General features: G+C 50.1%; 2 protein-coding genes across 3 annotated transcripts; one reads left to right on the plus strand and one right to left on the minus strand.

Moving 5' to 3' along the window:
* Positions 1-11,116: 11,116 nt before the first annotated feature.
* Positions 11,117-29,832, plus strand: BCAN (brevican). 2 transcript variants are annotated; one of them, XM_007535539.3, is made up of 15 exons: positions 11,118-11,281; positions 11,511-11,629; positions 14,271-14,381; positions 14,904-15,278; positions 16,351-16,525; positions 16,855-16,982; positions 17,618-17,911; positions 21,267-21,491; positions 22,015-22,620; positions 26,718-26,825; positions 27,378-27,536; positions 28,039-28,121; positions 28,335-28,479; positions 28,798-28,988; positions 29,374-29,832. In XM_007535539.3, exons 3-15 carry the CDS (start codon positions 14,291-14,293, stop codon positions 29,461-29,463), a joined length of 2,670 nt encoding a protein of 889 aa, XP_007535601.2. In that variant the 5' UTR covers positions 11,118-11,281; positions 11,511-11,629; positions 14,271-14,290; the 3' UTR covers positions 29,464-29,832. The 2 variants fall into 2 exon arrangements, with proteins under 2 accessions (XP_060057613.1, XP_007535601.2); XM_060201630.1 differs by lacking the exon at positions 27,378-27,536 and having other exon boundaries at positions 11,117-11,281.
* Positions 29,833-41,474: 11,642 nt separating this feature from the next.
* On the minus strand, positions 41,475-49,905 carry NES (nestin). The gene is made up of 4 exons (XM_060201631.1): positions 48,981-49,905; positions 47,226-47,350; positions 46,180-46,253; positions 41,475-45,931 (listed from the first exon to the last, which is right to left on the minus strand). The coding sequence occupies exons 1-4, from the start codon at positions 49,758-49,760 to the stop codon at positions 41,979-41,981; spliced, it is 4,932 nt and encodes a 1,643-aa protein (XP_060057614.1). The 5' UTR covers positions 49,761-49,905; the 3' UTR covers positions 41,475-41,978.
* Positions 49,906-69,826: the final 19,921 nt, after the last annotated feature.

Genomic DNA, 69,826 nt, shown 5'->3' on the forward strand with positions numbered 1-69,826 from the left:
CTTATGGTGGTGCCAGGGATTGAATCTAGAACTTCTGAGTACCTAGATTGAAAATCTGTTGCATAAACCATTGTGCTCTCTCCCTGGCCCTAGATAAAACTAAATCATACAGTGGTAATGATGAATCTCCCAGTCTTACTGGCTTAAATAACAAAGGTTTATTCTTTGGGTTACATGCTCATGATGGTCAACAGAAGAGCTCTTCTCACTGTAGCTCATCAGTGACTTAGTCTGATGGTGCAGCTGCAATTTCAAATGTCTTCAGTTATCACGGGGGGTGGGGGTAGGGGGATGGGAGAGTGCCCTGGAGGGCCTCACGCCTGTAGTTAAGAACTGTGTTTCTTCATTATCTAATTATCCAGCGATACTGACATGATTTTACTCAGCCACAAGGGGAGAAGGCAAGAGCAGCTCTCCAGTGGTCTGGAAAGAGACCGACCACCACTGGTAGGTCTCTCTCTCTCTCTCTGCCTCCAGGATTTTTGAATCCACAGCTACTGGCGGACAGTTTTTTCCTTTTTTTTTTTTTAATTTTATGTGTAAGGACAGAGAAAAATTGAGAGGGGAGGAGGAGATTGAGAGGGAGAGAGAAGGATAGACACTTGCCGACCTGCTTCACCGCTTGTGAAGTATCCCCCCTGCAGGTGGGAAGCAGAGGCTTGAACCCAGTTTCTTGTGCATATCCTTGCTCTAGTACATAGGGATGCATTGGATCGACCTTCTCGTGGTGCATCCCGTGAGTACCCATTCATTGGGGAAACTGACGATCCTTCCTAGCCGACTGAATCCACATGGATCCCAGTCACTTTCAAAGCCAGCAACAAGCAGTTCCTGACAGCTTTCAACCTGACGCTGTTGACTGGCTATGGAAGAAGGGCAAACGCTAGAAGAAGAAGGGTGATCCTGGAGCTTGATGCTTACACTATGAATCCATTGCTTCTGGCAGTCATTTCTTTCCATTTTATTGGATAGGACAGAGCGAAATTGGGAAAGGAGGGGAGATACAGAAAGGGATAGAAAGACACCTGCAGACCTGCTTTACCACTTGTGAAGCATTCCTTCTGCAAGTAGAGAGCCAGGGGTTCAAGCCAGGATCCTTATGGGGTCCTAACATTTTGTACTATGTGCACGCAACAGGGTGCACTACTGCCTGGACTCCCTCATTTTTTTTAAAGTATCACTTGAGGAGCACTCAGAGTAGGGGACACATTCAGAGTTTGGGGAGCTTGTGTCCCTGAAGAGAGCATGGAAGCTCTGTGCCATCTCCAGCCCCACCCCACCTGTGTCCCAAATGGTTGTTGCATTGCTTCCTTTATAAGAAGCCAGTGATCTGGCCGGCCAAGAGATAAGAGAATGGCTTCCTCTCTTCCAGTCCTATGGCCTAATCTCCTGCAGCAAGGGAAGACTGGTATGTCAGGGTTCCCAGGTTTCACAGGCTCTCCTCTACAAAGTGGCATTTCCCTCCTCACCTCTCAGTGCAAGGTGGACAACCAGTGTGCCCCTTCTGTCACCCTGTCCTTCAGGGCCACCACTGAGCTGGACAGCAGTGTGAACTACGAGTTTACATTTGTTCATGTGCTGTGTTTAAGTCACCTGTCCATTCCTTCCGGACCTTGGTCACAGACCTGAGGGGAAGTCAGAATGGATGAGAGAGGTGACATGGAGCCTGGGCTTCCAGCTTCATTGGTTACCCCTCCCCTCCCCTCACAGCATCACAACAACTCACAAGTGCACCCTATTGGATGACTGCTGTGCCCCACCCCCACTCCCACGGGAGCTGCGGACTTGGTGGTCCTGAGAACTCCCACATCTGTATATTTATTTATTTATTTATTTTAACTAGTGCACTGCTCAACTCTGGCTTATGGTGGTGCAGGACTTTGGAGCCTTAGGCATGACAGTCTCTTTGCATAGCCATTATGCTATCTACCCCCTCTCCCCCTTTTTAAAATTTTACTTATTTGATTTATTTTAGTGAGAGAGATAGAAGAAATATATATATGGAGAGAGAGAGAGAGAGAGAGACCAGAACATTTCTTAGCTCTAGCTTATGATGGCACTGGGGATTGAACCTGGGGCTTCAGAGTGTCAGGTATGAAAGTCTTTTGCAGAATCATGAAATTGCCAGATCTTTATTTTTAAATGTTTGTTTTTGGCCCAGGAGGTGGCTCAGTGGATAAAATGTCAGACTCTCAAACCTGAAATTCTGAGTTTGTTCTCAGGAATTTCATGTGCCAGAGCGATATTCTCATTTTCTCCCTCTCTCTCTTCCCCCCTCTCATTAATAAATAAACAAAATCTTAAAATAAAAAGTTTTCGGGAGTCGGGCGGTAGCGCAGCGGGTTAAGTGCACGTGGCTCAAAGCGCAAGGACCTGCCTAAGAATCCCGGTTCGAGCCCCGGCTCCCCACCTGTAGGGGAGTCGTTTCACAGGCGGTGAAGCAGGTCTGCAGGTGTCTATCTTTCTCTCCCCCTCTCTGTCTTCCCCTCCTCTCTCCATTTCTCTCTGTCCTATCCAACAACAACGACATCAACAACAATGACAATAATAACTATAACAAGGGCAACAAAAGGGAATAAGTAAATAAATATTTAAAAATAAATAAATAAATAAAATAAAAATAAAAAGTTTTCATTAAAAAAAGGTTTAATGGTCTGGGAGGTGGTACAGTGAATAAAGCATTAGACTCTCAAGCATGAAGTCCCAAATTCAGTCCCCAGCATTGCATGTACCAGAATGATGCTCTGGTTCTCTTTCTGTCCTCCTCCTATCTCATTAGTAACTAAATAAAATCTCTTTAAAAATTAAAAAAAGATTTATTTATATTTTTTGTTGTCATATAGGCTTTAGTGCCTCCCCCTCCCCCCCGCCATGCCCCATAGACAGAGCAGCAGCAGCAGAGAGGGAAAGAGAGCATTGCATCAAAGCTCCCTCTAGCATGGTGGGGGCCAGGCTCAAATTTGGGTCTCATACATGGCAAAGCAGCTCACTATCCAAGTGAACTATTTTGCCTGCCTGAGACCTCCCAGCTTTTCTGAGGTGAGCAAAGGAATGGAATGAGTCAATTCAGAACTGAGTGAACAATCCAAGTAACTGAGCAGATTGTGGGCAGCTTGGCTCATGGTGCTCCCACCTGAGGGGGGAGGTACTGGAGTCTTAGTCTGCCAGCTCCTCTCCTGTCACTGACTGCTCCCAGGAGTGTTAATGGTGTGAGCACTTTCTGGTTTCTGTGCGCTTAGGCTCAACATGTCTCTACATTAGGAGAAAATTCTCAGGTGGGGTTGGGGAGATAGCATAATGATGCAGAAAGACTTTACTGTCTGAGGCTCTGAGCTCCTGGGCTCAGTCCTAGCACCACCATAAGCCAAAGTGAAGCAGTATTCTGGTAGAAAAAATAAATACTGGGGCCGGGTGGTGGTGCACCTGGTTGAACGCACTAAGGACTGGGGTTCAAGCCCCTGGTCCCCGCCTGGAGGGGGAAAGCTTTTTGACTGGTGAAGCAGTGCTGCAAGTGTCTCTCTTTCTGTCTCCTATTACTCTTTCCGTTTCTGGCTGTCTCTATCCAATAAATAAAGATAATAAAAACATATAAAAGAAATTATTTTAAAAAGAAAATATATATATTGCCTCCAGGGTTATCACTGGGGCTCTGAGCCTGCACTATGAATTCACTGCTCCTGGTGGCCATTTTTTCCACTTTGTTGTTGTTCTTGTATTTGCTGTTGTTGTTGTTGTTGGATAGGACTGAAAGAAATCAAGAGAGGAGGTGGAAGACAGAGAGGTGGAGAGAAAGATAGACCACTTGTGAAATGACCCCCTTGCAGGTGGGGAGCTGGGGGATCCTTATGCCAGTCCTTGTGCTTTGTACCATGTATGCTTAACCCGCTGTGCTACCAGTGCAGCACCCCCCCAAAATACTAAAAAAATTATATACACACACATTTATGTGGCCTAGGATTTGGTGCAGTGGCTAAAGCAATGCATAAGGTATTTTTCAGACACCTGTCATGAGGAGATGAGAAAATGTACCCGTGTGTCCAACTACTATATTTTACTGTTGATTGTAAACTATTAATCCCCCAATAAAGGGAAAAGAGAGAGAGAGAGAAATTGTACCCATGTGTCAACAACTTTACTGTAAACACAGTGAACCTTCCTAAATAAAATGGCAAGAGAGAAAGAGAGAGAGAGATGGACTGGGGACCAGGTGATGACATACCTGGTTGAGCTCACATGTTACAACATGCAAGGACCTGGGTTTGAGCCCCCACCCCCCCACCTGCAGGGGGAGAGCTTTCCAAGTGGTGAAGCAGGGCCTTCTCTCTCTCTGTCTCTCCCCTCCTCTCAATTTCTGGCTGTCTCTATCCAATAAATAAATAAAGACAATTTAAAAATTTTAAAAAAAGAGATATGGATTAAGCATGAGGTTATTGGGATACTGGAGTGACACTCTGGCTCTCTCTTACTCATAAATAAACAAATGAATAAATATTAAAATATCATCAGGAGAGGGCAGGGTAGACACCATAATGGTTCTACAAAAGACTTTCATCTCTGAGGCTCTGAGGTCCCAGGTTCAATCCCTAAAACCATTATAAACCAAAGCTGGGTAGTTCTCTAGTCTTTCTCTCATTAAAATAAAAAATACTTTTATTTATTTATTTATTTATTCCCTTTTGTTGCCCTTGTTATTTTATTGTTGTAGTTATTATTCTTGTTATTGATGTCGTCGTTGTTGGATAGGACAGAGAGAAATGGAGAGAGGAGGGGAAGACAGAAAGAGGGAGAGAAAAGCAGACACCTGCAGACCTGCTTCACTGTTTGTGAAGCGACTCCCCTACAAGTGGGGATCCGGGGACTCAAACCAGGATTCTTAAGCAGATCCTTGCGCTTTGTGCCACTTGTGCTTAGCCCGCTGTGCTACCACCCGACTCCAAAAATAAATACTATTTAAAGCATATACATATCACAAAAAAGGGGGACTTTCTCTGAAGAAACAGACTTGAAAGTCCTTTGAGGACGGGGCACTGGGCAAAGTAGGGTCTGGAAGCCTTTGCAGGGCTGTCCAGCCCTTGGGAGCAGTCTGTCTCCCTTCCCCCAGCTCCACTGCAGGAGCCTTGGAGCTCTACCCAGCCTTCATAGCCCCTCCTGTGGGACTAAGGTTGATGCTTCCCGACCCCTTTCAGACATTGTCAAAGCCTCCATTCTCCGCACACAGCTGTGCCCTCAGCCCTGCTCCCACATCTGGGCTGAAAGGCCCAGGTGCCTCCGAAAGGAAGGTCAGGTCCCCACCCCCAAGGGTGGCGGTCCCAGGAGCACTGCGGCTGGGAAGCCTGTGCAAGGTCCAGGCTGGCAGAAGAGGGGGGAACTGGAGACACCCCAAGATCTTGGAGAGGAGAATTTGTTCTGCTGAGTTGGGTCATGGCCTCTGCTTTGGCCCAGATTAGGGACTGTATGTGTGTGTGTGTGTGTGGGGGGTCTGGCAGAAGGTTGTTTTAGTTCAAAGAGACTGAAACCCACCGCCTCAAGGCCCAGAAGGCTGGGAGGGAGCCTGCCTAGGCAAGTGGAGGAGGGACACACACACACACACACACACACACACACACACACACACACCCTCCCTTCTCTCTTCTCTCCACCTCCCTCCCTTTCTTCCCTTAGAAAGACAGCTGGGACTCTAGCCAGAATCTCCGGGCAGTTGGCTGCTTACTGCAGGACCCTGATAGTCACTTCACCTCTCCTGGCCTTGATCTCTTTGTCCAGGACATACCTGGGGTCATCTGAGGCTTCCTCTTCCTGTCACCAGCAAGAAGTGCTACCCCGATCTGACATTTACCCTTCCTGCTTCCATTGATCCTGTTTGCTTTTACTTCTTTTTTTTTTCTTCCTTCCTTCCTTTCTTTTTTCTTTCTTCCTTTGATTATATTTTGGGTAGAAATAGAAAAATGAGATGGAAGGGTGAGATAAAGAAGAAGAAAAAGAGGGAGAGAGACAAACACCTGTAGTACAGCTTCACTGCTTGTGTCCCCTGTGGGTGGGGATGGGGCCTTGAACCTGGATCCTTTGTGCATTATAATTGGATGTTTTATTGGAGCATCACCACCCAGCCCTACTTATTTATTACTTTTTTATTTTTACTATCTTTATTTACTGGAAAGAGACAGCCAAAAATCAAGAAGAAGGGGGAGATAGAGAGGGAGAGAGACAGAGAGACACCTGCAGCCCTGCTTTACCTTTTGCAAAGCCTTCCCCCTAAGGTAGGGACCAGGTGCTTGAACCTATGTCCTTGTGAACTGTAATATGAGCAGGTACACCACTGCCTAGCCCCTTCTTTCTTTGTTTAAAGTATTTTTATTATCCTTATTTATCTATTTCTTAAAATATTTTATTTATTCATGAGAAATATAGAAAGAGAGAAAGAACCAGACATCACTCTGGTACATGTGCTGCCAGGAATTGAACTCAGGACTTCATGCTTGAGAGTCAGTGCTTTATCTACTGCGCCACCTCCTGGACCACAATCTTTATTTATTTATTAGATAGAGACAGCCAGAAATTGAGAGGAAAGGGGGTGATAGGGAGGGAGAGAGAGACACCTGCAGCCCTGCTTCACCCCTTGTGAAGTTTTCCTATTGTAGGTGGGACCTAGGGGTCAAACCTGGGTCCTTGGGCATTGCAACGTGTGTGCTCAACCAGGTGCACCACCACCTGCCCTCCTTATTTATTTCTTAAAGTTGTATTTATTCCTTTATTTATTTAAGGTATTTAATGAACTAATTTTAATGAGAGATACATAGAGACCAGAGCACTGCTCAGCTCAGGCTTATGGTGGCACTAAGGATTGAGCTTGGGTCTTTGGCATCTCAGGCATGAAAGTCCTTTGCACAACCATTATGCTATTTCCTCAACACTTATTTTTTAAACATGTGCTCATTTATGAAAGAGAGAGAGGGAGAGAACCAGAGCAGCACCTGGCACATGCAGTGCTAGGAATAAAATCTAGGGCTTCGGAGGCAGGTAGTAGTTGGGCAGACATGTTACAGTGTGCAAAGACCTGAGTTCAAGCCCCCCTGGTCCCCACCTACAAGAGGAAAGCTTTACAAGTGGTGAAGCAAGGCTGCAGGTGTCTCTCTGTCTCTCTCCCTATCACCCTATCTGGCTGTCTCTATCCAACAAATAAAATAAAGATAATACCAATTTTTTAAATTATTTGTAAAAAAAAAAAATCTAGGGCCTCATGCTTAAGAGTCCAAGGCTTCATCCACTGCCCCACCTCTTGAGTTACAAAACTTATTATAGGTTATTATTATTCCTCTGGCTCTGGAGATAACAGGGATTGAACCTGGGACCTCAGAGTCCCAGACATTGGAGCTATTTTGCATGCATTATACTCTCTCAATCTTCATGCTCCTCATGCACTTATTAAGAAGAAAAAGGGAAAGAGAAAAACCAGAGCATCACACTTTGGCATACCAATGTCAAGGAACTCACACAAGTCCAATGTTCCAGCCCCTGTGCCACACACATACTTGATCACCTATCTATTTATTCATTTATTTAAGATTTATTTATTTGTTTATTATGACAGCTCGGAAAGTGACATAGAAAGTAGAGTGTCAGACTCTCAAACATGAGGTCCTGAATGAGAGCTCTGCATTGAATGTGCTGAGGTGTTGCTCTGATTCTCTCTCCTTGTTATTTGGAGAGAGAGAGGAAGGAAGAAAGGAAATGTGTGTGTGTGTGTGTGTGTGTGTGTGTGTGTGTGTGTGTGTGTGTGTGTGTGTGTGTGTGTAAATAGAGGGGGGAAGGAAATGTATGTGTGTGGAAAGAGGGGGGGAGAGGGAGAGAGAAACACTAGAACACTGTTCCGTTTTGGTACAAGGTGGTGTCAGGGATTGAACCTACAGCTTCTGAGGCCTCAAGCATGCTGGCTGGTGCTTGCTAGGCTAAGCTAGCTTCCAGATCAACCATTTGCTTTTATACTGAAGATGGCTTTCTGAGACATAGAAAGTGGGGAAGGGCTCGGGTTCTGCTTCTTTTCAGGAAACAAGTGGAGCTTGGTATTGATGGAGAGCCCCCTCAACAACTTATCCACTTACCGTGCAGGCTAGATTCCATTATGTGTTTTCACAGCTGGAAAGGCTTACCCCTACCCCAGAAAATACTAGAAAAAGACTCCTCCACCAACTAGTGAATTCCTCCCCACCAACTGCAGCAGCCACGCCTACTCACTAGACCTACTGACCAAGAGATGTACATTTAAGGTGGAGATAGTGGGATGTGTGCAAACAGTAGAGAGAAATAACTAGACTCTACTGAGCCTGGGCCACTGCAGCTCAGTAGATACTATCCAGCTCATTGTACTTAAGAGTCAGATGCCAGGGAGTCAGCTTAAGCCGCTGCAGTAGCGCAGCGGCTTAAGCACACGTGGCGCGAAGTGCAAGGGAGTCGCTTCACAAGCGAAGCAGGTCTGCAGGTGTCTGTCTTTCTCTCCCCTCTCTGTCTTCCCCTCCTTTTTCCATTTCTCTCTGTCCCATCCAACAACAATGACATCAATAACAACAACAATAAAACAACAAGGGCAACAAAAGGGAATAAATAAAAAAAAATTTAATAAAAAAAAAAAGAGTCAGATGCCCAGAGGTGGCACAGTGGATGAAACACTGAAAGAAAGAGGCTTTAAGTTCAATCGCTTGCATTGCACATGCCAGGGTGATGCTCTGGTGTGTCCCCCTCCACACACACACTTCTCATAAAATCTTGAGAAAGAAGGAGGAGACCAAGAGGATGAAGAGGAAGAAGGAGGAGAAAGGAACTGTTGCAAGGAGCTTTCACTGCAAATGGCAACACAGAGCATGACTTCAGTGGCTGTGACTCTGGAATCCAGGCCACCACTGGGGCCTCTCAGTTCATCTGCTTTCCCACTAGGGTTCTGCCCCTTGGAGTAGACTGTTTTGCTGGCTCTTCCCAGTTCCAGGTGTCACTGACCTTGGTCAAGGCTGGACACTACTGGCACCAAACTGTGTGCCTGTGCTTCTAGCCCAGAGGGGAAGTGGCAGAGAAGGTCTTTCTGTTTTCTCTGGTTGGGTCTCCACCGGGTGAGGGCTGTGGTTGTGTTGCTGGCTGGAAGCTGCTCCATGCAGGCAGCTGCACTGGTTCTCCTGAGGGAGGGAATGCATTCCTCTCAGTTGGTGGGGGGAGATCTGAGGAGGACGCCCAGTGCCATACCAGTGCTCTCCAGATTCATCCCCAAAAGCCTTCTCAGATATCCCCTCCCCACTATAGAACTTGGGACAGCAGGTCTCTCTCTATCTATCTATCTCTCCCTTTCCTCTCAATTTCTCTGTCTCTATCCAACAAATAATAAAAGTTAAAAAAAATGTTAAAAGGAGCCTATTCTAGGAAATTTTCAAATTCCCACTTGGGAGAATGGGAGGAAGGGGGTACATCTAGATGGAAGGCTAAGGTCCTGTCCTCAAGAAACATTTGCATGGTAGGCACCCTACTTTATTTGGGAGATTTTGGGGATCTGTACTGCCAGCAGTGGTGAGGATCAAAGACTCCGACAAGCTCTCCTTGGCGCCACCAGTGGTATCCAGGGGAGAGAATCTAGGCGAGTGCCAGGAGCTCTGCCCAGAAGGAGGATGGGGAGGGAAGAGCCTGGGAAAGCATCGTAGAGCAGGGGCCCTGGAGCTGGGGGGGGGGGGGCTCATTGGTATTCTGGGTGTGAGGGGTTCCCAGTGGCTGGGCAGCACATTCAGCCTGGCAGGGGAGGGGGGTGTGCTCTGAGCACCCAGAATGGCTAAGTCTGTCTGCACATTGGTTTGCACACCCTGTGCTGTCCACTGAGCCACCAAGCTTAATTCATTAATAATAGTAATAATAATTGTTATTTTGCAAAAGCACTGCCCTCCTCTCTCCAGATACAGGGACTTCCTCTGTGCAGGGAGAGGGACCCCCACAGGAGACAGCATCTCATCAGAGCTTCCTCCAGGGGAGGCAGTCAGGGTCATCCACACTTCATCCTAAAAAGAACTGGGGAGAGTGTGGGTGATGGAAGATAGCTCAACCAGGAGTCCACAAACTTTATCATGTGCAAGGACCTGGGTTCACCCCACCCACCATGGGAGGACCTTTACAGGGAAAACTTCAAGAATGATGGAGCATCACTATCCTGTCTTTCATTCTCAAGAGAGAAAGAGAAAGGGAGAGAAAGAAGGAGGAGGAGACAGAGGGAGGGAGAGGGAAAGAAAGCACAGCACTGAAGCTTCCTCCAGTGCACTGGGGGCTGGGATTGTACTCGGGTCTCACACATGGCAAAGCAGTGCAAGATCCAACCAAGTTCTCTCTCTCTTTCTGTCTCTCTCTGTTTCTCTCTCTCTCTTTCCTCATTGGATAGAAACAAAGAGAAGTTGAGAGAGAAGAAAAAGATAGAGTGATAGAGACACTTATAGCACTGCTTCACCACTTGTGAAGCATCTGCCTGGCAGGTGGGGACTGGGAGTTTGAACCAGGTCCTCGCACATGATAATGTGTGAGCTCAACCAAGTGTGCCACCCCAAAGCGAGCTATATCACCAGCACTCTCCTTCTCTCTTTGTCCTTCTCTGTCTCTGTCTCTTCCTCAGTGTTTAGGGGGGAAAAAAGGAGGGGTAAAAAAAAAACACAAAACAAACAAACAAAAACAAAAACGGTGAAATCATGCAGAATTGAAGATCCAGCAAAAACTTTGGAGATAAAATAATTAAATAAATGGCTCCTCCAAGTGTGTGTGTGTGTGTGTGTGTTTAGGTGTCTCAAAACAAGCCCCCTCCTCCCCCTCCAACCACTTCACTCGCTCCCCTTCCCTCGTCCCTCCTGCTGGCCCGCCTCCTCGGGAAAGTCGCACCCGCACCCTCCGGCAGCTGCACCATCCTCGTCCCCCGCCCGGCGCCTGGGCCGGGTGTCCTACTTCGCTGTCTCCGCTGCAGCGGCTGCCGGGAGCCTGGACGCACCCGCCCAGCCCGCTGACCTTCGGAGCCCTGCGGACCCACGCGGGCGGGGGTGGCGGGAGAGGCGGGGCGGGGGCGAGGGCAGGACAGGAGGTGTGTGCGCCGGCCCTAGTCCCCCCCCACCCCACCCAGCGTCCCGCGGGCCCAACCTCCCGGTGCCCGCTGCTCAGGCCCGTCCGCCGCAGTCTCCACCGCAGCTGCTGGGGCGAGCGGAGCTTGGAGGCCAGCCTGGAGGAGGCGGCACACTTCCCGGGACCGTACCCCACCCGGCCCTCGCCCGCCTACTAGCAGGTGAGTGATGTCCAGGCGAGGGGACAGAGGGGAGGACTTCCCCCCATCCCGCAACGAGCAGCCCCACCCCCCCAGACTCCAGCCCTGGAGCACCCACTCCCCCACCCAGGCGGCCCAGGACGACCTGGGCCCCGCAGCCATCTGCAACGCAGCCCAGGCGCCGTAGCGCCCCCCTCGGCCGCGCCCCCTCCGCTCTCCGCCTCCCAAGTGTCCGACCTTGTCGGGGCAGGGCGGCAGTGGCCAGAGTAAGAAGGCGACTCGGTGCTCACCGTGCACGCAGCACCGAAGGAGGAGCCCAGAGAGCACCCCTTCAACCGGGACGCCTCCGGGGAGCCAGCAGGATAGCAGGTAGAAGCCGCTGGGGGAGGGGCGGGGGGGGGAACCCCTGCTTGTCGGCCACTCGCTATCTGACCTTGGGCAGGTAGCTGAGCTCCCTGAACCTCTGGCTCCTTCCTCCTCAGTGTCAGGATGAATACCGAGGCAGTGTGCCCCCCAAAGTTGTAGACATATTAGAGAAGAATTTAGTGAGAGGCCCCATGCCATGGTAACCCCGTTTCTTTTTGTGCTGGGAGACCCTCCCTCCAGGTCTTTACACATTCTCTCCTTTTTAAAAAAAAAAGTCTATTAGGTAGATAGGTAGAGAGAGAGAGAGAGAGAAATCTAGAGCATTTCTCTGGCACATGCCATGCCAGGCATCAAACTCAGGACCTCATGTTTATTGAGACCAGAACTCAAAGCTCAAGCCACTGCACCACCCCCTGGGCCACTACAGACTCCCTCTTACCTAGGTTGCTCTGCCCATGGGGTCTAACAGCACCAGGAGCTTCAACAAAATTTTGTGAGCACTGTTGTCTACATGATTTGAATTCCAGATCCTACTAGAACCATCTGGGCCCATTGTCACCCCTGGACCCATGCTACAGCCCAGCTAGTTCTGCCATCGACAGCACATAGCCCACACTCATAGCTGCGGCCCCAGCAGGGCTGGCCCAGCACTGGTGTACTGTGGGCATTGTGAGTTGTGCTTGCAGCAAGCAGCACTGGTTAGAAGGCTTGCCGGGGCCCTGCACCCTTGCTGACTTTGCTAAGGCTTTGCTCCATGTGCACAGCCACCTCAGGAACAGCTGGGAGCCTCCCTCCCACAAGGCCTGAGTACAGACCCTTCTGCATCCTGCTGACCCTGCTGGGCACCAGGGCTTGGTGCCCATGGGGTGGTCTGTAGGCTTCCAGCAGATGAGTGTTCAGCATATGGAGGTGGTGGGTGTTGGGTCTGCATACACACACACACACACACACACACACACACACGCCTGCTCCTGAATCTCTGTGAAGCTGGTCTCTAACCTGCAGTCTCCCAGGTGGAAGGACACAGGTGTCCCTGGGTGTTCAGGGATGATGACAAAGAGGGCTGGGCCCCTGTGTCACTCCAGATACTCAAGATGAGGGTAGAGTCCTAGAAACTGAGGCAGGAGAAAGAACCCCATAACTGAGAGACACTGGGCACTGGTTTTGTTGATGTGGAGTTGGGAGAAAAGAGCTAAGATCACCCCTAGGCCCCTTTGGCAGTGGTCCCCATTCCTGGAGGTGGGAGTTGGGTAGCCTCCATATCCCATCAGCCTAGGACCTGATCCCCTGGTCTTCATGGAGAGAGCAGGCTGAGGTGCTGGCTCCAGGGTAGCTCCCACTCTAAGGGTTTCTGGGCTGCCTGTGACAACACAACCAGAGAGAGGGAAGGGGAGATGCCAGCAGGGCTGGCTGGAGGCCTGGCATAGTTCATATGCATATTCAGCAGTGTCACCAGCACCCAGCTGGCACATCTACCTTCTGGGGCCACACCATCCCTCCCAGCCCCAGCCCCAGCCAGGGTTTCCCTTACCAGGGCTGGCCTCAGCACCCTCTGGTCTGTTCTTATGAGGGACTCCCTCTCTCTCAAAGGCCAGAGAGAGGCCCTAGATTCTGGCTTCCACCTTTCCTTCCCCCAACACTGATCCCTAGGACATGAGGTGTGGTCCCTGCAGAGGGTTGGGGGTTACCACAGTGGCAGGCAGCCTGTGTGAGGAAGGGAGGTGGAGAAGGAGGAAGAGATGGCCCACCCGGCTCAGGCTCAGGCCAGGGTGGGAAATGGGGACAGGCAGGCACACTCTCAGCGGAAATGTGCAGGCATTGGGTGCTTCCTGTGGGCTCTCCCTCCTCCCTGCTGCTGCTCCACTCACCTTCTCCATGCTGATTTGGGTCCCCATACTATTCACCCCCATGACATCAGCTCACCAGTCTTTCTGCCTAGGGACAAGCTGGCTGACTGCCTTGCTAGGGACCCAGGGTCACCCTCAGCCTTCTGCTCTCCATTACTCAGTGACACCCCCCCATTATGAGAGTATTTGTGCTTTGTCATCTTCAGAGGAAGATTCTGGGTTCTCAGAACTTCTGCTGGCAAAGGGAAGAAGGGAGAACCACCCCACCTCCCCCATTTATTCTCACACGACTTCTTTGAACCTACTCCTCAGCCTAGGGCTGGGGTGGAGGAGGGAGGCTGGATGGGGGCCAGGCTGGCAGAGACAGGGGCTTTGTGCCCATGGTTTTCTGAGCCAGGAGATCCGGTGGGAAAGGCTGTGCCAGGCAGAAAGGAAAGGCTGGGTGGGTGGAGGGAGAAGGCAGCCAAGGAGTGAGTGTGTGTGGTGGGGGGATGTTGGTAGTGAAAAGAAGAGCTTTCTTATAAGGAACAGTGAGGTCAGCAGGGGGGTAAGGGAGAGAGTTGTGCATTGCTAAGGTTCAGTTTAGGAGGCCTTCCTGGAGGAGGCCAGGTAGGTATAAGTATTGTGTGCCTGAAGTCATCAGCTAGGACATAGGCACTGGTTCTGGGGAATGGTTTCTGGGCAAGGGGATTAAAAACAATTAACAGTTAGGCAGGGCAATGGGCTTTGGGGTTAGGGTCTGTGTGGACACGCAGGACTGTGCGACCCAACGTCTAACCCTGCCCTGCCTCCTCAAGCCCCTGCATCAGCCAGCAGCATGGCCTCGCTGCTCCTGTGCCTGCTGGCCGCCCCTGCCCTGGCACATGCCCCAGTGGCCTTACAGGACACCCTGGAAGGGGACAGCTCGGGTAAGCGCCCCATGCATGGCCCTAGCAGGTGGCCTTAGGGACTCTAACCTAGCTCCTCTGGCCTGGGGGAGACCAGGAGAACAGGATGGGGGAAGCATGGGGGCATGACATTGGGGAACAAGGATGCCTTATGGGGTCGAGTAATTTTGGTATGTTGGGGTTCAGGAGGTGTGAGGGACCACTTGAAGTGGGACACAGGGTGGGAGTAACAGCAGAGGTGGTGTTGGGAGAAACCTCTAGGGCAGGGTGACCACTAGGGGGTGGGGGTGGTCGGGTCACACACATTCTTAGCGGTACCAGGGACCCCTGTGATGCTGCTAGGAGACCCCAGTACCGAATTTGGCTGGTGGGGCCTTGGAAAGAGTCCAAAAAGTATTGAGGTGGTGGGTGGGCGGTTCCTTGATGTGGGTTTGTGGAGTCCTGAGGGCAGGGCTTTCCTGGGTGGGCTGGGGTGTCTTGGGGGTGCAGGGCGCCCAGGCCGGGCTGCCAGCCTCTCCCCCGTTGTGTGCTGCCGTCCCACAGAGGACCACGCCTTCAGCGTGCGCATCTCTAGGGAGGCGCCCCTGCGGGCGGCATTGGGCGGCTCCATCACCATCCCGTGCCATGTCCACTACCTGCGGCCCCCGGCCAGCCGCCGGCCTGCGCTGGGCTCCCCGCGGGTCAAGTGGACCTTCCTGGCTGGGGGCCGCGAGGCTGAGGTGCTGGTTGCTCGCGGGCTGCGCGTCAAGGTGAGCGAGGCCTATCGCTTCCGCGTGGCGCTGCCCGCCTACCCCGCGTCCCTCACCGACGTGTCCCTGGTGCTAAGCGAACTGCGGCCCAATGACTCGGGCATCTACCGCTGCGAGGTCCAACATGGCATAGATGACAGCAGCGACACCGTGGAGGTCAAGGTCAAGGGTGAGGGGGGCTTCTGTGGGGGAGGGAAGAGCATTGCTGTTCTGGGGAGCCCAGCGGGAGAGAAGTACCCAGGAGACACTGGACAGAGTTGGAAATGAAGCGAGTACCCCTGGGCGTTGTCGCAGTGGTTAAAGCACTGAACCCTCAAGCATGGTCCTGAGCTCCATCTCTAGCATCGAATGTACCAGAGTGATGCTCTGGTTCTCTCTCTCTCTCCCATCCACCTTTCCCTTTCATAAATAAATAAATAAATAAGACTTATAGTGGTGCCCCAGGAGGTGGTAGAGTGAGTGTTAGACTCTCAAGCATGAGGTTCTGAGTTTAATCCCCAGAAATACATGTGCCAAAGTGGTGCCCCCCACAAAACACATTCCCCTTAATAGATAAACCTTCAAAGAAAAACAAAGAGAGAGAAACATCATATACAGGCACAGCCTAGGAAGTGGTGCAGTGAATATGGAGTTGGGTTCTCAGGTATGAGGTCCTGAGCTTGAGCCCTGCCATCACGGGTGCCACAGTGACATTTTGGTTCTTTCTTTTCCTTAAATAAATGAATAAATAAATACATCTGAAAGAGAGGAGTGGGAGTCGGGTGGTAGCACTGCGGGGTAAGCACACGTGGCACAAAGTGCAAGAACCAGCATAAGGATCCTAATTTAAGCCCCCGGCTCTCCACCTGCAGGGGAGTTGCTTCACAGGCGGTGAAGCAGGTCTGCAGGTGTCTATCTTTCTCTCCCCCTCTCTGTCTTCCCCTCGTCTCTCCATTTCTCTCTGTCCTATCCAATAACGATGACATCAATAACAACAACAATAGTAACTACAACAACAATTAAAAAACCAAGGGCAACAAAAAGGAAATTAATTGATTAATTTTTAAAAAAGAGAGAGAGGAGTAAGTGGCATAGGCTGGGCTGCCTGACTGCTGTTTGCCTACAGCCTAGCCACATCTCCTGCCCTAGAGTGAGAACAAATGGACTCTGTGCCCTGTGTGGAATTGGGGGTGGGGGAAGACAGGAAGAGGAGGGTCAGTGCTCTGGGTGCTGAGGTCTTAGGTGCTCTCTTTGGCCCCTAGGAGTCGTCTTTCTCTACCGAGAGGGGTCTGCACGCTACGCTTTCTCCTTCAAGGGGGCCCAGGAGGCATGTGACCGCATTGGGGCCCGAATTGCCACCCCAGAGCAGCTCTACGCTGCCTACCTAGGGGGCTATGAACAGTGTGATGCTGGATGGCTCTCAGACCAGACTGTCAGGTTGGTGGGAGCTGGGAAAGGGGGGCTCTGGGTTGGCTGTGCTCTGGGTTACTGCCATAGTCTGCCTGGGGCCTCTGGTGGCCTTACAGGGCTCCCTAAGAGGAGAGGGAGGTTGATTTGGGGAGGATAGATAGGGATCCTGCACTAGGGGGTTGAGGTGTGTGTCCTTGAAGAGCTGGAATATGGGGGGGGGGGTGCAGGGATCCTGCATGGATAGGCAATGTGACTTGGAAGTGAGTTAGTCACTCTGCCCACTATGCCACCTGCTGGATCTCAGGGCAATCTGACTTGGAAGGGAAGCAACTCCTCACCCCACTCCCTGTCACCAGGTATCCCATCCAGACCCCACGAGAGGCCTGCTATGGAGACATGGATGGCTTTCCTGGGGTCCGGAACTATGGCATGGTAGACCCAGATGACCTCTATGATGTTTACTGCTATGCTGAAGACTTGAATGGTGATTGGGAGTTGGGGGTCCCCAGGGGGATCGATCCGTCTTTCTCTGGTACAGCCCATGGTCCTCCAGAGGTCCCTGCTGGTCTGTGTTGTCCCTCATGTATTTAAGGAAACAGCCAGTGGTTCTCTAGAGGTGAGTCTGGGACCATAGTCTCAGTTTGGGGCTGGGTTTCCACTGTTCCTGCTTGCTATGCATCTATCTCTACCACGTGGTATCTCTGGGCCTTTATTTTATTTTATTTTTATCAGGAGACATGGAGAAATAGGGTGAGAGAGGGGAAGAAAGAAAGGGGAGAGAAAGAGAGACACCTGCAATACTGCTCCACCACATGGGAAGCTTCCCCACTGCAGATAGGGACCAGGGGCTTGAACCCTGGTCCTCAGGCATGATTTTTTCTATGATTTACCATTTGTGCCACTGCCTGACCCCTGGTTTCAGTCTTTGCAAAATGAGGACACTGGGCCACATTCCTTGAGCAAGTATCAATCCTAGAACCCCGTCCTAGGAGCAGTGATGTGGGGTGGTTGATGCCATCACACACAGAGAGAGATACTCAGAGCCACCCCCCTGGCTCCCTGTGAAGGCCCAGACTGACCCCACACAGCCCAGTTACCTAGCCTCCTCTTCCTCATCAGGGGAGTTGTTCCTGGGTGCTCCCCCAGACAAGCTGACGCTGGAGGAGGCTCGGGCATACTGCCGGGAACGGGGCGCTGAGATCGCCAGCACAGGCCAGTTGTATGCAGCCTGGGACGATGGCCTGGATCGCTGCAGCCCGGGATGGCTGGCTGATGGCAGTGTGCGCTACCCCATTGTCACCCCCAGCCTGCGCTGTGGCGGGGGCCTGCCTGGAGTCAAGACACTCTTCCTCTTCCCCAACCAGACGGGCTTCCCCAACAAGCACAGCCGCTTCAACGTCTACTGCTTCAGAGGTGAGCCTGCCTTCCCACAGACCGCCCACACAGAGGATGAGTTAGTGCCCAAAGTCTTTTGTTTCCATCAGTTAATCAGCAGAGCGTGGGAGACTCCAAGCCCATCAAAGGGGCTGCTCCGTTTAACTGTCTGCCCCAGGATCCCTTAGAAAAATCCCAGAGGGTCAGGTGGTAGCGCAGCGGGTTAAGTGCACATGGCACGACATGCAAGGACCCACATAAGGATCTGGGTTCAAGCCCCTGGCTCCCCACCTGCAGGGGAGTCACTTCACAGGTGGTGAAGCAGGTCTGCAGGTGTCTATCTTTCTCTCCCCCTCTCTGTCTTCCCCTCCTCTCTCTGTCCTATCCAACAACCACAGTAATGACAACAATAACAATAAATACAACAAGGGCAACAAAATGTGGGAAAAATAAAAAAGAAGAAGAATCTCCAGAACCTTCAGCTTGAAGGTGGCAAGTCTTGAATCACCAAATATTAAGGAGTAGACATAATCTCTCCCATGGGGAGAAGGTCCTTGAGGACATTTGGGTTTATAAACAGACAGCTTCATGCCAATAGTAGTAATAATGACTTATTATTATTATCATTGTTTTGCCACCAGGGCTACCCCTGGGGCTTGGTGCCAGCACAATGAATCCATTGCTTCTGGCAGAATTTTTTTCTTTTTTTAAATTTTATTTAATATGACAGAGAGAAAGTGAGAAGGGGAGAGAGAGAGCTGCAGCATCACTCTATTGCCCATGAAGCTTCCCCCCCTACATGTGGGGACTGAGGACTTGAAACTTGAGCATGGTAACGTGTGATCCCAAGTGTGTGCACCACCATCTGGCCCCTCCTGCCACATCTTGTGTTGGGGATAGGATGAGGAGTAGTGTCTGGGATCCTCAGAGAGACAGAGTCAGGCCAAGGGTAACTAACAATCAGGGAAGCATAGCTGTGGAGGTTCTGGGTCCTTGCCACCACTGTGAGCCTGCAGTGCTGGCACAGTGGGGGCAGAAATGGGAGAAAGCACAGCCTTTACCCTCAGGAAACCCCTAATCTGATGCGGGGTGGGGAGGGATGCACATGACTTCAGCTTTGGGAATGCCAGTCTGAGAGAAGACAAGGTGCCTGGACCTTTGACACTCTGGCCTGGTGCTGGCAACAGGGGAGGAGTAGGCAGGTCACCTGGAAAGGTGCACAAGAATGGGGGTGATGTTATGATAATCATAACAACAGCTTACCCCCACTGCACTGGTTCTGGCAATGTATGGGAGCACAATCTGGGAAGAAATGAAGAGAGGAGCTGAACCAGGAGGGGTGGGAGGGATGACAGGGCTGGGAGCAGGAGAAGGACGGGGCAAGCAAGGGCACAGGTGGCTTGTCTGGCAGAAGCAAGGCTCCTGGGAGCAGGTGTTGAGGGCAGGACACACTGTCCCATCTGTCTCTCCATCAGCTGAGTGCAGAAAGCCTGCTGGCTCCTCTTAGCACACTTCTGCCTGCACTTCATTCATTTTCTGCTCTGAATTCCTCCCCTAGAGACAGGCCAGCTCATTCTAAAGCTCTGGTTGTTGTTATGCAGTTATTATATAGTTGTTATTATTATTTACTTTATGAGGTCACTGATCAGCTCTGACTTATGGTGGTGTCAAGGATTGAACCTGGGACCTCAGAGCCTCAGTCATGAAGATCTTTTGCCTGACCCTCCCCCACCCCACCCATGTTATTTGAAGACAGTAGGTTCTAGAAGGCTGGAATGACCCTTGCTTTTGCTCTTTTGCTGCCAGACTGAGGTCCTCAAGTGAGAACGATAGCAGGATCATTCTGCCTTCAGCTCTTCTGTGGTGATAGCCTGTCCTCCCCCACACGCACACATTTAAAAAGTCTTGTGTGGCACATCTTGGGAGGTGGCTCCATAGCTACAAAGCTTCGGACTCTCAAGTATGAGTCCCTGAGTTCAATCCCTGGCATCTCATATGCTAATGTTCTGGTTCTTTCTGTCTATCATTATTATTATTATTATTGACAGACACCTGCAGACCTACTTCACCGCTTGTGAAGCGACTCTCCTGCAGGTGGGGAGCCAGGGGCTCAAACCAGGATCTTTAATCCGGTCCTTGCGCTTTGTGCCTTGTGAGCTTTACCAGCTGCGCTACCACCAGACTCCCAAATAAACTAGAGGCAGTTTTTTCTTTTTTTCTTTTTCTTTCTTTTTTCTTTTTTTTTTTTTTTTACCAGAGCACTGCTCAGCTGTGGCTTATGGTGGTGCAGGGAATTGAACCTGGGACCTTGGAGCCTCAGGCATGAGAGTCTCTTTGCATAACCATTAAGCTATCTACCCTTGCCATCTCTCTCTCTCATTATTATTAGTGTCATCATCGTTTTGCCACCAGGGCTATCCCTGAGACTTGGTGCCTGCACAGTGAATCCACTGTTAGTAAATAGATTAATATATCACTGGGGGCCAGGTGGTAGTGCAGCAGGTTAAGCACACATGGCACAAAGCCCAGGGACTGGCATAAGGATTCTGGTTTAAGCCCCAGCTCCCCACTGCAAGGGGTGGCTTCACAAGTGGTGAAGCAGATCTATAGGTGTCTGTCTTTCTCTCCCCCCTCTGTCTTTCCCTTCTCTTTCAATTTCTCTCTGTCCTATCCAACAACAACAACAACAGCAATAATAACAATAACAAGAATAAGGGCAACAAAAATGGAAAACAGTGGCCTCCATGAGCAATGGATTCATAGTTCAGGCACCGAGCCCTAGCGATAACCCTGGAGGCAAAAAAAAATATTTATTTTATTTGATAGGATAGAAAGAAATTGAGAGGGAATGAGAGAGAGACAGAGAGACACCTGCAGTACTTACTTCATCACTTAAAAAGCTCCCCCTGCAGGCGGGGGCTGGAGGCTTAGTGCATTGTGCTGTGTGTGCACAACTAGGTGTAGCACTGCTCAGCCCAGTAAATTGTGTATTTGTTTGTTTATCTATTTATTTGTTGCCACCAGGGTTATCGCTGGGGCTTATGTGTCTGCCTGCACAACAAATCTAGCTCTCCTGGTGGCCATTTTTTTCTTTTCCCCTTTATTTGATAAGACAGAGAGATATTGAGAAGGGAGGAGGTGATAGAGAGGGAGAGAGAGAGGCCTGTAGTACTTTCTTTACCACTCATGAAGCTTCCCCCATGCTGTGCGCTTAACCAGGTGCACCAACACTCATCCCAATAAGTTTTTTTTTTTTTTTTTAAGTCTTGAGGCACTGAGGCTGAGGAACAAGTGCCTCCCTGGGCATTTGGCAGGGAGGAAAGCCTGCAGGCTGTGGTCTGGGAGGGTGGAGTGGCTGTCTGATCCCTCGCCGGCAATTGTCCCTCTACCTCAGATTCTCTCCAGCCCTCTGCCAGCCCCAAGCCCACCTCTGACCCAGCCTCCAACGGACTGGAGGCCATCATGACAGTAACAGAGACCCTGGAGGAGCTGCAGCTGCCACGAGGAGCTGTGGAGAGCGAGTCCCGAGGAGCCATTTACTCTATTCCCATGCCAGAGGACAGCGCTGGAGGAAGCTCCACTCCAGAAGACCCAGCAGAGCCCCCTAGGACTTCCCTAGGTAATTAGAACCCCTCACCTGGGGTGGCTCCCTAGTAAAGAAGCTGGGGGCAGCAGGGCTTGGGGCTGTGCCTGTCAGGGCTCTGCCCTGTCCCTTCTCTGTAACACAGACACTGCCCCTCTCCTCACCTTTGCTTTTCCAGAAAATTCTACTCCCACTTCCAGCTCTCATGGATCTAGAGATGTTTGGACTAAGGCACTGACCATGGGAATAAGGGGGCCTCCTTTTCTTTCCTTCTTTTTTTTTTTTTTTTTTTTTGTGTCGTCTGGCCTACTCTAAACAGACTAGAGAATTTTAACAAACTTAGAAAAAGAGACGTGTAGAGAGACCTTATATTCCTGGGCTCAAAGGCAGCTTAGGGCCTTCCCTGGTGTTGTCTCAACCTTGACACTCTGGTTGAAATTCCTCTGGTGGGAACCAGGTTGCCCCAGGACTCACCCCAGGACTCACCCCATCACACCTCACTTCTTCCTGGCCTGGGTGGGTGCTGTCCGTGGTGTTGAAGCAGCTTTCCTTTGCCTAGAATTTGAAACCCAATCCATGGCTCCACCCAAAGGATCCTCAGAAGAGGATAGCAAGGTACTGCTGGAGGAAGATAAATATGAAGAGGAGGAGGCAGAGGAAGAGAAGGAGGTGGAGGACGAGGATCTGTGGGCCTGGCCCAGTGAGCTCAGCAGCCTGGACCCCAAGGTCCCCACGGACTGGGCCCTAGAGGAGTCACTGTCCCAGGCATCCTTACCAGCAAGGGTAACCCTGCAACCTGAGGCCACACCACCTCCCAGGAGAGCACCAGAGGCCCCCGGGCCTCCAAGGGTCCTTGGGCCCCCCACTGCTGCTCTTCCCACTCCTAGGAAAGGGAGCTTGGCATCCCCCCCACCTGCCACTCCGACTGGGGAGAGAGAGGTGAGGGAGGAGGCTGGGTCTCCTGAGCTCTCTGGGGCCCCTCGAGGAGAAGAGAGTGAAGAGACAGGGAGTTCCGAAGATGCCCCTTCCCTGCTTCCAGCTACGTGGGCCCCCTCTGTGGAGAATTCTGGAAGAACTGTCCCAGTGGGGACCTCAGTGCGGGCCCAGCCAGGGCTGCCCACTGACAGCAGCAGTCGAGGTGGAGTGGCCGTGGCGCCCTCATCAGGTAATGTGGCCAGGGACTCAGCCACCCTCCTCTCCCTCCTTTTCCTCCTTCCCCCGCAGCTCTGGGTCACCTGATTCCACTCCCCCATTGCCCTACTGGCTCCCTTCCTTTACCTTCATTCTCCTACCTAGCCCCACCTGTAGGCCCCCCATCCTAGATACCCTGTGTGGCCCCTCCCTCAAATTCCCCCACTTCATGGCTCGAACCTTGTGGTCCTCTCCCCATCTCTAAAGTCCTTACCCTGCGACTTCTGCCCTCAGGACCTCTACCTGGGACTCCCATGTCATCATCACAGAGCCCCTTGTGCCCCTGGGAGTCCCCTGTCTCCCTTTAGGGTACCAGGCCCATTATCCACCACTCCTTTCTCTTTCCCTGTGCCACACTCTCCCTCGGCTGATGATCTCCCCCCCACACACACACACACACTGATATCAGGGAACCCTAGATTCTACTCCTCCCTTAACCTCTGGGGTCCAGGAGAGCCCTTGTTCCCACAGAGCCTTAAGCAACTACTTCTGTGAAGTATATACATATATATTTTTTTCGACTGTTTCATGGAACCCAAGCCGCGGGAGATGAATCTATTAAACTGCTTTGTAACCAAAACTCTGGCACCTTCTGTCTCCATGTGTACTGCCATGGAGCTGTGTCGTGGCAGTCCTTTCAGACTTCTCCTTGGTTCATCTCTCTCTCTCTCTCTCTCTTTCTCATTGTGTCTCTTCCTTTGCCCATCTTCACTCTCTGGTTATCTAACAATCCCTGCTATTTCCCCTCCCTCCACTTCCAACCACTGGGGGCCCAAGCCAGACTGTGTACCTCCTCCCAGAAAAGACATACTCTAGTCATCTGTGAGGTCTCTGGGAGCTTCAGCCTTTCTTTTTTTAATAGTATTTATTTTTTATTTCATAAGGAAACAGGGAGAAATTGAGATGGAATGGGGAAGTAGAGAGAAAGAGAGACATCTGCAGCACTGTTTCATTGCTCATGAACCTCCCCCCTTGCAAATGTAGCCAGGAGCTTGAACCCGGGTCCTTGCACACTGTAATGTGTGTACTCAGCCAGGTGCACCACCATCTGGCCTTAATCTCTTTTTTTTTTTTTCTCCTCCTCCAGGGTTATTGCTGGGCTCGGTGCCTGCACCATGAATCCACCGCTCCTGGAGGCCATTTTTCCCCCTTTTGTTGCCCTTGTTGTAGCTTCGTTGTGGTTATTATTATTGCCCTTGTTGACGCAATTCGTTGTTGGATAGGACAGAGAGAAATGGAGAGAGGAGGGGAAGACAGAGAAGGGGAGAGAAAGATAGACACCTGCAGACCTGCTTCACCACCTGTGAAGCGACTCCCCTGCAGGTGGGGAGCCGGGGTTCGAACCGGGATCCTTACGCCGGTCCCTGCGCTTTGTGCCACATGCGCTTAACCCCCTGCGCCACCGCCCGACCCCCCTTAATCTCTTTTTTAAAGAGATGTTTGGACTAAAAAGCTAACCATGGTAATAAGAAACCTCTTTCTTTTTCTTTGTTAAGACTTTTTACTTTAAAATATTTGTATCTTTATCTACCGGATATGGACAGCCAGAAATCAAGAGGGTAGGGAGAGATGGGGATAGAGAAGGAAAGAGAGAGACACCTGCAGCACTGCTTCACCACTTGCAAAGCTTTCTCCCTGCAGGTGAGGTGTGGGGCCTCGAGCCTGGGTCCTTGCGCATTGTAACAGGTGTGCTCGACCAGGTGTGCCACCACCCAGCCCCCTCTTTTTTTTTTTTCCTCTTTCCCCTGACCTACTCTAAACAGACTAGACAATTTTGACAGACTTAAAGAGAGTATTTATATACTGAGAGAGAGACACACACACACACAAAGAAAGAGAACTGGAGCAGGACTTTGGCATTGTTGGCACTGGGATTGAAGTTGGGATTTCCTGCTTGCAAGTCCATGGCTCCAGCCACTGTGAACCCCCTGGGGCCCTGAGTCATAGCCTCTTGCTCCTGGTGGAGGGAAGTCTCCTCATCCTGGAGGGCAGATGTGTGTTCATTTCTCATGCACTTTGATGAGCCTGGTGTAGAGTCACCCCCACACAGCATGAGGGAGAAAGTCACTCACTGAGGAGATACTCCCAATACCTCACCCCTTCCCTCTTAGCTGGGGGTAGTCTCTAACTTTCATCCCAAACCTGAAACCTCCCCTTCCTCCACTAACCACTGCACTAATGACTTCCTCACCCCATAGGAGAAGCCAGCTCACTTCACCCTCTGGGACCCCAGAGGACCCCCAAATCCTGAATGCTAGAAGAGACACAGAGAGGAGGGTGTGCAGCAAGGGGGAGAGGAGAGTTGGGGTCTAGAGTTAGAGAGAAGTCCCACATACATAGGGGAGGTCGAGCTTCTCCAGGGAGACCCTAAGAAAGGTTGGGGTCCTCCTTGCCCAAAGGGTCTCATCTCCCAGATGGTCTGGTGTGAGCCAGGGTCACCTGTGCTGGTCTCCACTCCCTGCTGGCCAGCCTTGGAGTCTGGTGTGCCAGGGCACTAGATGGGGGTGTGATTCTTCACTCCATCTGATATGTTCAGGTTCTGTCGCTTCAGCCGGGGTGAGGGTGGGGGAATGATGAGGGGAAGGGTGCCCTGTAGCAGAGCTGGGGAACCAGAGTTCAGATTTAAGTCTCTGTGCCTCAGCGTTGGGGGCTGGAGAGAGCAGAGCAGGAAGGCCCACAAAATGTGAGGGTCAGGGGGTTCAAGACTCTGTGGGCTTGGGTTTAATGGATTAAACATAACACCCCTCCCCACTTTTGGGGCTGGGTGAAACCAGCATGAGAAGAGTGGCTGACTGGCTCATTCTCACCCCAATAGCTAGGTCATCCCAGCAAGATCTTTGCCAGCTCTCCAGCCTGTTTGCCACCTCTGCTCTGCCCCCCACCCCCAGACAGTGGGCCAGAAGGGAGTTTGGCCTTGGCCACCAAAGTCACCTGCTCAGGAAGGGCTTTAACCCCCAAGGATGGGAACTTAGACCTGTGTTTCTGGTCCATGGGGCCTCCTTCCCCTGAGTCACCACACTGGAGAATGTAGCACCCAAGAATGCCCTCTAGCACCCAAGCCTAACCTAAGGGCAGCCACCGTGCATCTTAGGCTCAGGAGAAGTCCAGGGGAAAGGCAGATGACCTAGCCAGAAGGAGCTGGATCCACACACCAGATTTTAGGTCTTCAGGGTAGTTAGTCCAAGAAGACTGCCTGGAGGAAGGGCAGCCAGAAGAAAGGAGCAGATTGATCAGAGGGGTGTCTCGGCTGGGAAACTTGCAGAAGGCTCGAAGTGTGAACGTGTGTGTGTGTGTGTGAGAGAGAGAGAGAGAGAGAGAAAGAGAGAGAGGAAGAGAGAGAGATCTTAATAAGGAGTCTGGGAAGGTGGGAAAAAGAAGCAGATGTTGGATGGCATATTAGAGAAAGAGGGCATGAGGCAGCAGGTGTGACACTGAGAGTCCTGTCCCCACCCCCCTGCAGCTTTGTACCTAAGAAAGAAGTGCATTCACTCTTGGTTGGAAGTTTCTGGGGGTGACTGCTCTGTAGACAGACAGGAGGCACAGCTAACTCAGCCAGTGCCACCCCATGATAGCAAGTCTGAGAGCAGTTAAGGGCAGGCCACACCTCATTGTGGTGGTAACCCTCCTCACGTGCCACCCTGCCCAGTGAGGCCATGCTGGGTTGTGTGGGAGCCTGGTATTAAGACAATACCACAAATGGTGAGTGACAGAGATCCTCCAGGTCTGAAGAGGTAAAGGCACTTGACCAGTCACCCAGCAGAGCTAGGACCATGCCTAAGCATTGAGCTCTGGTCCCTCCCCATAGTGGGAGGAGTCCCAGGACTGTGCTGGCCACCTCCCCTGCCCCTTGGCCTGGCTTCACACTGAAGACCTTGGCTGAACCAGTGCTGGCAAGCCAGAGGGGACTCAAAACTCAGGGCTGGGTGGTGACCAGGGGTGGCCATGAAGGTGCTGTGATCACCCTTAGGACAAGGAAGACAGGGCTGGGGACACTTCTGAACCCTTTTTTTGGGGGGCGTTCAGGATGAGTTATGCTTCCTCCCCCCCTCACTTCTCTCTCCCCCCCCCCAGGTGACTGTATCCCCAGTCCCTGCCACAATGGTGGGACATGCTTGGAGGAGGAGGAGGGGGTCCGCTGCCTATGTTTACCTGGCTATGGGGGGACCCTGTGTGATGTTGGTGAGTGCTTGGGGGACAGAGTTGAAACCTGGACTCTGCCACTATATGTTAGGACTAGTTGGGGGAACCGCCCTTAGCATGTCCTTCATGAGTGCCTCCTCATTGTAGGCAAAACACCTCTCTGAGTGCTACCCACAACTTCCTCATCTGTTAAGTGGAACCCCAAATTGCCTTTCTGGGGGTTCTTGCTGGAGTAATACCTAGTATGCTCCCCAGCTCATATGGAGTTATTGTGAGGCAAGATGAGTTCTTTCAGGAACAGAAAAGCAAGAGAGAGGGGCTCTCTCCCTGATAGTAAAGGATGACAGAGTCTCAGGTGGGGAAACCCAGCCCTTATCCAGAGCTCAGAGCCCGGAGCCCTGAGCCCAGACTCCCCACCACCACTGCAGCTGTACCCAGGGCAGTTCCAGCACCCCACCACCACCTCCGTGGTCCTGCCCTGTCCTGCCCTTTCTGTGTGCCCAGGTGGGAAGAGCCCTTGCTTCCCCAGGGTGTTATGGATGGGGGACCCCTTGGGTCCTCCAGCCCAACTGCCCCCACTTCTGTGCCCAGGCCTCCACTTCTGCAGCCCGGGCTGGGATGCCTTCCAGGGTGCCTGCTACAAACACTTCTCTGCGCGGAGGAGCTGGGAGGAGGCAGAGGGCCAGTGCCGGCAGTTCGGGGCGCATCTGGCCAGCATCAGCACACCGGAGGAGCAGGACTTCCTCAACAGTGGGGGCTAGTCTGTCCCCCAAACCCAACCCACCCAACCCTAGGCCAGAGCAGTGTGCTGCTTAACTTCTTAGGCACCCATTCTGGCATTCCTTGCAGAGTTCACTCATTCATTCATTCATTCATTCATTCATTCATTCATTCACTTTTCCATTCTATATCTCCTGCCCCTACTCCACTCTGGGCTAGGGGGCTGAGGGGAGGCTGGATTCCCACTGGAAAGGCCCCTTCCTCTGCCTGGTGTGGGCTCTGGGCTCGCTGCCAGCCTATATTCTTTTCTCTATCTCCCTTTGTATAGTCCTGGTCATGTTTGTCTTATTCTCTCACCCCACCCCTGCCTTTCCAAAACGGGTCAAAAGTAAAAAAAAAAAAAAAAATGTAGGGAGCTCTGGTTTGGGGCAGCAGGAGGGATTTCCCCTGCGGTCACCGGCGGCTGGGGAAGGGCGCCACCTGCTGGCCTCAGAGTTACTGCACAGCTGCGCGTCCCCTGGGTTCTCCCCAGATCGATACCGCGAGTACCAGTGGATTGGGCTCAACGACCGGACCATAGAGGGCGATTTCCTGTGGTCAGACGGCGAGCCACTGGTGAGACGCCCCCAACCCGCCGCCCCAGCAGTGAACACGTGCCTCCCTCCCCCTTTCTCATGCCCATCCCTCCTCTTCCCTTCCCTGTGACCCTCTCTCCCCAAAGCCCCTGGCTTTCTGTTCTTCCTTCCTGGGATTCCCTATTCCTCCTTCTCCTAGTTTTCCGTCACCTCTTGGCCCAGTGACCACCCACTTATCTTTCCCCACTCCCAGCTCTATGAGAACTGGAACCCCGGGCAGCCTGACAGCTACTTCCTGTCGGGAGAGAACTGTGTGGTCATGGTGTGGCATAACCAGGGGCAGTGGAGTGACGTACCCTGCAACTACCACCTGTCCTACACCTGCAAGATGGGGCTGGGTGAGGGGGCTTGGGGGCTGTGGTTGTGTGGCAGGAGAGGGTGGGCAGAGCTTCACAGCGAAGAGGAAAGGGTATGGTGTGCATGGGAGGGGTAATGCATGCATTCGGGGGAATTCCAGTTGGAATTTCTGTTTTTGACCAGAGTGCTACTCAACTCTGGCTTATGAAAACATGTCGTGTAAAGCTTTGCTCTCTCCCCAACCCCTGCCTAGTTTTATATCTGGTTATGGTTCATTCATCTCTTCATCCCAGTTCTGGGAACAGTCACCCCAGAGCAGGATCCCAGTTCCTGACCATGCCCCCCCACCCCACCCCCAGTGTCCTGCGGGCCTCCACCTGAGCTGCCCTTGGCCCAAGTGTTTGGCCGCCCACAGCTGCGCTATGAGGTGGACACGGTCCTTCGGTACCACTGCCGTGAGGGGCTGGCCCAGCGCAACCTGCCCCTGATCCGCTGCCAGGAAGATGGTCGCTGGGAGTACCCCCAGATTGCTTGTGTGCCCTACAGGCCTGTGAGTAAGGGGGATGGGAGTAAGGGTGGGGGGCTGGCCACAGATAGCCCTGGGCTCCAGTGCTGGCTCTGCTTAAGGACATTTAGGGGGGATATCAAGGATCAGGACCCTCAGAACACTGAAGGCTGGGAGAAGGAAGGGAGAAAGGGGAAGAAGGGCGCTGGAAGAGAGGAAGGAAGGAGAGGAGGGAGAAGGAGAGGAGGAAGAGAGAGGGAAGGGGGAGAGGGAAGGAAGTAGGAGGAGGAAGAGGAGAAGAGGGAAGAAGGTAGAGGAGGAGAGGTTAGGAGATGGGGAGGAGGATGAGGAGGAGGAAGGGAGAAGGGGAGGAAGAGCAAGAGGAGGAAGAGGTAAAGCCTGTGGCAGGACCTGACTGTGTTTCTTTCAGGCTCAAGCACACCCAGAGAAGACCCCCAAAGATCAGGGGAGGCTCGGGGGCCACTGGAAAGTTCTGTTGCCCCCTCCTTCAAATCCCTAGGGGCCAGAGCTCACAAAGCAGCTTTCTCCTCACACCGCCCTAGCTCCCCAGACCTCCATCAACCCCAGCTGGTGCTCAGTTCACCACCAGAGGTGATGTCCTGAGAGGGAGTTGGAGCTGGAGTCCAGGTGATAGCACCTGAAGGGCTTCTGGGAAATACCTGTGCTGCTCCAGCCCACCTGGGCCCTCTCATTCCTGGCCCATGCCTTGGGTCTTCCCCTCAGGTCCTTGAGTAAACCCCTAAGTGCCTTCATTGCTCTCTTCTTGCCAGCCACCTGTCTCCTTCACCCCCTATTCTCAGCTGTCCACAGGGGTGGATGGATGGAGATGCAGTAAAACCAGCAGGAATAAAGCTGTGTGTGAGCCCAAGGGAGTCTGCCAGTCCTATGTGGGGGAGGAAAATTGATTCTGGCCAGGTCTCAGGGGATACAGGTCACCTGTGGTTCTCAGCTTCTGGGAACCCGGTGAGCAAGTGGTCAAGATGTCAGGGAGCAGAGCAGAATCCAGCCCAGAAGGTCTGACCGCTCAAGGTTTACTGAACAGAGAAGCTCAGAGAGAGGCAGCACCAGGGCATGGGGCCTCTGTTATACTGTAGGAATAGGGGCAAGGCCCAGAGCAGGGACCGCTGCTCTCCACATCTCTTGTTTCTCAGGAAGAGCAACGTTCCAGGTTCTGGGGCTCCCAAAGAGGATCTCTCAGGGGGTGAGGGTGAAGAGGTGTACTTCTAGGTGTTAAGCTCAGCAGCAGAGACAGAAACCTGAGATGAGGGGGAGATATGAGAGCACTGGGAGATAGCATAGGGGTTATGCCGAAAGACCTTCATGCCCATGGCACAAAAGGTAACAGGTTTAAATCCAAATACCACCGGAATCCAGAACTTAACAAAGCTCTGGTTAAAAAAGAGAAAGTAGGAAGGAGGGGAGGGGATATATATATAGGAGAGAGGGTGGCAAATGACAGGCAGGGCCCTGCCACGGCCTGTAGCGCCGCTGGACAGCGACCGGTAGAGGGCGCTCAGACTAGGGCGCGCCGACGCGAGGGTGTATGTCCCAGGCCGCCGCCAGGGGGCGCTGCATCCACTCTTTCAGAGGTGCTTCTGGCGAGATCTCCGGATTGGCCGCGGGAGGGTCGACTGGGGGGCTGGAGGGAGCTGCGACTTCCGGTCAGGCTGAGCTGGCGGTGAGTCAGCGGAGGCTGGGACGATGAGGTCACTTAGATCCCGGGAGAACAAGCAGCAGCTGTGTGCACGTTTGCGCTCATCCGTGTGCTGCATCGAGAGTGCGCTTCCGGGCCTTTTGTACCTTATGGCCAAGTCTTGGGGTGCTGTCTTCACGATGGGGGTGCGTTTTTCTGCTGAGGAACCTCCTCCCACCAAACTCCACCCCCAAACACAGGTACAAGGCCATGTGCATACCTGCTAGTGCCCGCTGCCGTCCACACTCACCACCGCGACCAAGGCTCTGTCCTTGCTCCGGGCAGCAGTGAAACCGGGCACCATTAAGACCTGGGGAGACAGACTCCCAGCAGGACAAGCCCAGAGACTGAAGCAAGCCGGAGACCCGGTGCCTGCTTGTAGGAGCTGAGGTCTCTCTCGTGCCTTACTTGCCTAGCTCCTAGCCCCTCTGTGTAAACCTCAAACCTGCTGGCTTCTGACATAGACACCCTGGACTCTGGAACCCACCTGCCACCACATTCCTATCTTCACTCTGCCCCACCTTCCCCATACACAGCCCAGCCTGGCATGGTTAGGGACCAAGGTTATTAGATAAGGATTAATTTTGGTTTTGTTTTCCCTATGATGTATTTATTTATGAAGGGGGGAGCAAGAAAGAAAAGAAGAGAAAGAGAGAGAGAGAGAGGGGGGGGAAACACTAGAGCATCACTCTAACACATGTGATACATGGGGTTGAACTCAGGACCTCATGCCCCAGAGTCCAATGCTTTCGCCACTGTACCACCTTCCAGCCTCAAGGTTCTGTTCCTTAAGAGAAGAGGATGATCTTGGGAGTCAAAACAGACCCCATTTTATCCTGTATTACCCTAAAGCACTTGCTCACTCAACAGAGAGTGAAGAAGAGAGCACCAGAGCTTTCCCCAAGAACTTGACACTCCCATGTAGTGCTAGGACTCTAACCTGGACCTGGGGCACATGTGAGGCAGATACCTGAACAGGTGAGCTGTGGCCCCGGTTCCAGCGGTGGAGCTTAGCCAGCTGGCTGCGTTTCTCAGAAACCCTGGCAGTAAGCTGGAAGCTTTAATGTCCCAGCCTGTCTTCAGTGCTTTTCCAGGGACCCCATACACACCCTCTCGGGGCCAGGGATGGCCCCCAGAGGGTGAGAGAGAGTTGGAACTACAGTTCTCTCCCCAATCCCTGTCACCTGCCCCGCTGCTGGGGCAGGACTTCGGAAAAGGAAGCCCTCTCTTGGCTTTGTTGGGCTTCCTGGGGAAGGGGAGGGGGTGACTCAGCACCCTGCTGAGTCAAGGAGAGGGAGAGAGAGAGAGAGAGAGGGAGAGAGAGACCTGTCTTGGTCCACTGGAGAGAACTAAGTCCCTTATGAAGAATCACCCTATTTCTTTGGGGGGGTTGGTGGTGGTTGCAGTAGGAGCACCCTAGCCTCGCTCCTGGCTCCTGGCTCCCAGCACATGCAGATCTGACTCTGACCACCCTGCCAACCCCTGGGAAAGTTATTAAACATCTGGGAGTGAGGGGCCTGAGGGTATCTATGTACATATGAAGCGAGGAAACCGGTTTTCTTTTCTTCTTTTTTTTTTTTTTGGTGGGGAGGGGGTCAGGGACTTGTCTACCTCCCAGGATCCCCAGTCTCTCCAGGCTGCCCTGAGCCACACACTCCTCCCACCCTTTCCCCTGGCCCCCAAGCCCTGACCTTGCTGGCCTCTGCTCCCACTCTAGGCCCTGTCTGTGGATCTGTGTCCTGCCCACAGAGATAAAGCATCCCATTGTCCCTGCTGCCTTTAGTCACCAGCCACTCCCAAAGACTTCCAAAAATGTCCCAGGGCTAGAGGGCATTCCCCCCTCCTCCCCACTGCTGCCACCTCACCCCCTCTCAGTTGTGCAGGGCTTCCCACACCCCAGCTACACAGCTGTCCTGAGGTCCAGCACTCTGCCTACTGCCCAGGGTTGTCCTCCTGGAGACGGAGCACTGAGAGCAGAGGGAGAGAGAGGGATGGGAGAATGAGAGGAGAGCAAAGACAGGGAGCACAGAGGACCTGGTGAAAGGCCCCATCACCCCCACCCCAAGCCTCTGGCTAGTCTAATCGTGGAGCGATGGGTCTGTGGCTTCTGCTTTTTTCCTGATGATTGTCCCTTGGTTTCTGCATCTCTGGTTAACTGAGCTCTCTGCAAGGCAGCTTCCAGGGGGCAGCCCAGCACCCTCTGCCCAGGCTCTGTGGACTCTGAGTGGTGCCTGGGAATTCTTAGCATCTTTGGCAAGGGGCATTGCTCTGTGACTCAGTTCCCCTAACAAGCTGGCTGAAGCTCCCCCTGCCCTCTCACTTCCTAGCAGATGAGGAAACTAGAATAGGCAAAATTCAGTAGATACATACGGGTTCCAGAGTTGGGGAGGGGCCAGGGAGAAGGAAGGGGGTGTAGACAAAGGAGATGGGGAAGAGGCAGCTGATAAGACTTTCTTTAGCAAGGAGTCTCATGGGCCCCAGGAGGGAACCAGGGCCAACTGGGCAGCTCCCGCTCCAAGTCCCCCAGTCACTCTTTCTGGGGTCCTGGCGGCTTGGCAGCAGCTGAACCCCCAGCTGCTAAGAGGTGTTTCCTTGACAGTGGCCCCCACACCTGCCTGGAATTATTTCTGGAGCACAGCTGAGTCCTGGGATGTTGAGTGGTGAGAGGGGAGGGTGAATGGAGGTGGAGAAAGCTGAAGAGGAGGAGGACTCCAGTCCAGGGCTCCATCCCTTTGGGGCAGAGCTGTGGGTGTAAGCACCACAGATTCAAGACCAGCTCAGACTAGGGAGAGGGACAGCCAACACCCCAGAATGTGGGATCAGCAGAAGGGAAGGGGAGCAGAGACGGAAGCCACTGCTTATAGAATGTTCTCCAGTGTTGCAAAATAGATCAGCCTGATGGGGTGCAGGGATACTGTATCCAAAAGAAGGGAGAAAATCAGAGATAATTAACTGGATAGGGCACCTGCCTTTGCCATGTGCAAGCCCAGGTTTGAGCCCTGGCACTACAAAGGAGGTGCTATGGCACCAGATGAAGCTCTGATGCTGTGATATCTCTCTCACTCCCTCCCTACCCAAATGGAATGTGGCCCAGAAGCAGTGAAATCACAGGTGGGCTTGAGAGGAGAAGAGGAGATGTAGAAGTTGAACCTGAGGACCCTGCAGCAGGCCCTCTGGGAGCCCCCCCCCCCCCCCCCCCCCCCCCCCCGTCTTTCCTGCTCCACTCCTTGAGACAGCAAGACTCCAGGCCCTCTCTTTCTTACCTCCCCACCAGATCCCCAGCTTTGGGACCCTTCTTGTGACATGGAAATGAGACCTCTTAGAGGGACAGGCCTATCCTCACACCTGTCTTCCTGGGCATCCTGGCCTCCCCACTCCCCTGTCAGAGGGCACATTCCAGCCAGAATTAAGTCACATTCCTCCTTCCATGCTTGCTGGGCCTGGCATTGCTGACAGCAGCTGTGACACCACAGGGAGCTTCCAGTGACAACAGCTGGCTCCCCAGGGAGGGGCTGGTGGCAGGGGGGTGGGGGCACAGGGGAGTGGAGGCCCAGGGGTCACAGCCATGGGGAGCCCAACTAGGTTCTGCCACTTGAACAGTAAAACCCTCCCAGCCCATCTATGGATGGGATACCAAGACCTGGCTTGGCTTTTGTTGGAACCCCTCTCCCTGACTTGGCTGGGCTTCCACTGTACACTAGCTGAGGAGGCCTTTTTAACAATTATTGTTATTATATTTATTATTATTATCACCATCGCTATTATTGCTAGGACAGAGAGAAATTGAGATGCGAAAGGGAGACAGAGACTGAGAGAGACAGAGAGACACCTACAGCATTGCTTCACCACTTGTGAAACTTCCCCTACTACAGGTCGGGAGCAGGAGCTTGAACCCTGGTTCTTGCACATGGTAACCTGTGCACTCACAGAGGCGTATCACAACCTGGCCTCATCTTTTCATTTCTATTTGTTTATTTTTATTTTTATTTTTTTTTACCAGAACACTGCTTAGCTTTGCCTTCTGGTGATGCAAGGGGTTGAACCTGGGACCTCAGAGACTCAGGCATAAAAGTCTTTTTGCAGAACCTGTCTCCCCAACCTTTGAGGGGTCCTTTAAGAAGTGACTGCTTGAGAGTCAAGTGGTAGCGCAGCGGGTTAAGCAGGTTAAGCATATGTGGCTCAAAGCGCAAGGACCGGCATAAGGATCCCGGTTTGAGCCCCCTGGCTTCCCACCTGCAGGGGAGTCGCTTCACAGGCAGTGAAGCAGGTCTGCAGGTGTCTTTCTTTCCCCCTTTCTGTCTTCCCCTCCTCTCTCCATTTCTCTCTGTCCTATCCAACAACAATGACATCAATAACAACAACAATAATAACTACAACAATAAAACAACAAGGGCAACAAAAAGGGAATAAATAAATAAATATTTTAAAAAGAAGAACGGGAGTCCAGTGGTAGCACAGTGGGTTAAGCGCAGCGGGTTAAGCGCAGCGGGTTAAGCACATGTGGCACAAAGCGCAAAGAACTGCGTAAGGATCCCGGTTTGAGCCCCTGGCTCCCCACCTGCAGGGGAGTCGCTTCACAAGCAGTGAAGCAGGTCTGCAGGTGTCTGTCTTTCTCTCCTCCTCTCTATCTTCCCCTCCTCTCTCCATTTCTCTCTGTCCTATCCAGCAGTGACGACACCAATAACAACAATAAAACAAGGGCAATGAAAGCAAAAGTAAATAAATAAATACTGAAGGAGAAGGAGAAGGAGAAGGAGAAGGAGAAGGAGAAGGAGAAGGAGAAGGAGAAGGAGGAGAAAAGAAGTGCTTGCTGAGCAATCTTGGCCAGAGCCCAGCCAGGGCCTTTGATTTCCTCAGAGACTCTGGCAGCCTCAGGCGACAGTGACAACAGCAGGCTGGGCCACTGGAGAATGGAGCCCTGACCTCACCCTCTGCCTTGCAGTCGGGCCTTATAAGGAAGAGCCCCAAACAAACTAAGGAAGCCACCTCCGGCCCCGCACCCTGCCTCCTCCCGAGCCAGCTATATTTACCCCATGGCTGCAGAAACCCCAGAATAACCTCCCACTTGTCCTCCTGCTTGGGGGGGTACTGGGAGGGGGCTGTCTTCTTGCCCCCTCCTCTGAGTGGAGAGCCTCTTTCCTTTCCCAAATGCTTCCTGTGGTCTGACTTCATGCAAACCATCCACTCATTCATTCTTTCAACCCTGTTCACTGAGCAGCAGGGCAGATCTTCCAAGTACCCCGGTCCCCTGCTGAACCCTATGGGGCTCTGGATCCCACTCCCGTTCCTCTCAGACCGAGACTCTGCACCCCTTACAGACCTGCTTCCTCAGTGCCCCTGCCCCGGCCCCTCTAGTCCTTTCTCACACACTCATCTCCCAAACTTGCCATGAAGTGATAGGGTTGGGGGGCTACCATGAGGGGGGGTTCAGATGTGAGCCCACACACCCTGGCATGATGTGTGTGTGTGTGTGGGGGGGGGTGTACTGGCTCCTAATAAACTCCTTAATCCTCTTTCTTTTTGTTCTAGAGATTTCTTTATTTATGAGAGAGAGAACACCAGAGCATCACTTTGGCACATGTTGTGCTGGGATCTAACTTGGGACCTAATACTTAGAGTCCAATATTTATTCACTGTGCCACCTCCTGGGCTGCCCCTTAATCCTTTTTTTTTTTTAATGAAGGAGAGATACCTGTAGCACTGTTCCACCAATCATGGAGCTTTCCCTCTGCAGATGGGGATGGGGGGGGCTTAAATCTGGGGCCTTGATCATAGTAATATATGTGTTCTACCTGCTGTGTCACCACCTGGTCCCCTTTAATATTTATTTATTTATTTATTTATTTATTGCTACCAGGGTTATTGCTTAGGCTTGGTGCTGTCTGCACAATGAATCCACTGCTCCTGGAAACCCTGGTTTGTTTTTTCTTCTTTCTTTCTTTCTTTCTATTGTTAGTTGATAGGACAGAAAGATTGAGAGGAGAGGGAGAGAAAGAGAAAATACCTGTAGAACTGCTTCATTGTTCATGAAGCTTCAGGTCCTTGAGCTTAATGTATGTGCTCAACCAGGTAATGTGTGTGCTCAACCAGGTGTGCCACCACCCAGCTTCCTTAAACCTTTTTCTAATAAATTCTCTCTTCACACATAAAAGGGAAAAAAAAATCAAAGTCTGCTGGGAGCCATGGAATTACAGAGTTTCACATGCAGGAGGCACTAAAACGTAATGAGTGAACTTAAAATGCAAATGTGGTTATGCCACCTCACTATTTAAAGCCCTTCATAGAGGGAGAAGGTGAGGGAGAGGGAGAGAGAGGGAGAGGGAGGGGGAAAAGATGAGGGAGAGGAGAGAACACAATACACACACCCTAGGGAAGAACTTCCTCCTGATGAGGTCTCTAGCAGCAGGCCACACCAACCTTGCTCCTGCTCCTCAGGTGTGCAGACTCTTCCTGTCCCTGCTATTCCTTCTAGCTAGAATTCCTTTCCTGCCTGCCCACACCCCCAGCTGCTACTCTCCCTTAGGCCCTCAGAGCAGTACCAGGCCAGACCCCTGCTCTGTTCTCACTACCTACTGCATATCTGTGTTTTCAAATATAACATTTTGGGCATGGGGGGTGGGAGATACTTCACCTAACAGAGCACGCTAGCCACATGGAAACACCATGGTGAACGAAGGGAGCTCTTCTCTGTGTCTGTCTCTTTCCCCTCTCTCTAGACAAAATGTGAAAACTCAGTGGTGGTATTGTATATATGTGAGGCCCTGGGTTCATTCCCTGCCCCACTTTGGCACCATATTAAAAACAAGCAAACAGGGAGTCGGGCTGTAGCGCAGCAGGCTAAGCGCAGGTGGCGCAAAGCACAAGGACCGGCATAAGGATCCCGGTTCGAACCCCGGCTCCCCACCTGCAGGGGAGTCGCTTCACAGGCAATGAAGCAGGTCTGCAGGTGTCTGTCTTTCTCTCCCCCTCTCTGTCTTCCCCTCCTCTCTCCATTTCTCTCTGTCCTATCCAACAACGACAACAACAATAATAACTACAACAATAAAACAACAAGGGCAACAAAAGAGAATAAGTAAATAAAATAAATATAAAAATTAAAAAAAAACAAGCAAACAGGATGGGGTGACAGCAAAATGATTATGCAAAGACTTTCATGCCCCTGTGTCCAGGTTCAATCCCCAGCACCACCATAAGCCAAGGCTGAGCATCGCTCTGGTCTCTCTCTCTGTCTATATCTTTCTGTTCCTCTAAAATAAATATTTTAAAAAGACAAACAAACATGATCTCCACCCAGAAGCCCCTGAGGAGATAGTCTCTCAGAACACAAAACTCCCTGAGAAAGAGCCCTGGATTCCCAAGTGTCCACAGAGAATGCCCGAGACATAGTAGATGCTCATAAACACTTTTTATATGCTGCTGGGACTTTGTACCAGCTTGATTCCACCACTCTCAGTGAACTTTTTATTTTTCCCAGCTAGAGGGTGAGAGACAGAGAGATGGAAAGACACCACAGCACTGCTGGGCTACCTGTGAAGCCTCTCCTTTCCTTGGTGTTCACATGTGGTGCTGGGGACTCAAACCTGGGTCCTCAAGCATCGTAAAGTGTGTACACTACTGGGTGAGCCATCTCTCAGCCCCAAAGTAAATACTATTTGGAAACTGGTGGTAGCTCCCTTCCACTACTGCAGGGACAGACTCCCAACACTAAGCCCCTGGAGGAAAGCCACCCCCCCCCCCCCAGTCTCCCAGGCCTGTCCCTGTTTTGGGCTCTGAGCATAAATGACTGTTTTGGGACACTTTGGGGCCCAGGGGCCTGGCTGTGGAGAACAAGACATACACCCAAGCCCAGGGCAGGACAGCTTGCCTCAGCCACTGTCCCTGGTCCTTTGTCCAAGTGGAGCTGCCCCAGGGCCTGGGTGGGTCAGTCACCTCCTCAGGCCCATCAGAGCAGGTGACTGCCAGCCTGAATGTCGGCATCCTGGCCTGGTTCTGGCAGCCAGACTGGATCTGACAGAGCCCTGTGAACCTTGGGCTAGGAAAGGAAGGAGCAAGGTGGAGAAAGAACATCCTGGGCCTCCGGCAGCACCATCTGAACCCAGGCCTGCTGGACCCAGAACAAACTCCTGGACATAGAAGGGGTAGACAGGAAGGCCCGTTCATGAACATCTCCCTTGGCCAGAGTTGGGGCCCCAAAGGGCTGGACATCACCCTCTCTTCTCCCTATGCCTTGGGCCCAGGCCGAGGAAGAGCCTGTTACGGATGTGAGTCGGCTCCAAACTTGGACACAAGGCTGGCAGCCCCTCAGATGCCCCAGTCTGGGGTGCTTAGAGGTGTTGCCAGGATCATCCCTGCCCAGCAGGGAGTGCCTTCTATTTGGGGATCCTGACTCCAAGGCTGCAGGCCACTCCCACCCCTCAGTCTAGGAACCCTGGCCCCTCCCTGCCCTACACAGGGACCTAGAGAAAGTTGGGTAGTGTGGGGCATGGGGAAGAAAGTGTAGCTGGGGGGGGGCTGCCTCTACCTCAGAGCTTAGTATCAACCTCGACCTACCTGCCCTGCAGCTATCACCTCCCAATTCCTGACTTCCTGCCCTCCACCCCTCCAGCCACAGCTCCTGAGGATGATGGAACAGCCCTCCACTTTCCGTCAGCCTTCTTCCTGCATGTCCTGCCCTGGCAGGGAGTGTGTGTAGGGGGTCCCAAGTCGCTTGGCCGAGTGGCTATGGTTCAGAGAGATTAAATAAATGCTGGCCTGCAGACCAGAAGGTAGTTAGTAGGTAGAGAGCACCTTCACCATACATGAAGAGCCAGGCTCAAGACCCCAACATCACACTGGAACACACATGAAGGGGAAGCTTTACAAGTGGAGGAGTGCTGCAGTGTCTCTCTCTTTCATGCTCTTTCTCTCTGAAGATTCAGAGTAGGGGGAAAAATCTGCTCTGAGTAGTAGAATCATACAAGCATGAAACCTCAGCAACAATAAATCAACCAAGTAAAAAAAAAAAATTGGGAGTCGGGTGGTAGTGCAGTGGGTTAAGCGCACGTGGCACAAAGCGCAAGGACCGGCCTAAGGATCCCGGTTCGAGCCCCCGGCCCCCCACCTGCAGGGGAGTCACTTCACAAGCGGTGAGGCAAGTCTGCAGGTATCTGTCTTTCTCTCCCGCCTCTCTGTCTTCTCCTCCTCTCTCCATTTCTCTCTGTCCTACCCAACAACAATGACATCAATAACAACAACAAAAATAAAACTACAACAATAAAACAAGGGCAGCAAAAGGGAATAAATAAATTTTAAAAGATTTTTAAAAATATTTAAGGATGGGAGTTGGGTGGTAGTGCAGTGGTTAAGCGCAGGTGGTGCAAAGCACAAGGACCCATGTAAGGATCCTGGTTCAAGCCCTTGGCTCCCCACCTGCAGGGGAGTCGCTTCACAGGTGGTGAAGCACGTCTGCAGGTGTCTATCTTTCTCTCCCCCTTTTTGTCTCCCCCTCCTCTCTCCATTTCTCTCTGTCCTATCCAACAACAATGACAACAATAAAACAACAAGGGCAACACAAAGGGAAATGAATAAATATTTTTTTAAAAAAAATTTAAGGATGGGACAGGGTAAGAGGGGTTGGGTGGTGGTAGACCGAGCAGAGCATGAGGACCTGGGTTCAAGCCCCCAGCCCCTATCTGCAGCGGGGGAAGCTTCATGGATGGTGGAGCAGTGCTGCAGGCGTTTTTCCTCTGTACCTCTCTTTCTCATCCTTTTTTTATTTTTCTTTGAATAGAGAGAAATTGAAAAGGAAGGGTAAAGAGAAAGAGGAGAGAGAGACCTGCAGCACTGTGGGGAACCAGAGCTTGAACCCAGATTTTTTACACACTAATTTGTTTGCTTTACCAAGTATGCCGCTGCCTGGCCCCTCATCCCTTTTTCTAACAAAGAAAGAAGGTAGGAAGGAAGGTGGGCTCTGGGAATGGTGAAGTGAAAAGTAAATAAAAGACAATAAGCAAACAGATAAGCAGATAAATGGAGGGAGCCAGGAGATGGCTCACTTGGTAAAGTGCACACTTCACTGTGTGTGAGGAGCCAGGTTTGAGCCCCCAGCACCACGTGGGAGCACCATTCATAGGGGAAGCTTCACGAGTGCTACGGCAATACTAAGGTATGTCTTTCCTTCTCTGTCTGTCTCTCTGTAGCTGGGGAAATAGCCCAACTAGTAGAGCACTGGACTTCCATGCTGGAGGTTCCTGACTCAATTCCCTGCACCCCATATCCCAGAGTCTTATCTCTATCTTCTTTGTTCCATGGGAAGCATCCCCCCTTTTGCTTCATAAGTAAGATAAATATTTAGAACTGGACACACACTGACCTGAGGCCACACAGTCAGACGGAAGCAGGACAGCCCCTCCTTCCGAGCCCTGCTGTGGTCCTGCCTCAGACATCAGACCAGACACTGTTTGGATTTGGGGCATAGGGGCTTATTACACTGGCGACAGCCAGGGGCAGCAGGGGGGAGTCTATGCAGGCGTGGGGGTGGCCTCAGGGTCTAATCCCTGTAATCAGCCGGCAGATGACAGGCCTGGCTTCTGCTGACACTGAGGTCACCTGCACTGCTTCCCCCATTCCCCCCACCTCCACCCCTGGCTAAGGGTCAGCCCTAGCCCTGCCCAGGCCCTCAACCAGCATCTGTCTGCCCTGCCCTCTCTGGTGAGGCCTGCCAGGTCCACCCCTCCCCAACATCAGTGCCTCTTCAGTCTCACCACCCCCCACCCCACATCGTTCCCTGCCATCTGGGAAGATCCCCCAGGACTGGGAAAGGAAAAGTCCAGACTCTGTAGGCGGAGACATGACTTTATTCAGGCAGGTATGTGTCATGGCTGGGGGGAAAGGAGGGTAGACACGGGAGCACCCCCACAACCTCACATGCCCTGGGCCAGATATCTTGGAGGGGGTCATGAGGCAGAGCAGTGTAACTGACAGAGCCTCTGCCCAGGGCTCTTACAGCTAACGGGTTGGGGCAGGAGAGGTGCAAGGCACTGAGGAGGGGACTTGGCCCGTCTAAGCCTCCCTCCGGGGCAACCCACACACTGTCTGCAGGGCTGGGGTGAGGGGGGCCTACTTTCCATTCCTGGAGCCTCCTTTCAATTGTCACACCCCATTTCACCTTGGCCAGTTGAGGCCTCTCGAATAGAAGCTACAGGACAAGAGATCATAAATATGTTCAGGGTGCCTGGGTGCTAACCCCAAGCAGAGGGAGCTTGGGACCACTTACCCTTCCCCCACACCCACCCCATGCCCACCCCCCACCACTGAGCCCTCAGATGGAAGAGATTCTTCCTCTAGTCCTCCCCAGAGGACCAGGAATCCTCATTTCCCTCCCACTGAGAGAACTTCAGGAGCTGCGCCTGGCCTAGCTGCAGGGGGATCCCAGCCCAGGGGGCCTTCAGGGAGCTTCCCTCCTCCTCTTCTCCTTCCTCTCCTTCCTCTGGACTCTCTCTATTCCCCACAGGCACCCCCAGTTTCCCCTGGCCCAGGCCCTCAGCTTGCCCCAGCCCATTTAGCACACCTCCATTCAAGTGCTCCAGCTCCTCTTTCAGGCTGGGACCCTGACCATTGACACCGAGGGTATCTGCGAGCCCTAGGCCCATGTCCCCCATCCTGTGTGGAGTGTCCAGAAGGCCAGGAACCCCACCCTCCCTCTCCCAGGTGGCAGCAGTGTCAGACCCCCCCTCTGAGACTGAGGGGTCAGTGTTGTCAGGGGGCTCTGTATCCTGGACTGTCATGGGGGTGTCAGCTGCCATGCCACTCAAGATCTCACCTCCACAGGCACTGGTATCCAGCATCTCAGACCCTTCCAGGTCTCCTCTCTGAGAACCACTTGGAGCCAAGACCAGGGGGGCCCCAATGGAGGACCCTAGCCCCCATCGCTCAGCTGCTGGCTCCTCTTCTTCTCTGTCCTCTCCCTCCTCCGCACTCTCTTCTTCATCTGCAAACCCATCAGACTCGCCGTCCCTACCCCAGGCCTCAGACTCTGGCAACAGCTGGGACACTGGGCCCAGAGATTCTGCTGCCTCCCTGGAGACCCCAGGAAGCCGAGAGACCTCAGTCCCCAAGTCCTCAAATTCCTCTGACTGGTCAGAGTCTGGGCCAACTTCCTCCTCTCCCTCTCCTTCCTGGTCTTCCCCATCCTCTTCCTCTTCCTGATTCTCCTCCCTCTCCTCCCCTTCCTCCCAAGTCTGGGCCCCCAGGCACTCTGAGGGCAGACCCACAGCCCCCCAGTCTTCCTCTCTGGCCTCCCCTTGAGGAGTGGGCCTCTGCTCTCCAGCCAAGCTCCCCATAGGGGATGTGGGGGAGCCCAGGTAGAGGCCCAGGGGGGTGGAGTCAGGCAGGGTCTCCCCAAGCTCATCAGCCTCACTCTCCTCTCTGCTCTCCTCACCCTCATCCTGAAGGCTCTCTGGGACGCCCCCAGGACCCCACTCTTGCTCATCCTCTACCTTTTCCAAGGCCTCAGCCCCAGCTTCCAGGTCTGAGCTAGTCTCTTGAGTCCTCTCAGGCCCTGGCTCAGGCACAGGGGCATCTGAAGCGGGTGTGTTGGGTGACCATGGCTTTGCATCTCCTAGCTTGGAGGGATTCAGAACTGGATCCGCCTCTTCCTGGGCCTCCTCTGGCCCCAGGAGTTGAGGGGTGCCACCCCCATTCAGGGACACTGCCTCTACTCCCCAGGGGACCTCGGGCACCTCCCAGCAAGGCAGTGGAGAGAGCTCAGTTTCCACAACTGCTGACTCCCCCAGGAAGTTTCTGGGCTCTTCCAAGGGCTGGAATTTCTTTGCCTCCAATCCTTCTCCTGCCAGGGGTGGCTCTATACCTTCCTCCAGTCCCCCTACCTCTGGTCCCTGACTGGCTCCCACAACTGTCCCCAGCCCCATGGTGACTGGGGAGGCTTGGCCACTTGCAGGGGCCTCACCCTCATCTCCTAGCACCTGCTCCACCACTGGCTCTGATGTTCTCTGGGGGCTTCTGGGGTCCGAGACATCCCCTGGTACTGTCTGCCCTTCAAGGTCCTGGGAGTCTTCTGTGTCCCCCTCCTCACTGGCGCCCTCAGCTAAGACCCTCTCTTTGGACTCCAGGATCCCCAGGTCCCCCTTAGCTGTGTCCCAGCTGCTTCCTGGGGCAGCACTCGGCTGTAGCTCCTCCTGCTCTAGATACTCCTCCTTCCTGGCTAAGCCATCCCTCAGTTCAGCCTCAACCTCAGAGTCCACACCAGTCCTCCCCAGGGGGCTGTCCTGACCCCATTCTTGCTTCTCCTTCATCATCCCTGCCAACAGCTCCTGTCCCTCCTCCTCCAGAGCCCTCAGAGACTCTCCATTCTCCTCCTTCTGCAGTGCTTCTTCCTCTTCTGGGCACGTTGCAGCATCCCTGTCTGCCTCTTCGGGAGCACTAAGCTCTAGGTTTCCCTCCCCCAGAGCTCTCAGTGCTTCTGGACTCTGCTTGCCTGGGGGTCTTGATGTGTCTTGGTTCTCTTCCACAGACTCCGTTGGCTCTTGACTTTTTGTTTCTGTAGGGGTCATGACCTCCAGGTTCATTTCTTCTGGAGACCACACTGGCTCCTGAGTTTCTAGGGCTGTTGATATGTCTAGGTTTCTTTCACTTACAGGTTGCAGAGTCTCTGTTTCGAAAGACCCCATCACATCTATATTGTCTTCTTTTGGGGACCTCAATAACTCAGGGTCTTCTTTTTCAAGAGGGCTGTATACCTCGTGGTCTTTTTCAAGAGAGTCCAGTGACTCTGGTTTCAGTGTCATCTGGTCTTCATCTAAAGACCTCAGTGGTTGCTGAGTCTCTTTTCCCAGAGGTCTTAATTCTTCCTGGTTCTCGTCTCCTAGAGACCTCAGTGGCTCCTGGTTCTCCTTTACTAAGGAGGGCCTCAAGGTCTCACAATTCTCTTCTTCTGCAGGCCTCTGGGCCTCCTGGTTTTCTCTTACTAGAAATGCCAATGTCTCCTGCTTCTCTTCTTCTGGAGACCTCAGGGCCTCCAGGCTGTCTCTTACTGGAGGTCTCAAGGTCTCAAGATTCTCATCTTCTGGAGACCTCAGGGACTCCTGGCTGTCTTTTGCTAGAAGTGTCAAAGCTTCCTGGCTCTCTTCTTCTAGAGACCTCAGTGGCTCTTGATTTTCTTTTGCTAGAGGTCTTGATGACTCCTGGTTCTCTACTTCTAAAGACCTTAGTGGTTCTTTATTCTCCTCTTCTTGAGCTTTCAAAGACTTAATGTCCTCTTCTTCTACCGCCCTTACTAACTCTTGATTTTCATTTTCTGGAAAGAAAAATGTCTCTTGATCACCTTCAGGAAACTCCCTTAGTTCTTGATTCTCCTCCCCTAGAGATTGCAATGTCTGTGGGTCCTCATTTCCTAAAGGTTTGTGTGGTTCTGGAGTCTCTTTTTCTAGAGGTTTCTCTACTTCAACATCCCTGTCTTCTAAAGACTCCAGAAGCTCTGGATTTTCCTTTTCTAGACTGTTTAGTGTTCCTAAGTCTTTCTCTTCCAAAGAACCCACAGATTCCTCATTCTCTTTCTCTGGAGATCTTAATGTCTCAGAGTTCTGTTTTTCCAAAGACATCGATGAATCTTCAATCTTCTCTTCCAGAGGCATTGAAATTTCTTTCTCCAAAGTACTGATTGAATTCTGGATCCCCTTCATGTCTAGAGTGCCCTCCTCTCTCCGGGTTTCCTGCCGCAAGATGCCCACTGCTTTGATCTCTGTGACTGTTTCTCTTTCTCCCAGCTCCTTGCTTTGCCCTTCCCCTTCCTCCTGTAATCTACCAGACACTGCAGACCCACTGGCTTCTGCAGCTTTAGCCTCCACACCCTCATGATCAGGGCTGCGGGGTGGGGTTGAGGGGACATGCTCCCCAGGGGACTGGCCTGGGTCCACCTCTTTCCACTTGCCCCCAGGCTCCTCCAGTCCTGCCAGGATGCTGCTGGCAGGAATGGCCACCTTGGCTTCAGTCTGAAGCCTCTCCTCCTGTGGCTGCAGCAGAGACAGTGGGGCATCCTGGGCTCTGACCACTGCATGCGCAGCAGGGCCAGGAGTCTGAGGTGTGAGTGGGATGGGAGTGCTGGCCAAGGCAGGGACACGGGCCTGGAGGAACTCCTGGCTCTTCAGAAAGGTGGGCACAGGTGTTTCTAAGGCATCAGGCATGGGCGAGGGGAGGGCAGTGGAGCTCAGGACTGAGAGCAGGGGTCCCAAACGTTGATCCTCTGGGGTCCCCAGGACGTGCAGCTCCAGTTTGGGGTCTGGACAGAGGGGAGAGATGACATGAATACATGCTGGTGGGGTAGGGTGGGAGTACTCGGGACCCCCAGGGCAGCTCCCCCTTCTGATCCCAGACCCTCTGGACACTACTCTGGCCTCTGATTAGCTGGACTGAACATGCTCCCTGCCTTAGGAGTCAAGGTTTAAACTAGTATCTCTGGGAATGGAGTAGCTTGGAGTGTGGGACAGAGGGAAGGGGCCAAATGGGAGCCCTGGCCCCACCTCTTACCCTGGATGCAGAGAAATGCCTTGGAAAGGCCATCAGGAGTCTGCAGGCGGGAGTTCTCAGCCTCCAGGAGGGTCCTAGGTGCAATGGAAGAAAAGCAGGGTCAGCCCTCTGCTTCCCCCCAACACCAGAGACAGGCATCGCCCTCCTACTCTCTTCTGCCACTGTCACACATCAAGCCACAGAGCAGTACACATATTCGGAGCACACAGCTGACTATGCAGGCAGAGATTCCCACACACCGGCACAGGCTGGGGACCAGCCCCCATCCATGGGGTAGGGATGACCTCATCCCTGCCTGCCTGGGGGAGATTGATTCTCATGCTAATCACTGCCTTTGTCCACCTGCCATCTGGAGGGTCTGACTGAGGGGGAGGAATCATTCTCAGACGGTTCCCATGGGCTTGGCCCCCTCTTCTGTCCCAGGCCACACACAAAAGCTGAAGAATTCCACTCCCTCCCTCCAGATCCTCCCCACCCCACAGCCCTGCAGCCTGCCCAGACTCTATCCCTCAGAGCTGTGGTTAGGGGTTCAGGGGTTCATTTCTGGGACCTCCAAATATTCTAGATCCCAAGCCTTTCAGGGCCAAGAGATCTTTGTGTCCATGCCTCTCCCTGCCTCAGGTGCCCCAAGTCACACTGGGTGTTCTGTGTGTAGCATGTTCCCCTGTGAGCTCTGTGTTGGGGGGGCAGGGGGTAGGAGGGCACAAGTGCCCCCTTTCTTAGCCTCCCCAGAACCTTCTCATGGGGCCCAGCCTGCCCACCCCTCCCAAACCTGTCAAGACTCCCATCAGTGTTGGCCTGTAGATTGAAGGGGCAGCATCCTCAGACTGATTCCGCCCTGGCCCCCACCCCATGGGCCTGGGCCCCTCTTCATGCTGCCATCAGGATAGGGTGAGGGTCTGGCCGCAGGTCCCCCCCACACATGTGTCCTGTATCCCATGTGCCTTCTCTTGGGGGGGCTGCCAAGGCACAAGCTCCTTAGAGCTCATCCCCTAGTCCTGGTGAGACCTGCCTGGAGTCACCATACCTGTATGCCCTGGCCCTACCTGTATGTGGCCACCTCCAGGCTGAGTGACATCTTGAGGTGTGCCAGCTGCTGGCGGCCCTCCAGGATCTGGGCGATCTGACTCTGCAGCCCCTGCTTCTCCTGCTCCAGGGCCTCCACAGCCAGCTGGGGGGTGGGTGGGTGGGGATGAGGACAGGTTCCTGTAGCAGCATCTTCCACCCGATTGTCTGTTCTGTCCCACCTCACCGCCCCCCACCCCACCCTGCCTAGAGGAGCACAGACACCCTCCCAAGGCTGGAGGTTTCCTCCTCTGAGATCCTGATGAACAGCACATGCTGTTCAGGATCAAGCTCCCACAGGATGCGGACAGGAAGGGGACTCGAGGGAGGTGCAGGCGTGGGTTGCAGGCCCTGGTGGGGAAAAGTGGAAGCAGAAAAGAAGATGAGCCAGAGGTCTGCGGCCCACAGGGACCGGAAGCCAGCAACCCAGGGCTCCCCTCACCCTCTGCTCCCCACGCCTTCTGGAATCTCTCTCCTCTGAAAGGAGGAGGAGGCTAGGAGGCCACGGTGAGAAAAGGGCAGTGGAGGGAGCTTCATCTAACCGGATCTGTTTTTTCAGCTGCTATGCACCTCCTGTGTGTGTCTGGGTGTGTTGGGATGGATGACTGGCTGAGATTGTTTGAGAAGCCTCTGGAATGTGCTGGTGGGCTATGGCAGGGAAGGGAGGCTGGGGCCACTCATTCAGTGCCCCTGCACTCCCTGTGTCCAGAGGAGGGCTGTTGACCTTGCAGATTTTGAATGGCAAGATCACTGGGGGAAGAGGGGGTGTATCTCTTAAGCAGAATCCCAGCGACTGGAGGCCTGAAAGGGGTGGGGGGAGTGGTTGCTGTGTAGAAAGGGGGCATCCAGACAGTTAGGATTGTGGACTGGTCTGTCTCTCTTCTTTCTCCCTCCCTTCCTTTCTTTCTTTCCTTCTTTCTTTCTTTCCTCAGAGCATGACCCAGCTCTGGCTTCTGGTGATACTGAGGACTGAACCTGTGACCTCAGAACCTCAGGCATGAAAGTCTTTTGCAGGAGGCCAGGTGGTGGTGCACCTGGTTAAGCACACATTACAGTGTGCAAGGACCCAGGTTCAAGCCCTGCAGGGGGAAAGCTTCATGGGTGGTGAAGCAGGGCTGCAGGTGTCTCTCTGTCTCTCTCCCTCTCTACCCCATCTTTCTCAATTTCTCTCAGTCTCTAATAATAAAATAAATAAAAAGAAAGTCTTTTGCAGTGCTCTCCCCCTTTTTATTTTTAAATATTTTTATTATCTTTATTTACTTATTGGATAGAGACAGCCAGAAATCAAGAAGGCATGGGGTGATAGAGAGGGAGAGAGACAGAGATACACTTGCAACACTGCTTCACCACTCGAAAAGCTTTCCCTCTGCAGGTGGGGACCGGGGGCTCCAACCAGGGTCCTCGTGCACTGTAGCATGTGCACTCAACCAGGTGCGCCACCCGGCCCCCTTCTTTTTAAAAGATTTATTTTATTTTTACATAGGAGAGGGAGACTTTCCCATGGGAGGCAGAGAAAGTGAAAATCAGAGCAGCTCTAACCTGGAGGAACTTCCCTCCGGCCGCGAGTCTGATGCTCTGCCTGCTGAGCTGTCCCCCAGCCACTTTGCGTCCCTGTCACTCCCCCCACACACACACACACACACTCCTGCGCCTGAGGAGCCGCTCTGGGAGGTGGCCCTTGGCGCTCCCACCTACCCCACCTTTGCAGAGGTCTGAGCTCCTCGGGGAGGCCTCACCTGAAACTCGTCGGTGGCCCGCAGCCGTTCCTGCCAGCGGCCCTCCAGCCTCTGCTCCAGCGCGGCCCGCAGCTCCTGGAGGCCCCCACGCTCGGCCCGCAGCTGCTGCAGCTCCAGCCGGGCGTCGCGGGCGCCCTGCGAGGCTTGCTCCAGCCTCCCGCGGGCCTGGCCCAGCGCCGCCTGCATGTGCGCCACGCGCGCCTGGTAGCCCCGCACCGCCCCGCGCCACGCCGCGCCCAGCCGGCCCGCCAGCTCCTCTAGCTCGGGTGCGGGCGCTGGGGGACCGCGGGGTGCGGGGCGGCAGGGGGCGCGGGCGGCCTGCGCGCTTAGCTCCGCGCGCTCCTCCTGGTGCGCAGCGCGCAGGGCCTCCAGCTCCCGGCCCAGTGCCGCCGCCTGAGAGCGCAGCCAGCCCTGCGCGCCCTGCTCCGCCTCGACGGCGCGCCGCCCGCGGGCCGCCTCTGTGGCCAGCCGCTCCCGGGCCCGGCGGTGCTGCTCCAGGCGGCCCGCCACGCCTGCCGCCTCCTCCTCCAGCCCGGCCCGCGCCACCTCGGCCGCGTGCTTCTCCCGCCAGCGCTGCTCCACCAGCGCCCGCAGGGCCGCCAGCTCGGCCTCGGCCCGCGCCCGCCACGACGCGTCCCCCGACTGCGCCCGCAGCCCCCCGAGCTCGGCGCTCAGAGCTTCATTCTGCTCCTCCAGCGCCTTAACCCGGGCCACGTAGGCCTCCAGGCGCCGGTTCAGCTCCCACATCTGAAAGGATTCCTCCCCCAGGCAGCCCTCCATCCTGCTCTTGCGCTCCACAGAGCGCGGAGAGACGCGGGACACTGGGAGAAGAGGGCCGCGGCTCTGGATGCTTTGAGGATGAAAGGAAAGGGGCGAGCGAGGAGACAATGATGGGGCGGGGCGAGCAGGGGCCGCACTTCTGAGCCAGGCTCAGTGGGAGCTCTGCTATTCATAATCCCGCCACCCGCCTGGGTGAGGAGGGGCGGGGCGGGGCGGGGCGGGGCCCAGGCCTTAACCCCTTAGCGGTTCCAGAAACCGCACGGCTGAGTGTCCTGGTATCCCGGACAGTGGACACCACCCCTGGAGAACCTTATCCTGGGGTGGATTTCTGAGACGAGGTTTGAGGAAGCCCCCCCTCCCCCTTTCCGGGACTGAGGGGGTGAGTGGGGAAGCCATTTGCACAAAGAACCTGGTAGAGTAGCTAGTCATAGCAACTCAGCACATTCAAGAGTGAGCTCATGGTCCTGCAAAACAGCTCACTTGGCTAGTGCTTTGATTTGCCTGGGTCGTATGACCCAGGTTTGAACCCAGCACCCACCACACTAGAGGTAGCTTTGGAGTTGTCTCTTTGACTGTCTCTCTTTCTTTAACTTTTATTTATTTATTATTGGACAGTGACGGAGAAATTGAGAGGAGGGGAGAGATAGAGAGACCGAGAGACACCTGAAGCACTGCTTCACCACTCGGGAAGCTTTCCCCCTGCAGGTGGGGGCTGGGGGCTTGAACCCAGGTCCTTGAGTATTGTAACATGTGCATTTAGGCGGGTGCACCACCACCAGCCCCTGATGGTCTCTCTTCTTTCTCTGTTTCTCTTTTTCTCTAAAATTCTTTTTCTCTAAGATTCATTTTCTTCATCTATAAAACAGAAGCAATGGGGCTGGAGACAGCATAATGGTTCTGCAAAAGACTCATGACTGAGGTTCCAGGTTCAATCCCCACACCATAAGCCAGAGCTGAGCAGTTCTCTGGTTAAAAGGGGGAGGGTGAGACAGCATGATGGTTATACAAAAAGACTTTATGGGGCCTGGGTAATCGAGCACTTGGTTAAGTGCACATACTATAGTGTGCAAGGACCTGGGTTCAAGCTCCTGGCCCCCACTTGCAGGGGAAAAGCTTCATGAGTGGTGAAGTAGAGTTGCAGGTGTCCCTCTGTCTCTCTCCCTTCCTATCTCCCACTCCCCTCTCAATTTCTGACTCTATTCAATAATAAATAAAGAAAAAAATATTATAATGCCTGAAGATCCAAAGTCTCAGGTTCAGTCCCCACACCACCGTAAGTCAGAGCTGAGCAATGCTCTGGTAAAAAAAAAAAAAGGGGGGGGGGAGGCTGGGAATCTGGGGAGGTAGCATAGTGCTTATGCAAAAGGATTTCATGCCTGAGGTCCTGAGATCCCAGGTTCAATCCCCAGCACCACTGTAAGCCAGAGCTGAGCACTGGACTCACTGGACTGCTGAAAGGACAGTGGGGACATTCACAAGTGCTAACCCTCCTGAAACACCCCCATCTTGGAGAGACTGTGCTTAGAAACAAGAGCAAATCTGTGATGCTAGCAGACAGCAAACTTGTGTACCTGCACCCTGCCGCTTCTCTCCCTCCAGCAACCGCTGTTTCCCTGCTGCTGCCGCTGTTTCCCTGCCACAAACCTCTAAATTCACCCACTACAGTTCACTGCCTCCGTGAGTTCTCAGGGTGGGGCCCCAGCTTGTTTTCCGAGTCAGAGTTTTTGCAGAGGGCTCCCCCTGGTGGCTAACAGGTCCGCTAATAAATAAGCCATCTTCCTGGTCCCAGTTGCACAGAGCCTTTCTGATATGCCAAATCTTCATGTTTGACTTACATTACTGTCTTCGCTCTCAAAACATCCTTACAGCTTAGAAATCATGGAACTCACCCAGGCCAGGGAGAACTCACTGGGGGAAGCCTACTGGAGGACAAGAGGCCTTAAGCTTTATAATGAAGGGATGGGCCAGTGGGCTTATCTGGCTTTCTCTCATCAATAACCAATAAATCAAGGCTGGGAGATACCTCACCCGGTAGAGCACACTTTGCCAAGTTCAGAGACATGGGTTTAGACTGTCAAAATAGCTCACTTGGATAGCTTTGTACCACCCAGGTTCACACCCAGCTCCTACTGCATTGGGGGAAGCTTAAGTGCTGTGGTCGATTTCACTCTTTTGTTTCCCTCACTTTCTGTGAAAAGTCACCCCTGGAGCAGTGAAGCCTCAATGATAACCAAAAGAAAAGAAAAGGTAGGGAGTTGGGCGGTAGTGCAGTGGGTTAAGCCCACGTGGCGCTTTGCACTGGCCTAAGGATCCCGGTTGGAGCCTCCAGCTCCCCACCTGCAGGGGAGTCGCTTCAGAAGCTGTGAAGCAGGTCTGCAGGTGTCTGTCTTCCTCTCCTCTTCTCTGTCTTTCCCTCCTCTCTCCATTTCTCTCTGCCCTATCCAACAACGACGACATCAATAATAACTACAACAATAAAACAACAAGGGTAACAAAAGGGAATAAATAAATGTTTTAAAAAAGAATGTAAATAGAAATAGAAAGGGACATTACATAATGGTCAAAGGATCAATGTATATAGCCAGGCAGTGGCACACCTAGTTAAGCACACACATTACAGTGCTCAAGGACCTGGGTTCGAGCTCCCAGTCCCTACCTGCAGGGGGAGAGCTTTGCAAGTGGTGAAGCAGGGCTGCAGGTGTCTGTCTCTCTCTCCCTTCTCTACCATCCCCTTCCCTCTACATTTCTGTCTGTATCTATCCAATAAATAAATAAATAAAGATAACAAAAAATTTTAAAAACAAAAAAGAGAGAAAACTATGGTAAAATCATTCACAAGAGAAAGAGGAGATATTACAACAGATGAGGCAGAGATACGAAAGATCATGCAAGACTACTATGGACATCTATACGGAAATAAATTTGACAACTTAGAAGAAATGGACACATTCTTAGAGTCATACCAATTGCCAACCTTGACACAAGAAGAGGTAAATAAACTTAATGGGCCAATCACTAGTGCAAAAATTGAAACAGTAATCAAAAGCTTCCCCAAGAACAAAAGCCCAGATCCAAATGGTTATCCTAATGAATTCTATAAAACATTCAAAGAAGAACACCCATTTACCTCAAACTCTTCCAGAAAATAGAAGAAGGACTACTCCCAAGCACATTCTATGAGACTAATATCACTCTGATCTCCCAAGCAAGAAAGAAAAACTCCACCAAAAAAGAAAACTATAAACTTATATCTATAAACTATAAACCTGATAAACATTGATGTAAAGATCCTCAACAAAATCTTGGCTAATCAAGTCCAACAATATATTAAGAGAATAATCCATCAAGATCAAGTGGGATTCATCTCTGGAAAACGGGGATGGTTCAACATCTGCAAGTCAATGAATGTAACCCACCATATCAACAAAAAGAAAAATAAAAATCACATGATCTTATCAACTGATGCAGAGAAAGCATTAGATAAGGTCCAACATCCATTTATGATAAAGACCCTCCAGAAATTGGGAGTAGTCCCCACCTTCAGGGGGAAAGCTTCACGAACGATGAAGTAGGGCTGCAGGTATCTCTGTCTCTTTCCCTCTCTATCTCCCACACCATTCTCAGTTTCTCTCTGTCTCTACCTAATAAATAAATATTTTAAAAAATAGAAATTTAGAGTGGAAGGAAAATTCCTCAACATAATAAAGGCTATATATGACAAACTCATAACTAGCATTGTGCTTAATGGGAACAAAACCAAAAGCTTTCCCCCTAAAATCAGGAACTAGGCAAGGATGTTCTTCTCTCACCCTCATTCAACATAGTCCTAGAAGTCCTCGCCATTACAATCAGGCAAGAAAGAGATATCAAAGGAATTCAGATTGGAAAGGATGAAGTAAAATTATCACTATTTGCAGATGATATACTATTATACCTACAAGACCCCAAAAGTCTGCCAAAAAAACTACTGGAAATCATCAATAAATTCAGTAAAGTAGCAGGTTACAAAGTCAATACTCATAAATCTATGACTTTTTTAAATTTTATTTTTATTTACTTATTTTCCCTTTTGTTGCCCGTATTGTCTTTTGTTGTTGTTGTTATTACTGTTGTTATTGATGTCATCGTTGTTAGATAGGACAGACAGAAATGGAGAGAGGAAAGGAAGACAGAGAAGGTGAGAGAAAGATAGACACCTGCAGACCTGCTTCACTGCCTGTGGAGTGACTCCCCTTCAGGTGGGGAGCCAGGGGCTCGAACCGAGATCCTTGCATGGGTCCGTGTGCTTTGCGCCACGTGTGCTTAATCTGCTGTGCTACCACCCAACTCCCATGACATTTCTTTTTTTTTTTTAATATTTTATTTATTTATTCATGAGAGGGATAGGAGAGAGAGAAAGAACCAGACATCACTCTGGTACATGTGCTGCCAGGGATTAAACTCAGGACCTCATGCTTGAGAGAGCAACATTTTATCCACTGCGCCACCTCCTGGACCACTCCATGACATTTCTTTATACAAAAGATGGGCCAGAGAAAACCCATTTGCAATTGAATCCAAAAAGATAAAATACCTAGGAAAAATCTAACAAAGGAGGTGAAGGGCTTTTTCAATGAAAACTACAAGGCATTGTTAATAGAAATAGAGGATGGCAGTGGTCCAGGAGATGGTGCAGTGGATAAAGCATTGGACTCTCAAGTATGAGATCCGGAGTTCAATCCCTGGCAGCATATGTCTGGATCTTTTTCTCTATCATCCTATCTTTCTCATTAATAAATAAGATCTTTATTTTATTTTATTTTATTTTACTTGCCTCCAGGGTTATCACTGGGGCTCAATGCCTGCACTATGAATCCACTGTTCCTGGTATACATTTTTTCCATTTTATTGGACAGGACAGGTAGAAATTGAAAGAGGAGGGCGGAGATAAAGAGGGAGAGAGACCTGCAGAATTGCTTCATCTCTTATGAAGAGACCCCTCTGCAGGTAGGGAGCCAGGGGCTCAAACTGTATGTACTATGTGCACTTAACCAGATGCACACCACTGCCCGACCCCTTAATAAAAATCTTTAAAAAAAAAAAAGAGATGGCACAAAGAAATGGAAGGACATCCCCTGTTCATGCATTGGAGAAATAAATATCATTAAAATGGAACCCTGACAAAAACGATCTAAAGATTCAATACAATCCCTATTAACTTCTCAATGACATAATTCAAGGAAATTGAACAATCTATCCAAAAATTTGTATGGAACTATAAAAAAAAAACCCACAAATAGCAAAAGCTCTCCTGAGGAAAAAGAAGAAAAGTGGAGGCATCACAATTCCTGACTTCAGTTTATATTACAAAGCAATAGTCATTAAAACAGTGTGGTATTAGAACAAAAATGAATATATGGACCAATGGAACAGGATAGAGAGGCCAGAACTAAAACCACACATGCATAGACACATTATATAGGATAAAAGGGCCAATGGGGAAAAGAAAGTCTCTTTAACAAATGGTGTTGGGTGAATTGGACAACCATATGCACAAAAGTAAAACTAGACCACCACCTAACACCATGTACAAAAATTAACTCAAAATGGATCAAAGATATGGATATAGACCTGAAACTATAAAATACATAGAAGAATACATTGGTGGAACATTCCAAGACCTTAACGTTAAAGATGTACTTGAAGACTCCACCCCATGGGCAAGAGAAACAAAAACAAAAATGAATAAATGGGACTACGTCAAATTAAAAAGTTTCTACGCATCAAAAGAAAATTCTATAAGGATAAACAGGAGACCCAGCAAATGAGAAAAGATATTTGCACTCTACACTTCAGACAAGCAGTTGATATCAAACATCTATAAAGAACTAATACAGCTCACCAACAAGAAAAAGAATAACCCAATAAAAAGTGGACAGAAGATATGAATAGAAGGTTCACTGAAAAGATACACATGGCTTATAGACATATGAGGAAATGCTTCAATTCACTCACCATCAGAGAAATGTGAATCAAAACCACATCGAGATTCCACCTCACACCTGTGAGAATGGGATCCATCAATAAAACAAGAGAAGATAAGTGTTGGAGAGGAGGTGGAGAGAGAGGAACTCTACTACACTGCTGGTGGGAATGCAAACTGGTACAATCACTCTGGAGAACAGTATGGAGAATCCTTAAAAGGGGTCAGGTGGTAGTGCATCTAATTGAGCACACACATTACAGTGTGCAAGGACCCAGATTCCAGCCCTTAGTTCCCACCTGAAGGGGGAAAGCTTCTTTCCATATCTCTCTCTCCCTCTCAATTTCTCTCAGTCTCTATCGAATAATAAATAAATAAAGCTATTTTAAAAAAGAGAATCCAGGGGCCAGAAAGTGGTGCACCTGGTTAACCACACACATTACAGTGCACAAGGACCCAGGTTCAAGCCCCTGGTCCCCACCTGCAGGGGGAAAGCTTCACAAGTGGTGAAGCAGGGCAGCAGGTGTCTCTGTCTCTCTCCTTCTCTATCTTCCCCTCCCCTCTCAATTTCTCTCTGTCTCTATCCAATAATGAGAGAGAGAGAGAGGGAGAGAGAGAAAAAAAATCCTTAAATAAATACAAATAGAAAGCCATGTGATCCAGCAATTCCACTACTAGGCATATACTCAAAAGATATAATAACACTGGGAGTCAGGTGGTAGCGCAACGGGTTAAGTGTACCTGGCACGAAGCAAGGACTGGCATAAAGATCCTGGTTCGAGCCCCCGGCTCCCCACCTACAGGGTAGTTGCTTCATAAGTGGTGAAGCAAGTCTGCAGGTGTCTGTCTTTCTCTCCCCCTCTTTGTCTTCTCCTCCTCTCTCCATTTCTCTCTGTCTTATCCAACAACAATGACATCAAGAACAACAATAGTAACTACAACAATAAAACAACAAGGGCAACAAAAGGGAATAAATAAAAATAAAAATATATATAATAACACTGACTGGGAAATGTTACTCATGTACAAACTATTGTACTTACTGTCGAATGTAAAACATTAATTCCCCAATAAAGAAATTTTTAAAAAGATATAATAACACTGATTCAAAAGGATATATGCATCCCAGTGTTCAAAGCCGCTTTATCCACAATAGCAAACACCAGGGAACAACCAAAATTCCATTCAGCAGATGAAAAAAAAAGTTATGGGACATATATTCAACAAAGTATCAACAAAAAGATGATAGTGTGTCTTTTGAGATAAAGTGAATAGAACTGGAGAATATGCTTAGTGAAGTAAAGAGGTGAAGGACAACTACAGAATGGTTTCTCTCATATGGAATATAGAGAATTCATTATACAAATGTGGAAAAAAAAAGTCAACCTATTTCAAGACTGTGGAAGAACTATAGTGATTATGGGAGTGGGGAAGGGGACACAGACCTTTGGTGATGGGAGTGTTGAAATATAAAATAAAATAAAATGAGAGAGAGAGCGAGCTAGAAAGGGCTATGGTAATAATGTAGTGGTTATACAAAAGACTTTCAGACTAAAAAGAGGCACCAGAGAGCCTCTTGCCATATTGTAGGCATTGTAACCATGGAGTGAGAAGCAAGGGGAAAAGCAGAATGAACAAGGGGCCCAAAGGAGGTCCGGTTAAGGAAGGAGTTTGTGTCTTTGCCCTTGAGATGGCAAAGGGACATGGAAGACCTGGTCTTAGAAAAATCGCTGGGGAAGGGGGTGCAGGGTCACTCATAGCACAAAGCAAAGCACAAGGACCAGCACCAGCTCCCCACCCACGGGAGGGGGGGGTCTCTTTGCAGGCAGTGAAGCAGGTCTGCTGGTGTCTATCTTTCTCTCTCCCTCTCTGTCTTCCTCTCCTGTCTCAATTTCTCTCTGTCCTATCCAACAACAACAAAAATGGAAAAAGATGGCCACCAGGACCAGTGGATTCATGGAGGGTCGGGCAGTAGCACACCCATTAAGCACACATAGTACTAATGGCAAAAATCCAGGTCTGAGGCCCCAGGTTCAGTCTCCACAGTGGTACTTTATCTAATGAATTAAATAAATCTAGAAGAAGGAAGCGGAGGAGGAGAAGGAGGAGAAGAAAAAGAGGAGAAGGAGGAAGAAGAAGAAGATGATGATAATTGATGATGATGATGAAGAAGAAGAGGGAGAAACAGGGTGGGGTGCACCTGGTTGAGAGTACACATTGCCATGTACAAGGACCTGGGTTTGAACCCTGGCCCACTGCTGAGTGGGGAAGCAGTTCTGCAGGTTCTTTCTTCCGATCTCTCCCTCCCCTCTCAATTTCTCTCTGTCTTATAAATAAAATAGCAAGAAAGTAAGAAAGGTAAGAAGTACAAGGATCTGTGCAAAGATCCCAGTTCAAACAAACCCCAGCTCCCCACCTGTAGGGGTGTTGCTTCATTCTTTCTCCCTCTCTATCTCCCCTCCTCCCCAATTTCTCTCTGTCCTATCCAATAAAAAAACAGGGGAAAAAATGTCAGGAGTGGTGGATTTTTAGTGCAAGCACGGAGCCCTAGCCATAACTCTGGAGGCAAAAGAGAAGGAAAGGAAGTAAGGAAGGGAGAAAGGGAGGAAGGGAGGGAGGGAGACAGAGAAGGAGGAAGGAAGGGAGGAAGGAAAGAAGGAAGGAAGGAAGGAAGGAAGGAAGGAAGGAAGGAAGGAAGGAAGGAAGGGAAGGAGGGAGGGAGGAAGGGAGGGGCGGGTGGAGGTGCACCTGGTTGAGCACACATGTTGCAATGTGCAAGGACTCCAGGTTTGAACCCCCAGTCCCCACCTATAGGGGGAAAGCTTTGTGAGTGGTAAAGCAGGGTTACAGGTGACTTTCTGTTTCTTTCTCTCTCTATTTCTCCCTTCCTCTCAACTTCTGACTGTCTCAATCCAATAAATAAATAAAGATAATTAAAAAATTAAAAAAGAAAGAAGGAGAGAAAGAAAAGGAAGAAAGGGAGGAAGGAAGGAAGGAAGGAAGGAAGGATGGAAAGATAGCTGTGGTCTCGGAGGTGGCGCAGTGGATAAAGCATTAGACTCACAACATTGAGGTCCTGAGTTCAATTCCCGGAGCACATGTATCAGAGTGATGTCTGGTTCTTTCTCTCTCCTATCATTTCAAATAAATAAATAGGAAGAAAGATGGCCATTAGATGCAGTAAACTCGTAGTGCTGGTACCAAACCCTAGCAATAACTGGTGATAATAAATTAAAAATTACATGCATGTATAAACATTTTTAAAGGAGGAAAAATGGAAAAAAGGGAGTGGTCCTGGGTGGAGGGTAGCTCTGGGAAGTGCTGAACCTATAGATTTGGTGGAAAGAGGGAACATGGTGCTGAGGTGCTAGTGGAGCAAGAGCCATACCAGGGGGCCCCTCCTGGGAAGCATGGCTGTGGCCAGAGAGTGCAGAATACCAGCTGGGCCCTGCCTTTCCTCTTTTTCCTCTCTCACCCTTCCCTTCCTCTTACGACTGGGAGCCAGACCTGGCACCAGCAGGTGCAAATGCTCCTGCTCTTTGTTTTCCCTGGAACTTTCTCCTTTCCCCCAAATCACAGCAGGGACAGGAAGCCCCCATTTTCTATCTTGGGGGAAGACACAGCAGAGTGAGGAAAGCACTGAATGAAGACCCTTTCTGCAGTCTCAGCCTCAGTTCACCCTTGGGGTCCTGGTTTCAAGAATTTCTTCTCATGGTGGCTCAGTGTATAAAGGATTAGACTCTCAAGCCTGAGGTCCTGAGTTTAATCCCCAATAGCACATGTATCAGAGTAATGCCTGGTTTTTCTTTCTTTCCTCCTATCTTTCTCATAGTAAATAAATAATAAATTTAAAAAGAAAATAATTTCTTCTCTTCTATTCCTCTTTTTATTTTGCCTTCAGGGTTATCACTGGAGCTCACTCAGTGTCTTCACTACAAATGCTCTCAGAAGCAATCTTTTCCTTTTTGGGTTAAATGCAGGTGGTGCAAAGTGCAATGACCAGAGTAAGGATCCAGTTCGAGCCCCCAGTTCTCCACCAGCAGGGGAGTTGCTTCACAGGCAGTGAAGCAGATCTGCAGGTGCCTCTTTTTCTCTCTCCCTCTCTGTCTTCCCCTCCTCTCTCCATTTCTCTCTGTCCTATCAACAACAACGACATCAATAACAACAACAACTACAACAATAAAAAGAAAACAATGGGTTGGGAGTCTGGCGGTAGCACAGCGGGTTAAGCGCATGTGGCACAAAGTGCAAGGACCAGCCTAAGGATCCCAGTTCGAACCCCCGGCACCCCACCTGCAGGCAGGGGAGTCACTTCACAGGCAGTGAGGCAGGTCTGCAGGTGTCTATCTTTCTCTCCCCCTCTCTACATTTCTCTCTGTCCTGTCCAACAACAATGACATCAATATCAACATCAATAACTACAACAATAAAAAACAAGAGCAACAAAAAAGGGAATAAATAAATAAATATTTAAAAAAACCCAAAAAACCAAACAATGGCAACAAAAGGGAATTAATAAATAAATAATATTTAAAAAATTAAAAGAAGAAAAGAATATCACTGTGGGGGCCAGGGGGTGGTGATGCACCTGGTTGAGAGCACATGTTACAATGTTGAAGGACACAGGTTCAAGTCCACGGTCTCCACCTGTAGGGAGAAAGCTTCACAAGTGGTGAAGCCAGGCTGCAGGTGTCTCACTGTCTCTCTTCCTATCTACCCCCCACTTCCCTCTTGATTTCTGGCTGTCTCTATCCAATAAATAAATAAATAAAGATAATTAAAAAAAATTTTTTAAAGATTACTGTAAGGAAATTGTGAGGAGCCTCACAAAGCACCCTGCATTTTTCTGCCTCCAGGAGCCTGGCATTCCTTAAAACATTAAGCCAGCTCCCCCTGCTCCACCCTGCATTCCTGATACTATGGCCTATCTACATAATCATTGTTTTGCCTGAAAGATCCCCACTCATTCCATTCCTTTGATCTTTCTTCTTTCTACCCTCAAGACCCTCCCAGCCTGCAGGGTATTATTAATCCTACCAGTTAAAACCCTCACAACAGTTGCTAAGAAAGTTCCTACCTTTCCAGCCCCTTTTGCCTTTCTCCGCCCCTTTCGTAGCCATTTCCATTTCCAACTTGCCACTTCTGGGTCTGCCCTTTAAAAGCCTTGGCTCTCTGATCAATAAAGTTATTGCATTGCCTCACTGCCACGAGTCTGTTCCTGAGTCATCTCCCTCATGTAGCTAAGTGAGTAGCATCCCAGGCTGGCTCCGGTTGAGTTCTCTCCAACCCAGAGAGTACGCGCCCAGGAAGAGGCACCCCCACACTAGCCCGGCAGATCACTATGGAGGGTCAGGTGGTGGAATACCCAGTTAAGCGCATACAGTGCTAAGCACAAGGATCTGGGCTCAAGCCCCTGGCTCTCTACCTGCAGGGGACGCTTCACAGGAGGTCTCTCTCTGTGTGTGTCTCTCTATCTTTCTCTTAGCCTCTAGAATTATCACTGGCGCTCGGTGCCTGCACAAAGAATCAACTGCTCCTGTAGGAAGACAGAGAGGGAGAGAGAAAGATAGACACCTGCAGACCTGCTTCACCATTTTGAAGTGATCCCCCTACAGGTGGGGAACTGGAGACTCAAACCAAGATCCTTGCACAGGTCCCTGAGCTTTGTGCTATGTGTTTTTAACCTGGTGTGCCACTGCCAAGCCTCTCTCTCTTTCTCTGTCTCCTCTCCCCTCTCAAATTCTCTCTGTCTTATCCAATAAAAATTTTAAAATGGCTGCCAGGAGCAGTATATTCATAGTGCTGACACTGAGCCCCAGCAATAATCCTTGAGGCAAAAAACAAAACAAAAAAATTTTTTTTTCACTGTGGGGATCAGGAAGTAGCACACAGGGTCGAGCACTCACATTACAGTGTGCAAAAACTTGGGTTCAAGCCCCCAGTCTCCACCTGCAGGGTGGAAGCTTCACAAATGGAAAAGCAGTTCTGTGGGGGTCTCTCTCCCTCTCTCCTCCTCTCCTCTCTATTTATTTATCTCTACAAGAAGGAAGTAAAAAAAAAGAAAGGAAGGAAGGAAGAGAAAGAGAGAAAGAAAGAAAGAAAGAAAGAAAGAAAGAAAGAAAGAAAGAAAGAAAGAAAAGAAAGAAAGAAAGAAAGAAAGAAAGTTGTTTTATCTGGGCTGGCTTCACGGGAGGGTAACAGAGACGACTAGAGACACATGGCTGGGCCAGGAAGCTGTATTTCTTTATTCACGAACAATGATTCATAAACTAACCCAAACTAATACCAACCAGAACTCTCCTGCATCCTTCTCACATGGTGACGCCAAGCAGTCTCTAACTCTGCCGGGGTTCTTTGGGGCGGGGACAAGCAGGCCAGTGAAACTAGCAGGACTAAACCAATTTTCCTGGCAGGGGGAGAGCTAGACCAAACCAATGTAAAGCATACAACAGAAAGAAAAACAGAAAGAAAAGAAGAAAGAACCACTCTGAACCTCAACCATGAGTTCAATCTTCAGCATCACATGTGCCAGAGTGATGCTCTGGTTCTCCCACACCCCATAATACACACATACACACACACATACATATATACATACATACTAAAAAGGAGAAGGAAAAAGAAAGAGGAGGAGGAGGAAGTGAAGGAGTGTTTGTAAGAAGGCCTCAACACAGAACAGAATAACTGAGAATAAAAGGGTTAAGAATGTGCAGAAAGGGGGCGATAATATAATGGTTATGCAAAGAGACTCTCATGCCTGAGGCTCCAAAGTCCCAGGTTCAACCTCCTGCACCACCATAAGCCAAAGAGCTGAGCAGTGCTCTGGTTAAAAAAAAAAAAAATGTACAGAAACTTTGAGACAGACAGGTGGCTGTGTAAAAGTGGAAGGTCTGGAAGCTACTCTCTTCCCTGATGCAGCTTTTTAGCCCTTCCTCCAGCCATGACATCATCTTCCCAGACAATAAATTGGATCCTCCTGCATATTAGATGTCAGGCTCAGAAGAAAAAAAAAACTAGTATAATCATGGGCCCTTTGGAATATAACTAAAATAGGCCTACTATCTATAAAACTCTTCATCTGAACTATTTCAGCCTTTAGGTTCATGATTAGTCAACAACTTGTTTGACTTTATATGTTAACTCTTTTTTCAGCCACCAGGTTCCAGATGCTATCATGATGTCAACCGGACTTCCCTGGGCAGATGATCCCAGCAATGTGTCCTGGAGCCCCAGTCCCTCAGAGCCCCGCCCTACTAGGGAAAGACAGAGGCAGGCTGGGAGTATGGATTGACCTTCCAATGCCCATGGTCAGTGGGGAAGCAATTACAGAATCCAGACCTTCCACCTCTGCACCCCATAATGACCCTGGGTCCATACTCCCAGAGGGATAAAGAATAGGAAATCTATCAGGAGATGGAATGGGATAGGGAGTTCTGGTGGTGGGAATTGTGTAGAGTTGTACCCCTCTTATCCTATGGTTTTTGTCAGTGTTTGCCTTTTATAAATAAAAATAGGAACCAGGTGATGGTGCACCTGGTTAAGCCCACACATTGCAGTGCACAAGGTTGCAGGTTCAAGTCCTTGGTCCCCACTTGCAGGGGGAAGCTTCACATGCAGTGAAGCAGGGATGCAGGTGTCTCTCTGTCTCTCTCCCTCTCTGTCTCCCCCTCCCCTCTCAATTCCTTTCTGTCTCTATCCAATAATAAATAAATAAAAACATTTTTAAAAGTGGGAGGTCAAGTAAGTGGAAACAAAGATTTGAGATAGAGAAAGTCAGACTGAACTTCTATAAACTGAACAGTAGTTAAGTAGAGCAGAAGGGACAGACCTAACTGTGTCTATAACAACCAAACTTACTGCCATATTTTGTCTTTTTTTTTTAATAATTTATTTCTTTATTGGGGAATTAATGTTTTACATTCAACAGTAAATACAATAGTTTGTACATGCATAACATTCCCCAGATTCCCACTTAACAATACAACCCCCACTATGTCATTCATCATCTTTCATGGACCTGTATTCTCCCCACCCACCCACCCACCCCAGAGTCTTTTACTTTGGTGCAATACTCCAATTCCATTTCAGGTTCGACTTGTGTTTTCTTTTCTAATCTTGTTTTTCAACTTCGACCTGAGAGTGAGATCATCCCATATTCATCCTTCTGTTTCTGATTTATTTCACTCAACATGATTTTTTCAAGGTCCATCCAAGATCGGCTGAAAAAGGTGAAGTCACCATTTTTTACAGCTGAGTAGCATTCCATTGTGTATATATACCACAACTTGCTCAGCCATTCATCTGTTGTTGGACACCTGGGTTGCTTCCAGGTTTTGGCTATTACAAATTGTGCTGCCAAGAACATATGTTTACACAGATCTTTTTGGATGGATGTGTTGGGTTCCTTAGGATATATCCCCAGGAGGGGAATTGCAGGGTCATAGGGTAGGTCCATTTCTAGCCTTCTGAGAGTCCTCCAGACTGTTCTCCACAGAGGTTGGACCCATTGACATTCCCACCAGCAGTGCAGGAGGGTTCCTTTGACCCCACACCCTCTCCAGCATTTGCTGCTGTTACCTTTTCTGATGTATGACATTCTCACAGGAGTGAAGTGATATCTCATTGTTGTCTTGATTTGCATTTCTCTGACAATCAGAGACTTGGAGCATTTTTTCATGTGTTTCTCGGCCTTTTGGATCTCTTCTGTGGTGAATATTCTGTCCAAGTCCTCCCCCCATTTTTGGATGGGGTTATTTGTTGTCTTGTTGTTGAGTCTGGTAAGCTCTTTATATATGTTGGTTATTAAACTCTTATCTGATGTATGGCATGTAAAGATCTTCTCCCATTCTGTGAGGGGTCTCTTGATTTGGGTAGTGGTTTCTTTTGCTGTGAAGAAGCTTTTTAATTTGATGTAGTCCCATAGGTTTATACTCGCCTTAGTCTTCCTTGTAATTGGATTCGTTTCATTGAAAATGTCTTTAAAATTTATGCGGAAAAAAGTTCTTCCAATATTTTCCTCTAAGTATCTGATAGTTTCTGGTCTAACATCCAAGTCCTTGATCCACTTGGAATTTACTTTTGTATTTGGTGAAATATAGTGATTCAGTTTCATTCTTCTGCATGTTTCAACCCATTGTTTCCAACACCATTTGTTGACGAGACTCTGCTTTCCCCATGTAATAGTCTGGGCCCCTTTGTCAAAGATTAGATGTCCATAGGTGTGGGGCCTCATTTCTGGGCTCTCAGTTCTATTCCACTAGTCAGTGTGTCTGTTCGTGTTCCAGTAACAAGCAGTTTTGATGACAATGGCCCTATAATACAGTTTGAGATCTGGCAGTGTGATGCCTCTGGTTCTGTTCTTTTTTCTCAAGATTGTTTTGGCAATTCTAGGTCTTTTCTGGGTCCAGATAAACATTTGTAGCATTTTTTCTATTCTCCTAAAAAAATTGCTTGGGATCTTGATAGGGGTAGCATTAAATTTGTAGATGGCTCTGGGTAATATATTCATTTTGATGATGTTAATTCTTCCAAGCCATGAACATGGAATATCTTTCCACTTCTTTGTGTCTTTTTCAATTTCTTTGAGTAGTGACTCATAATTTTCAATATACAAGTCTTTCACTTCTTTGGTTAGGTTTATTCCTAGATATTTTATTGTTTTTGTTGCTATAGAAAAAGGAACTGATTTCTGGATTTCAATTTCTTCTAACTTAGTGTTTGCATAGAGGAATGCCACTGACTTTTGAATGTTAATTTTATAGCCTGACACATTACTGTATTGCCTGATGATTTCCAAAAGCTTCTTGCTGGATTCCTTAGGTTTTTCCATGTATACTAGCATGTCATCTGCAAATAAGGAGAGTTTGACTTCTTCTCTTCCAATCTGTATCCCTTTAATTCCTTGCTCCTGCCTGATTGCTATGGCAAGAACTTCCAACACTATGCTGAATAGTAATGGTGATAGTGGGCAGCCCTGTCTAGTACCTGATCTGAGTGGAAATGCTTCCAGTTTTTCACCATTGAGTATGATGTTGGCTGTAGGTTTGCTACATATAGACTCCACTATCTTCAGGAATTTTCCATCTATTCCCATTTTTTGTAGTGTTTTGATCATAAAGGGATGTTGTATTTTGTCAAAGGCTTTCTCTGCATCTATTGATATGACCATGTGGTTTTTGGTCTTGCTTTTGTTGATGTGGTGGATCACATTGATTGATTTACGTATATTAAACCAACCTTGCATGCCTGGGATAAACCCCACTTGGTCATGATGAACAATCTTTTTGATATACTGCTGTATCCGGTTGGCTAGAATTTTGTTCAATATTTTCGCATCTATGTTCATCAGAGATATTGGTCTGTAGTTTTCTTTTTTGGTTGTGTCCCTGTCTGCTTTTGGTATCAGGGTGATGTTGGCTTCATAGAAGCTGGCAGGGAGTATTCCAGTGTCTTCAATCTTCTGGAAGACTTTTAAAAAGTAGAGGAATTAGTTCTTCTTTGAAAGTTTTGTAGAATTCATTTGTAAAACCATCTGGCCCAGGACTTTTATTTTTGGGAAGATTTTTGATAACTCTTTCAATTTCATTAGCTGTGATGGGCCTGTTCATGTTATCCACTTCCTCTTTACTTAGTTTTGGAAGTTGGTAGGTATCTAGGAAATCATTCATTTCTTCCAGTTTCCCTAGCTTGGTGGCATATAGTTGTTCATAGAAGCCTCGCATGATATGTTGAATTTCTGCAGTGTCTGTTGTGATATCTCCTCTTTCATTTACTATCCGATTTATTTGGGTCTTCTCCCTTTTTTGTTTTGTGAGTCTGGCTAAAGGTTTGTCGATTTTGTTTACTCTTTCGAAGAACCAACATTTACTTTCATTGATCTTTTGTATGGTTTTCCTATTCTCAATGTTATTTATTTCTGCCCTAACTTTAGTGATTTCTGTCCTTCTGGTTGCTTTAGGATTCCTTTGTTCTTCTTCTTCTAGGTCTTTAAGATGTGCAATCAGGCTGTTTATTTGTGCCTTTTCTTGTTTCCTAATGTGTGCTTGTATAGCTATGAACTTCCCTCTTAGGACTGCTTTAGCTGTGTCCCAAATATTTTGATAGCTTGTGTCTTCATTTTCATTGAACTCTCGAAACATTTTGATTTCTTCCTTGATTTCCTCTTTGACCCAGAAGTTGTTAAGAAGTGTACTGTTGAGCTTCCACATTTTGGGACTGTTACTAATCTTTTGTTGATTGTTAAGTGTTAGTTTAATTCCACTGTGGTCTGAGAAGATGCTTGGGATGATTTCAGTGCTCTTGAATTGGCTGATGTTGTCTTTGTGGCCTAACATATGGTCTGTCATTGAGAATGATCCATGTGGATTTGAGTAAAATGCATATTCCAGTTTCTTGGGATGAATGACTCTGAAAATGTCCAATAGTTCTAGTTTATCTATCTCTTCATTTAGCTCCCTTATGTCTTTACTGATTTTCTTCCTGGATGATCTGTCAAGTTGAGAGAGTGGGGTGTTGAAGTCCCCTACTATCATTGTGTTACTATTAATATATTGCTGTAGCTCTTTCAGTAGAAGTTTGATGTATTTAGATGGCTTCTCATTGGGTGCATAGATATTAATAATTGTTAAGTCCTCTTGATTGACTGATCCTCTGAGCATTAAGTAGTGTCCATTCCTATCTTTTTTAATCTTATCTATTTTCATGTCTATGATGTCAGATATGAGAATAGCTGTTCCTGCCCTTTTTTGTGGATCATTGGCTTGTATGATAGTTTTCCATCCTTTCACTTTAAGTCTGTGTTTGTCTTGTTGAGTTAGGTGAGTTTCCTGTAGACAACATATTGTTGGGTTGTGTTTTCTGATCCATCTTCCTACTCTGTGTCTTTTAATAGGTGAATTCAGGCCATTGACATTTATTGATATCAAAGATTGAAGATATTTTAACGCCATTCTTGTAGAGTTTTAGAATGTTTTGATATATGTCCTATTTGTGGTGGTCTGGTTGTTTATAGGAGACCTTTCAGAACTTCTTTCAGGGCAGGCTTGGTGATGGTTGCTTCCTTCCACTGTTGCTTGTCTGAGAAGGTTTTGATGCTTCCATCTAGTCTGAATGACAGTCTAGCAGGATATAGTATTCTTGGCTGAAAGCCTTTCTCATTGAGCACTCGATAGATATTTTGCCATTCTCTTCTGGCCTGTAGTGTTTGTATGGAGAAGTCTGCTGCTAATCTTATGGGTTTTCCTTTGTAGGTGACTCTTTGTTTTTCTCTTGCAGCCTTGAGGATCCTTTCTTTATCCTTATTCCTTTCCAATCTAAGTATGACATGTCTTGGTGTCTTTAAGTCTGGGTTAATTCTGTTTGGGACCCTCTGGGCTTCTTGAATCTTTATGTCTTTGGTGTTGTCTAGACTAGAGATATTTTCAGCTATTATGGCCTGAAGAATGCTTTCTTCCTCTCCTTTTCTTTCTTCCTCTGGTAAGCCAATAATGCGTATATTGTTTCTTTTGAAGTCATCCCATAGGAGTCTGTTGTTGTTTTCAGCATCTCTTAATCTCTTTTTGAGATCTCTTACTTCTTTTTTAGTTGTCTCTAATTCATCCTCAATCTTGCTAATTCTGTCTTCAGCCTCATAGATTCTATTCTCTCTGCCCTCTACTGCTTTCTGGAGTTCATCTATTTTGTTGCCCTGCTCTGATACTGTTTTAGCTTGTTCAGCTAGTTGCCTTCTTAGCTCAGTGATTTCAGCTTTCAGCTCTCTAATAACCATGAGATAATTAGTATTTTCTTCCATATTCTCATTTGTTGTTCCTGCATTTCTGATTACAATTTTTTCAAATTCTTTACTCACTCCTGTTATTATTTCCTTAGCTAATGTTTGGATGTTGAACTCGTTGTTTTGTGCTTCACCCTCTGGAGGACTTTTAGCTGGACTCTTGTCCTGGTTCGAGTCTCCAATATTTTTTCTTGTTGTTTTAACCATTTTATATTATGTTATGAGTTTCCTTTATCAGTACTTTTCAAATTATTGATCACTATTGCCTGGATTGACTTGTGTCTAAGTAATTTAATTAAAGGGTTTACCCTGTTGGAAGTTAACAGTTTTTTCAATCCCTGAGTTGGAGCTCAGTGGTGTAAAAGCCTCTTTTTTTTTCTTCCCTGTAGGCTATGGGAGCCTGAGGGCTTTTAAACTATCAATAGGCTTCTTAGCTTAATCACTGACTCCTGACCAAGAGATAAAGCAGGGTGTGGCAGAGATAATCCAATGGTTATTCAAAGAGACTTTCACAGCCCCTCAGCTATGCCACCGAGGTATAGGTCTTCTCCTGAGTTTCCCAGTTAGATCTGTGTCCCCTGGTGTCCCTCCCTGCCACTGCTCCAGATTCTGAGGGTAGTAGCAATGGAGACTCAGAGTTGCACTTGGTGAGTCTCTGCAGAGTCCTTTCCTCCCTTCAGCTGTCCCCTTGTTGGTGGAGCAGACTGGATGTGGTGTCTCCACTGATAAACTGTTGAACTGTTAACAGTCACTTAATCTCTCCTTAGGCCCCTCTATCCTCTCTGTCACCAGCCACGCATGTTTGTACTCACGGGTGATTTACTGGGTTCCTGTGGTCATTCTAGTCCTTTCTTGTTTCGGTCTGGGTGGTCTCCTTTGGTATTCCTAGTTGATCCGGGAGAGGAGAGTTGAGGAGAGGAGAGGAAAGGAGAGAAAGCGATCTGCTGCTCGTAGCTACGCCTCCGGAAGTCCCCATATTTTGTCTTTAATTGCTTGTCACGTCAGCTTCTGTAACCCTGGCTAGCTTCTGCCTTCCTAAAAGATACCGCCTTCCCCCCCCCCCATGGTGTATCTATGATAAGACTGAACTTCCCTAGACACAGCTCTGCAAGAAAGATAACAAGTAACCATAACAATAACTAAAGTAACCAGACCCTGAGCAATGGGTACAAGTCCTGCCTCCTTAATCTTTTTTGCTCTCAAGCCTGCACCTCCTATATAAGCTTGTACTGTTCTTTGTTTGAGGCTGGAGTTATCAGAGTGATCTGAATTCAGCCCACACATAATAAACCTCCTTTCTCCCTTCACCCACCTTGGCTCTGGTCTTCTTGA

This window comes from Erinaceus europaeus, chromosome 11, assembly GCF_950295315.1.
Source record: "Erinaceus europaeus chromosome 11, mEriEur2.1, whole genome shotgun sequence".
NCBI classification, from domain to species: Eukaryota; Metazoa; Chordata; class Mammalia; order Eulipotyphla; family Erinaceidae; genus Erinaceus; species Erinaceus europaeus.

Bases quoted from the DNA above. Each gene is read 5' to 3' on its own strand.
- BCAN (XM_007535539.3), top strand. From the start codon at position 14,291: ATGGCCTCGCTGCTCCTGTGCCTGCTGGCCGCCCCTGCCCTGGCACAT. The intron at 27,537-28,038 runs GTGGGGGCTAGT...GGTTCTCCCCAG, and splicing joins GGAGCAGGACTTCCTCAACA to ATCGATACCGCGAGTACCAG. The intron at 28,480-28,797 runs GTGAGGGGGCTT...CCCCACCCCCAG, and splicing joins CACCTGCAAGATGGGGCTGG to TGTCCTGCGGGCCTCCACCT.
- NES (XM_060201631.1), bottom strand. From the start codon at position 49,760: ATGGAGGGCTGCCTGGGGGAGGAATCCTTTCAGATGTGGGAGCTGAAC. The intron at 46,254-47,225 runs GTAGGGCCAGGG...CATTGCACCTAG, and splicing joins CTGGAGGTGGCCACATACAG to GACCCTCCTGGAGGCTGAGA. The intron at 45,932-46,179 runs GTAAGAGGTGGG...CCCTCTGTCCAG, and splicing joins GGCATTTCTCTGCATCCAGG to ACCCCAAACTGGAGCTGCAC.